Below are 72,089 nucleotides of genomic sequence, written 5' to 3' on the forward strand. Positions count from 1 at the left end.
TCTTGCGGTGGAGAATCGAGCTCTCCACCTATAACTACGAGATTAAGTATCACCCTGGCAAACTCAACGAGCCCCCAGACGCCCTATCCCGAGGTACATGTGCCAGCGCACAGGTAGACCGACTCCGGACCCTGCACGACAGCCTTTGTCACCCAGGGGTCACCCGGTTGTACCACTTCATTAAGGCACAAAATTTGTCCTACTCCGTTGAGGAAGTAAGGACGATAACCAAGGACTGCCAGGTCTGTGCGGAGTGCAAACCGCACTTCTACCGGCCTGACCGCGTGCAGCTGGTGAAGGCCTCCCGCCCCTTTGAACGCCTCAGCATGGATTTCAAAGGCCCCCTCCCCTCCTCCGACCGACACACGTATTTCCTCAGTGTGATCGATGAATACTCCCGTTTTCCCTTCGCCATCCCATGCCCCGACATGACGTCTGCCACCGTCATTAAAGCCCTTAATTCTATCTTCACTCTGTGTGGCTTCCCCGCCTACATCCAGTGACAGGGGATCCTCATTCATGAGTGATGAGCTATGTCAGTTCCTGCTCAGCAGGGGTATCGTCTCCAGCAGAACGACGAGCTACAACCCCCGGGGAAACGGACAGGTAGAAAGGAAGAATGGGACGGTATGGAGGGCCGTCCAGCTGGCCCTACGGTCCAGAAATCTCCCGGCCTCCCGCTGGCTAGAGGTCCTTCCTGATGCACTACATTCCATTCGCTCATTACTCTGCACTGCTACTAACAGTACACCGCATGAACGTCTTTTTGCCTTCCCCAAGAAGTCCACATCAGGGGTATCACTCCCAACTTGGCTCACAGCTCCGGGAACCATGCTTCTCCGTAAACATGTGCGGCTCCACAAGGCGGACCCGTTGGTGGAAAGGGTGAACCTGCTCCACGCAAACCCACAGTACGCCTATGTGGTGTTCCCGACGGCCGCCAGGATACTGACTCCCTCAGGGACCTGGCACCAGCAGGTTCCGCCCCAACACCACCCCCGTCACCCCTGGCACCACCCTCCCCTCCCCCGCTGCCCCCATCACCCCCCCTAGGACCGTCCGTCCTCCCCCTGCCCACCCCCGTTGATGAAGAGGATTTCGGCATGCTCCCGGCCCACCGCAGTCGTATCATCCGCAAACTTATAGATTGAGTTGGAGTTAAATCTTGCAACACAGTCATGTGTGTATAGGGAGTATAGTAGAGGACTGAGCACACATCCTTGCGGGGCCCCGGTGTTGAGGACTCTTGTGGAGGAGGTGCCGTTGCCTATCCTGACAGATTGCGGTCTGTTGGTGAGGAAGTCGAGGATCCAGCTGCACAGGGAGGGGTCAAGTCCAAGATTGCAGAGTTTGGTTATTAGCCTTGTCGGGATAATGGTGTTGAAGGCAGAGTTGTAGTCGATGAACAGCGGTTTTACATAGGTGTCCTTGTTGTCGAGGTGTTCGAGTGTTGATTGTAGAGCCAGGGAGATAGCATCCGCTGTGGACCGGTTGTGGTGACAGGCAAACTGCGGTGGATTGAGACCATCTGGGAGGCAGGCAGTGATCCGTCTCATGACTAGCCGTTTGAAGCATTTCATGATAACAGACGTCAGGGCCACCGGTCGGTAGTCGTTGAGATAGGCTACTTTGTTCTTTGGTACTGGTATTATGGTGGTCTTCTTGAAGGAGGTGGGGACCTCAGAGCAGAGGAGTGAGGTGTTCAAGATATCTGCGAATACAGTCGCCTGCTGGTCTGCCAGGCTCTGAGTGCTCGCGCAGGGGCTCTGTCGGGGCCCGTCGCTTTCCGCGGATTCACTTTAAGAAGGCAGCTGTATAGCTCCTATACTCAAGAAGCTCAATACCATCAAGGCAAAGCAGCCCACTTGATTGGCACTCCATCTACAACTTTAAATATTCACTCTCTTCACCATTGATTCACAGTGGCTGCAATGCATATCATTTACCAGATACTCTACAGCAAGGCTTCTTCAGAACAACCTCCTAAACCTGTGCCTCGAAGGAATAGAGTAGCAGTGCATGGGAACATCTCTCCCTGCAAGTTCCCATCCAAGTTAGCCACCATACTGACTTGAAACTAAATTGCTATTCCTTCTTCATTACTGGTGAACTCTTATTACTGTAGCAATATCGTCACTAGATACATTGCAGCAGTTATGAAGGCATCTCACTGCCACCTTCTCAAGGGCCATTAGTGATGGGCAATAAATACTCACCTTACAAAGCAGTGCTCATATCCCATGAATGATTAAAAACTGCATGAGCATGTTCTCCTCCATGAAGAGAAGGCTGATCCGAACTGGTAGCATGAAATGAAATGAAATGAAAATCGCTTATTGTCACAAGTAGGCTTCAAATGAAGTTACTGTGAAAAGCCCCTAGTCACCACATCCCGGCGCCTGTTCGGGGAGGCTGTTACGGGAATTGAACCGTGCTGCTGGCCTGCCTTGGTCTGCTTTCAAAGCCAGCGATTTAGCCCTGTGCTAAACAGCATTGTTAATTTCAAGTTGCACCTTCATGATACGTTCATATCCCTTATTGAGCTCTGCTCTTTATATCTGAATACATCAAATAGCATGACAGAATAATATTATGATCTGATCCACAAACAAAGCAGATGAAGATAGCACAATTCAAAACTAAAAACTGAAAAGGCTGGAAATACTCATCGAGTTTGCCAGCATCTGTGGAAATAGAAACAGAGTTAATGTTTCAAATCAGTGGCCCTTCGTCAGAACTTAAAACATTAGAACAATTCGATACAGCTTTATGTATTTGGATTGGGCCATTCTACCAAGGATGTATTCTGTCTTTCTCTTGTAAATGAAAATACAGATCTGTAAAAAATGGTTATTTTTACACGATGCTATGCTTATATAGCCTGCAACAGCATGTATTATTTTACAACAGTATATTTTTCTGATCAATGGTCCAATAATACCAGATGTTTTTATTTTCTTTGTAGTCACACAAAGGGGCATCTTGAGGCAGAGTGCAGCGAGACTGAGTGCTTAAATCTGGGAATTTGGGAAGTAATATGGCCATACAAATTAGGAGCAGGAATAGGCCACTTGGCCCCTTCAGCCTGCTTCACCATTCAGTAGATCCATGGCTGACCTGATTGTAACCTTGGCCAGGATTTTTGCTCAATTGACTTTTTGGCTGTTCTCCAAATTTTCTTGCCTGTCCATGCTGATACCCGTTGCTAATAGGACTGGAAATTCGCACCCCTCAACTTCACATTCACACCTACCCAGATAACCTTTCACCCCTTTACTTATCAAGAATGTATCTACCTCTGCCTTAAAAATATTCAAAGACTCTACTCCCACTGCCTTTTGAGAAGGAGACTTCCAAAGACTCACGACCCTCTGAGTGAAAACATTCCTTCACACCTTTGTCTTAAATGAGTGGCACCTTGGGCGTCATTCTCCGACCCCCCAGCGGGTCGGAGAATGGCCGTTGGCCGCCGTGAATCCCGCTCCCGCCGGTTGTCGAAGTCTCCGGCACCGGATATTCGGCGGGGGCGGGAATCGGGCCGCGCCGGTTGGCGGGCCCCCCCGCTCGATTCTCCTGCCCGGATGGGCCGAAGTCCCGCCAAGAAATTGCCTGTCCCGCCGGCGTAAATTAAAGTAGCTATTTACCGGCGGGACAAGGCGGCGTGGGCGGGCTCAGGGGTCCTGGGAGGGGGCGCGGGCGATCTGACCCCGGGGGGTGCCCCCACGGTGGCCTGGCCCATGATCGGGGCCCACCGATCCGCAGGAGGGCCTGTGCCGTGGGGGCACTCTTTCCCTTCCGCCTCCGCAACGGTCTCCACCATGGCGGAGGCGGAAGAGGCTCTCCCCACTGCGCATGCGCGGGAAACTGTCAGCGGCCGCTGACGCTCCCGCGCATGTGCCGCCCCGAATGTCTTTTCCGCGCCAGCTGGCGGGGCAACAAACGCCGTTTCCGCCAGCTGGCGGGGCGGAATTCCCTCCGGCGTCGGCCTAGCCCCTCAATGTCGGGGCTCGGCCCCCAAAGATGCGGAGCATTCCGCGGCTTTGGGGCGGCGCGATGCCCGTCTGATTGGCGCCGTTTTGGGCGCCAGTCGGCGGACATCGCGCCATTGGGGGAGAATTTCGCCCCTTATTTTTAAGCAGTGACACCTAGTTCTAGAAACTCCCACAAGAGGAAACATCCTCTGCATATCCACCCTGTCAAGTCCCCTCTAATGTGTTGGGTGTTCTGGATCACATACAGGTCACCAACACTTGATATAGTGCAACACTATTTTATTGAATCATTAACTGTTTAAACATACTCAGACTGTGGGTGAATATTATACCAGATTTAACTAAAGACCTTTGCCTTGTCCTAACCAGTCAATGCACTCAGCACATGGTGAATGTCTGTGTTGCAGGCTGTGAGCTCTGTCCTCCCAGCTAGCTGCAACTTGAATGAGCGGGAACTCTGATGCCCCCTGTCTTTATAGTGCGTGTGCTCTCACTGGTGATTGGCTGCGGTGTTGTGTGTGTTGATTGGTCCCACTGTGTGTCCATCAGTGTGTGTCTGCACCATGATATACTGGTGTATATTATGACACCCTCAGAATCTTATATGTTTCAATTAAGTCACCTCTTACTCTTCTAAACACCAGTGGATACAAGCCTAGACTGTCTAACCTTTCCTCATAAGACAACCCTCCTATTCCAGCTATTAATCTAGCAACCCATCTCTGAATTGCTTCCAATGCATTTAGATCCTTCCTTAAATAAGGAGACCAATACTGCACACAGTACTCCAGATGTCATCTCATCAATGCCCTGTACAACTGAAGCATAACCATCCTACTTTTGAACCATAGAATTCCTACAGTGCAGAAAGAGGGCATTTGGCCCATCAAAACTGCACCGTCCCTCTGAAAGAGCGTTCTACCTAGGCCCACTCGCCCGCTCTAGCCCCGTGACCGCATGTCCCCACCTAACCTGCACATATTATGACACTAAGTGGCAATTTAGCATGGCCAATCCACCTAACCTGCACATCTTTGGACTGCACAACTTTGTAATCCCCTTGCAATAAATGATAACTTTCTATGAGTTTTGCTAATTACTTGCTGAACCTGCATACTAGCCTTTGGCAATTATTGTATCTGGACAAGTGTACGGACAAATGAGTTCACAGAGTTTTGGTTGCACAGGGGGACGAGGCAGAGACGTCTGCTGTCACTGTTGTTATTCACGCTGGCGATAGAGCCCTTGACGATGGCCCTTAGGGATCAGTAGAGTGGCTGGGGATTGTGAGGGGGAGTAGGGAACACCGGGTGTTGCTGTATGCAAATGACCTGTTGCTGTTTGTGGCGGACCCACTGGAGAGTATGGGGGGAATTATGGACATATTGGAGAGGTTCAGAGCCTTCTGGGGTTATAATTGAATGCCGGAAAGAGTGAGGTGTTTCACAGTGAGGAGAAATCCCCCATCAGTGTATGGAGCATTGGACTAGAAGTGGCCGTGTAAGGAGACATAGGCGCATCTGAGGTGATCGAAGGCGGATGTGGCAATGTTACAAGAGACACACCTAAAGGTTAAAGACCATACCAGATTGAGGAAGGGGTGGGTTGGGCAGGTATTTCATTCAGGAGACATAGTCAAGCAAGGAAGACGCGTGCAGAGCCGGCAGCGCAGGAAAACATGGCGGGCATGCAGGATCCTGGGGTAGTGGCACAGTGGTCGATGGTACAGCTGGTGAAGTTCTTTGAGGAGCGCTTCGCCAAGCTAAAGAAAGATACGCCGGACCCGATTAAAGCAGCGATTGATCGGGTGGAACAGGGTCTAGAAACCGACGGAATGGCGATTCAGAAGGTGGAGGAAAAGGTGTCCGAGCACGAGAACTATCTAACCGCTTTGGAGGCCAAGGTGGGGCTGATGAAGGACCACCAGAAAAGGTTGCAGGAGAAGTTGGAGGACTTGGAGAACAGGTCCAAGAGACAGAACCTGAGGATCGTTGGCCTCCCTGAGGGCAGTGCAGGTTCAGACGCGAGGGTGTATGTAGCAAGTATGCTGGAAAAGTTGATGGGAGATGGGGCATTTACATGACCCTTGGAAGTGGACAGAGCGCATAGAGCTCTTGCAAGGAAGCCACGAGCGAATGAACTGCCGAGGGCGATGGTGGTGCGAATGCACCGGTTCCTGGACAAGGAACAGATTTTGCGGTGGGCCCAGCAGATACGGAGCTGCAAGTGGGAGAACTGTGAGTTGCGCATCTACCAGGACCTGGGCACGGAAATGGCCAAAAGGCGAGCCGGATTTAATAGGGCAAATTCGGCCCTCTTCAAGAAGGGAGTGAAGTTTGGAATGTTGTATCCACTGCGTCTTTGGGTCACGTTTGAGGGCCAGGAACTTTATTTTGAATCACTGGATGAAGTGATGAACTTTATCAAGGACAAAAGGCTAGCAGGGGATTAAGGTCACTGAACCTATAGGGAGGGCACTGCGGTGGCGATTGGTCAAAATCACTTCTGTGTTGTTTTGAATATGCAGTGCTCTCTGTAACAGGGTTTTTTTGGGGGGTTTGTTTTTTGTTCTTTTTTTTTCTTTGGTTGCTTCTGCCCTTCCTTTTTTCTTTGGTTTTCGTTGTGATAAGATGTTTGAGCAGCTGCTCAGAAGTGAAAAGTTAACTCTGTTCCGTTGGAAGTTGGGTGGAGGGATTTTTTCTACTGAGTGAAGGAGTTTTCGTTTTTCTCCCATGTCCACAAAGTATATTCTCGGATCGACTTTTTTATCCTGAGCAGGGCTCTACTGCCGGGGTGGTTGACCGAGAACTCGGCAATCGCGGTGTCGAATCATGCCCCACATTGGGTGGATCATTGGGGACTGTGATGCTTTGAATATGTATGTCCAAGCCGGGGGGGGGGGGGGGGAGGGAGAACAATGGGGAGACAGGATGTCTGGTGCCATAGGCAGGTCTTACCAGGCTAGCTAGGTTAGCTAGCTCATGGAAGCGCAGTGGGGGGTGAGCAGGTGATGTTTGATATGGGGGGTTGGGTTTCTGGTGCTGTTACTAGGAGGGAGAGAGGGGTGGGGGGAGCTTCTCTGCTGACAGGGGAGGAACTGTTGCTAGGGGATAAAGGGGGGGTCGTGGACGACGGATGCCGATGGCGGGCCCGAGGAGGCGAGGGACGCAAGCTGGCAGCTGGCCTAAGAAGGGTGATGGCTAATCGGGAGGGGGGGGCAGGAACCCCCCCGACTAGGCTGATAACTTGGAACGTCAGAGTGCTAAAGCGGCCAGTTAAGAGGGCTCGCATGTTCACGCATCTGAGGTGATCGAAGGCGGATGTGGCAATGTTACAAGAGACACACCTAAAGGTTAAAGACCATACCAGATTGAGGAAGGGGTGGGTTGGCCAGGTATTTCATTCAGGGCTGGACTCTAAGACCAGGGGGGTCGCGATCCTGATTAACAAACGGCTGGCATTTGAGGCAGGGAGAATCGTGTCAGACATGGGGGGGCAGGTACATTATGGTGAGTTGGAAGCTTGAGGGGATGCGGTACTCGTGAATGTATATGCACCAAACTGGGATGATGTGGAATTTATGAGGCAGGTGTTAGGTAAGATCCTGGACTTAGATTCACATAATCTGATCATGGGGGGAGATTTCAATACAGTCATTGATCCAGGATTGGACTGGTCAAAATCTAGGACAGGGAGGGTGCCAGCCGTAGTGAAGGAACTTAAGGCATTTTTTTTACATAGAACATAGAATTACATATGCGTTTATGGAGCAGATCGTGGGAGTAGACCCATGGAGGTTCGGACGGCCAAGAGTGAAGGGGTTTTTGTTTTTCTCCCATGTCCACAAAGTATATTCTCAGATCGACTTTTTTATCCTGAGCAGGGCTCTACTGCCGGGGTGGTTGACCGAGAACTCGGCAATCGCGGTGTCGAATCATGCCCCACATTGGGTGGATCTACAGGTTACTATGGAGAGAGGGCAGCGCCCGTTATGGAGGATGGATCTGGGACTATTAGCAGATGAGGGGGTATGTAGGCGGGTGAACAAGCCCATCCAGAACTATTTGGAAATAAATTATACGGGGGATATCTCGGCACCAATGGTGTGGGAAGCTCTGAAGGCAGTATTTAGAGGGGAGTTAATTTCGATATGGGCCCATAGGGAAAAGGTGGAACGAGCAGAGAGGGATCGGTTGGTTGGGGAGATACTCCAGGCGGATAGGAGATATTCGGAAGCCCCGGATGCGGGGCTACTGAAGGAGCGGCGTAGGTTACAGGTGGAGTTTGGGCTGTTATCTACAGGGAAGGCGGTGGAACAACTGAGGAAGGCAACTGGATATAGCGATCTCGGAGTTAATATGGGCGGGGAGGGTACCTCGAGTAATGAGGGGCCTGTTACAGAGGCAGAGACAGAAAGGGAGGTTGGCGCTACCAAACCTGCTTAAAAAATATTAAGGTAGATAAGTCCCCAGGGCCTGATGGGATCTACCCCAGAATACTGAAGGAGGCTGGAGAGGAAATTGCTGAGGCCTTGACAGAAATCTTTGGATCCTCACTGTCTTCAGGTGATGTCCCGGAGGACTGGAGAATAGCCAATGTTGTTCCTCTGTTTAAGAAGGTGTAGCAAGGATAATCCAGGGAACTACAGGCCGGGGAGCCTTACTTCAGTGGTAGGGAAATTGCCGGAGAGAATTCTTCGAGACAGGATCTACTCCCATTTGGAAGCAAATGGACGTATTAGTGAGAGGCAGCATGGTTTTGTGAAGGGGAGGTCGTATCTCACTAACTTGATAGAGTTTTTCGAGGAGGTCACTAAGATGATTGATACAGGTAAGGCAGTGGATGTTGTCTATATGGACTTCAGTAAGGCCTTTGACAAGGTCCCTCATGGTAGACTAGTACAAAAGGTGAAGTCACACGGGATCAGGGGTGAGCTGGCAAGGTGGATACAGAACTGACTAGGTCATAGAAGGCAGAGAGTAGCAATGGAAGGATGCTTTTCTAATTGGAGGGCTGTGACCAGTGGTGTTCCACAGGGATCAGTGCTGGGACCTTTGCTGTTTGTAGTATATATAAATGATTTGGAGGAAAATGTAACTGGTCTGATTAGTAAGTTTGCAGACGACACAAAGGTTGGTGGAATTGCGGATGGCGATGAGGACTGTCGGAGGATACAGCAGGATTTAGATTGTTTGGAGACTTGGGCGGAGAGATGGCAGATAGAGTTTAATCCGGACAAATGTGAGGTAGTGCATTTTGGAAGGTCTAATGCAGGTAGGGAATATACAGTGAATGGTAGAACCCTCAAGAGTATTGAAAGTCAGAGCGATCTAGGAGTACAGGTCCACAGGTCACTGAAAGGGGCAACACAGGTGGAGAAGGTAGTCAAGAAGGCATACGGCATGCTTGCCTTCATTGGCCGAGGCATTGAGTATAAGAATTGGCAAGTCATGTTGCAGCTGTATAGAACCTTAGTTAGGCCACACTTGGAGTATAGTGTTCAATTCTGGTCCCCACACTACCAGAAGGATGTGGAGGCTTTAGAGAGGGTGCAGAAGAGATTTACCAGAATGTTGCCTGGTATGGAGGGCATTAGCTATGAGGAGCGGTTGAATAAACTCGGTTTGTTCTCACTGGAACGAAGGAGGTTGAGGGGCGACCTGATAGATGTCTACAAAATTATGAGGGGCATAGACAGAGTGGATAGTCAGAGGCTTTTCCCCGGGGTAGAGGGGTCAATTACTAGGGGCCATAGGTTTAAGGTGAGAGGGGCAAGGTTTAGAGTAGATGTACGAGGCAAGTTTTTTACGCAGAGGGTAGTGGGTGCCTGGAACTCGCTACCGGAGGAGGTCGTGGAAGCAGGGACGATAGTGACATTTAAGGGGCATCTTGACAAATACATGAATAGGATGGGAATAGAGGGATACGGACCCAGGAAGTGTAGAAGATTGTAGTTTAGTCGGGCAGCATGGTCGGCATGGGCTTGGAGGGCCGAAGGGCCTGTTCCTGTGCTGTACATTTCTTTGTTCTTTGTTATTACTACTGGGCAGAGAACATGGAGAAGGTGAGACGGTGGTGGGAAGGAAAGGGGTTAGAGTGCGTTAAGATAGAGGAAGAATTCTGTAGGGGCTCCAGCCTGAGGGCCATGGTTTCGTCTACGATTAGGGTGTGGAACCAGTTGAGCAGACACTTTAGGATGAAGGAGATGTCGCTGCTGACACCACTGTGTGGGAACCATGGGTTTAAGCCGGGGAGATGGATGGCATGTATAGGAAGTGGAAGGAGGTGGGGCTGGTAAGGGCGAGGAATTTGTACCTGGAGGAGCGGTTTGCCGGTCTGGAAGAGCTGCGGGAGGGGGTGAGCTGCCGAAAGGAAGCAAATTCAGGTATAAGCAAGTGAGGGACTTTGCACGAAACATCCAAGATTTACAATCCTGTAGATCACTCTTGAGAAATTAAAGAAACCTCCAAACAAGGTAATCATCACAAGATCTGGGCCTACCAGCAGATAACCTTTATACTTTAGAGACTCATAGGTTCATCTGTTCACTACAGTTATGTAATGGTAACCAAACATGAACATTGAAATCAAAATAGTTATACTTCTTTGGAAGGGGAATGGTGGGCAATGTTGTAATATGCCTGGAAGGGACAGATATCAATATGAGATCACCAAAAGGAAATATATCATGTGATTCAATCTTAGTTTCACTTTTGCTTTCAGCTGAACACACAGAGCTCTGATGTCTTCAAGCTTTATATCCTTGTTGAACTATTCTCATGTGCCTAATCATTGAGTGTCATAGAGATTTTACAGCACGGAAAGTGGCCCATCACGTTCTCCCCAGCCATCGAGCATTCATGCACTCCAAACACATTTTCGGCACTTGGTCTGCTGCTTAATAAATGAACCCACAATGTATTTACCAAGTCCCTTATGAGTGATTGGTGCCTTGTGTCTTGTACAGCAAATAAGCACAAGGTATTTTATCATTATAATAGTACAAGTATCAACCTGCAAGCCCTTTCAACACAAGTCAAAAGTAGGCAGAAAGACAGCAACCTGGTCAGCAACATAGAATCTGCACTGCAGAAGGAGGCCATTTGGCCCATTTAGTCTGCACTGGCCCTTGGAAAGAGCACCCTACTTAAGACCACGCCTCCACCCTATCCCCGTAACCCAGTAATCCAACCGAACCTTTTTGGACACTAAGGGCAATTTAGAATGGCCAATCCACCTAACCTGCACATCTTTGGACTGTGGGAGGAGACCGAAGCACCAGGACAGTCAAGATCCTCTAACCTCACTATCCATAGTTCCAGACTAAGACATGGCACAGAAACTTGGACTCCGACTGAAATGTAATAACGCATACCACCACCAACCCATCAGGAGGGAGGCCCGATTATATAGACATTACTTTCACATGTTCCATCTAAATTATTGCAGGATATGAATTCCTTTAGTGAAATATTAACAAGCTAATTTGAAAAGCTAAAGCTACAAAGCTGGAGTGGTTCCCAACGTCACATTCTTCAGTTTTGCAGCCCCTGCCCCCTCCAAGGTCCCTTTCCCCGCCCCCGCCTGCTTATGCCCAGCCCCCGCCTGCTCAGGTCCCGCCCTCTCTCCGCTCCGTCCTACTTCAGCCCCGCCCTTTCTCCGCCCCGACTGCCCAGGCCCACCCTCTGCTCCCGCCCCGCCCAACCCCCGCCCCCTCCTTCTCCGGCCCCGCCCTATGCCCGCCCCCTCCTACTCCGGCCCCGCCCTTTCTCCGCCCCCTCCTGCTCCCGCCCCACACAATCCGCGCCCCCTTCCTCCTCCGGTCCCGCCCTATCCCCGCGACCCTTTTCTGGCCCCGCCCATTCCCCGTCCCCTCCTGCTTCAGCCCCGCCCCTTTTGCCCCGCCCCTTTACCGAGCCCCGTCCTCCAACTCTCCACCAAGTCGCGCCCCACCCTTGGCCCCGCCCCCTCACGCTGACCCACCCTCCAGACCGCGCGGCGGGTGACGTCAGCACAGGCAGGTGGGCGCGCGGCCAGGCCAGCGGAAACAAGTTTCAAACAGCGTCAAAGTGAGCTGTCCGGACATGGCGGCCACGGCCACTCGGCGATTTCTGCTGACTTCCCAAAGTGCGGTGTTCAAGCGTTTGCGACACCATGATTGTTCTCGGTACTGGGGCCCGAGGAGTTGCCGTAGTGGAAGGCGGGGAGAGGACGGACTGTTTTTCTGTGGCAGAGTGGGTGCGAGCAGCAGCGAGACGTGGGGCCGACATTTACTGAACACAGCCGCCCGGCTACAGAGGTGAGAGGCACCGGGACAGTGCAGTACCCAGCGGGGCTGGGCTCATGTCTGCTCAAAGGGACGTGGTAACAAATGATTGTGTAATGTGCAATAAAGGAACTTTAACCTATTGATGTCAGATCACATATGACATTGCCCAGGTGAGCTGAGGGCTTTCTCAGAGGAGTGTCATGACATGAAAGTCACTGGGGATAGACAGACAGCGGATATGAAGAGTCGGTATTAAATCGAGGCCGTGTGTTTGCCTTCGAGCAGGACGTAACGGCAAGGAATATCTCCAATATAGGCTTGCCCTTTAACAAAGATTAAAGGCGATTCTGAGGCTTTTGATCTCATTCCTTTAGCGCGAACTCGCAGTGTGCACTTTGAGCGGTTCCCCATAGTACAGCAGTAAACAGCATATCAAGAAGTACAGGTATTGGGTAATTGTGATTTATTTTTGATTGGAATTGAAATAGACATTCCAACTTGTGCATCTCTTCCGAGATTCCTGTCAGTATAGCTTGATCAAGTATCCTGAGAGCTGGCATGAGGGAAATGGATTTGAAGAGGTCAAAACGTTTTATAAAACTGTTATAGTTAGCTATAATTTAAAATAATTAGATTGTTAGAACTTTGAATATTCTTGAAGTGTTTCATGCACTCAGGACAAGTACAAGAATGCCATATTTCAAGTGATCACAGCAGATTATACTACAGGACAAATAGGTGCTGATTGACAAGTCAACTTTGTTTGGCTGAGGCATTGCCCTGTTTAAGATAATTGGACAAGTTCGTAACCTGGCTCATTTTACGTTTGCTGGATACATTGATACACGGACCCATTTTCTTCAAGCGAAGGAATATATTCGAGCCTTTTTTGAATTAGCTGGCAGCTTGAGGAGCCTGTTGTTCCCCCTTGATTTTGCCATGCTAACACTTCAGCCAATAAAATGTGATTGTTTGAAATTTGATATTCTTGCATCTGTTCTGATGAGTGAGTTCAAAAGCTTCCATAAGATGTTCTCTTTTCATCAATAATCAGATTCAACATTTTATTGTTTTGTTTGCAAACTTGTGTGTAACTGGGAGTTTTAAAAAGTATATGCAGATTTGGATCCTTCACCCTCTTTTAGCTTCGTGTTATCCACAATGTTACTGCTAGCCAAATGTGTCTAATTGGGAATCCAGAGCAAGTTAATTACATTTCTGGTTAGTAAATAAAAAACTGCCAGTTCCCCTTTATCCACCTTGAATGTTATTTCATCAAAAAACTATTGGATTAGTTAAGTATGATTTCTTTTTCACAAAGCCATGTTGCCTCTGCCTGACCACATCGTGACTTTCTAAGTATCCTGCTGTAACTTCCTCAATAATGAATGCTAGCACTTTCCCTATGACAGATGTTCGGCTAACTGACCTATAGTTTCCTGCTTTCTGCCTCCTTCCTTTCTTGAATAAGGGTGCTACAGATTCCCAATCTGCTGGTACCCTTCCAGACTCTAAGGAATTTTGGAAGATCAGAGCCAATGCATCTGTGCCAGCACTAAGACCTAATCCTGGGGACTTAGTCAGCCTTTAAGTCAAATCGTTTTCAGAGCATTTTCTCCAGGGTAATGTTGATTGTATTAAGTTCATCCCTCACTATCAGCTTGATTTTCAGTTATCTTTGGGAAGTTTTCCAAGTCTTCTACTGTGAGCACAGATACGAAATACCTGTTCAATGCTTCTGCCGTTTTTTTGTTTTCCATTATCAATTCCCCCTACTCTTAAGGGGATCAACTTGAGTTACACTTTTTCTACTCAAATACTGGTAAAAATGCTCACTCTGTTTTTATATTGCTAGCTAACTTTCTCTCATACTCTGCTTTCTGCCCTTTTATTATATTTGTAATCATTCTTTGCTGGTTCTTCGAGTCTGTCCAATCCTCTGACTTACACCTATTCTTTGCAATTTAATACTAGCCTTGACTTCCTTATTTTGTCACTGATAATGCATCCTTCTCAAAGAACCGTTTTTTATCAGTGGGTTAAATCTTTGCTGAGAGATATTAAATATCTCCTTAAACGAATGCCACTCTGTCTCCTGGCCTACGTTTTAACATAGATTCCCAGTTCACATCTGCCTTCATACCCTCATAGTTAGCTTTATTTAGGTTTAAAACACTAGTCATGAACCCAGACATCTCACTTTCAAACTGAACCTGAAATTCTATCATGTTGTGATTGCTGTCACTTAGTGGCTCCTTCACTGATGTCAATCAGCCTGCTCCTTGTTTGGGTCTTGAATGTACTGTTGTAAGAAATTGCTATAATATATAGATGATTATTGCAGTGCCTTTCTTCATGTCTCATTTTGATTACTTCCTGTCCTAGTGTGTAGCAAACTCCCAATCCAGAACAATGTGATTGACTTGTATCGGCCCTCTGTGTTGAGGAAAGAATAAGCCTGAAACCAACCTGTATTCGAGACGGTTTTATTTCCAAGCTTGCAGAGGAAAGGCATGGATTCTTCCAATTCCCCCAACACCCAGTATAAACACCATTTTATACTCTTGTAATGAAGACCCAATGCTTCCCCAAGTAGGGACAGTTGCTCTTGGTTACCAATTTAAAGCATGTACTCTATTGCAAAGATCAAGCGTCAGATCAAGTCCAAGATGAGGTGCAATGCCTTTTCTTGTCACTTGGATCTTGTATGACTCTCTCGGGGAGACCTTGAATTGGTTTCAATTTGAATTGTTTTTTAGAGCAAGCAAGGAGATGGGCTAAGATTTGCCCTGTCCACACTTTACATTGGCTTTGTAACTTTGAGAATGGAATTTTTAAAAATTAAATTCTGAAATGAGCCAGCAGGCTGCTCAATTGTATCAAGCCGCTACAGAAACGGTGAATAAGAATAAAATCAGGTAGACCACCTGGCATTGACCTATGTATCGGACTTGACAAAGGCAGACCCTGCTGAGTCAGTGCTGTAAACTCCACTATCATCTGAGAACTTGTGCCAAAATTGGGAAAACTGTCCCATGACTAGTCAAACAGCAGCTTGACATAGTCATACTCACAGATTCATACCTTAGAGTCAGTGTCCCAGACTCCTCCAATCACCGCCCATGTCTGACCCGTCAGGACTGGCCCACTAGCGATGGCAGCACTGTGCTTTACAGTTGGGAGGGAATGGCAGCACTGTGGTTTACAGTTGAGAGGGATGACTTCGAGCCCAATGAAAGTTCATGGCATCAGGTCAAACATAAGCAAAGAAATCTTTTGCTGATTACCGTCTGCTACCCTCCCTCAACTGGTGAGTCATTGCTTCTCCATGTTGAACACCACTTGGAAGAAACACTTCAGGTAACAAAAGCAAAGAATGTGCTCTGGTTGGTTGCCCATTACCAAAACTGACTGAGCTGGTTGAGTCCTGAAGGACATATTTTGCCAGACTATGCCTGCAGCAGGTGGTGAGAGAACCAATTTGAATGAGAAACCTACTTGACCTTGTTCTCCACAATCTATTTGTCCCAGATGTATCTGTGACAATATTGTTAGGAGTAACCTTGTGGAGACAAGATCCCATCATCGTGTTGTATGGCACTATCACCATATGCAATGGATAGATTCAGAGCAGGTCCAGCAACTCAAAATTGGACACCCATTAGATTCTGTGGGTCACAAATAACAGGATGTATTTCGCCACAATCTGTAACCTCACGGCTGGGGGTGGGGTCAACCCCTGGATCAGTGAGGAGTGCAGGAGAACATACTAGGAGCAATTATAGCTAAAAATGAGATGTCAGCCTGGTGAAGCTACAACACAGGGCTGCATACCAAAACATGGGAGGGAACAGCAAGCAGTAAGCAATCCCACAATTAAGAGATCAGAGTAAAGCCCTGCCTCTCCTGCCACATCAGTTATGAATGGTGGCAGGTAATTAAACCCCACCACCTGAGGAAGAGGCTCCTCAAACATCTCCTTCCTAAATGCTGGTGGAGCCCAGCACAGCAGTGCAAAAGACAAGACTGAAGCATTTGCAACCATCTTTAGCCAGAAATACTGAATAGGTCATCCATGTATGCCTCCTCCTGCAGTCCCCAGCATTGCAGATGCCAGTCTTCAGTCAATTTGATTCACTGCACATGATATCAAGAAATGGCTGAAGGCCCTGGAGGTAATAAATAGTCTGACAACATTCCAGCCATAGCACTGAAAGCTTGTTCTCAGAACTAGCTACTCCCCTAGTTCAGTTCTTCCAATACTGGCACCTATCTGGAAAAATGCCCAGGAAATTCCTTTCTCCAAAAAGCAGGACAAATCCAATCCAGCCAATTAATGCTCCATCAGCCTGCTCTGAATCATCTGCAAAAAGATGGAAGGAAATATTTACAATTCTATCAAGTTGCACCTGGACTGTAATAGCTGCTCACTGATGCTCAGATTGGGTTGTGCCAGTTTCGCTCTATTCATGATCTCATTATGCCCTTGGTGCAAATGCGGGGGAAAAAATGAAAAATTCCACCGGTAAGGTGAGAGCAGCTGTCCATGATACCAAGGCAGTAGTTGACTTGTGTGGCATCAAGGAGCTGAAGCAAAATTGGAAGTCGGTGAGAATCCAGGGATTCCTTTAATTCATTGGTGTCACACTTCGCACAAAGGAAGATGGTTGTGCTGTGATGGCCAATCATCTTAGCCTCAGGACATTGCTGCAGAAGCAAGATAGTGTCCTCTGCCCAACCATCTTCAGCTACTTCATCAATGATCGTCCCTCCAATATAAGGTCAGAAGTGGGGAGGTTCACTGATAATTCCAAAGTGTTGAGTATCTTTTGCACTTCTCACATCCTAAAGCAGTAGCATGCAGCAAGACCTGAACAATATTCAGGCTTGGGCTGATACGTGACAAGTCGTAATCCTGCCACTTAAGTGAGTGCCAGACCATCTCCAACAAAAGAGAATCAAATCTTCTTAAATTGAGACACCAAGCTTCCTTGGACTCACTACCGTCTCCCAATCCCCCACCATCAACAACCTGAGCGTAAGTCACTATGGAACAGAAACTGAACTAGACCAGCCATATAAATACAGTGGCTAGAATAGTTGGTCAGAGGCGGGGACTATTGCTGCTAGTAACTCACCTCCATAGTTCTCCAAGCCTGTTAACCATCAGTTAGGCACGAGTCAGGAGTATGATGGAATACGTTGCACTTGGCCTCTGAGTGCAGCTCCAATAACATTCAAGAAGCTCGTCACTATCCAGGACGAAGCCCATTTGATTGACAATGAATCAACCACCTTCTCCCTCCACCGCTGGCGCACACTGCAGTGTGTACCATATACAAGATGCACTGCAGCAACCAGCCAAGGTTCCTTCAACGGCACTTTCCAAATCCAGCCCTAGAAAGACATGGACAGCAGGTGCCAGGAAACGCCACCACCTGCAAAACCCCTGCAAGTCATGCAACATCTGTCTTGGAACTAAATTGTTGTCCCTTCATTGTTGCTGGATCAAAATCCTCAACCTCCCTCCTTAACAACGCTCTGATTGTACCTACCCCATTTGGATGACAGCGGTTCAAGAAGGCAGCTCACCACCACTTTGTCGAGGGCAATTGGGGACGGACAATAAATGCTGGCTGAGCCAGCAGTGTCCACATCCTATGAATGAATTTTTTACAAGTTATTTTGCCCCCCGTCTCCAAACGGTAATTATTTTTTTCAAATTGTTTACAAATCCATTTTAATCCTTTGTTGTAGATGGATGCCTGTTGCTAACCAGTGAAAGAAAGCAGACAAAAAGATTCTTTGTTTTACATTGCACGGCAATGCTTTATCCCTTTACATATTTTTGTTTACTATACGTGCATGCGTTGGCACAGATTTTAACTTCAATCTGTTGCATGTCTATTCACCATTACCATTTCTCCTCCTGCGTCTTTGTTAATTCAATAATAGTTCCTTACCATCCTAAATAATTAGGCTTGGTTTAGTGGTCACCCTAAATCCGAAAGCATGGGTTGAATCCAGAGATTTGAACAGATGGTGTTGGTTGGCACTTCTGTGGAACGCTAAAGGAGTGTTGCATTGTTGGGTATGTTTATTTGATGAAATGTTACACCTTTTGGACAGTAGCGTGATTATAATTCAGAAGCCCAGACTAATACTCTGGTGACATGGGTTCAAATCCCACCATGACAGCTGGTGGAATTTAAATTCTGTTAATAAATTTGGAATATAAAGCTAGTCTCACTAATGGTGACTATGACAACTATCATTGTTGTAAAAACCTATCTGGCTCACTAATGCCCTTCAGGGAAAGAAATCTTGCATCCTTACAGCAGTGTGGCTGACTCTTATTGACCCTTTGAAATGGCCTACCAAGCGACTCTTTTCAAGGATAATTAGGGTAGGCAACAAATACTGACTTTGCCACGATGCCCAGATCCCATGAAAGAATAAAGGTTTTTCTTTTCTATTAGATGGATGGCAGTTAAAGATCTAATAGTTCTCTTTGGAGAAGAGTGTGAATGTTCACCTTATGTACTGGTCACCATTATCCCTCAAATAGCAGGATATCTGGTCATTTGCAATACCATTTCTGCAGTCTGGTGCTCTCACCAACCGGAATTCTCTATGAAGCAGAATTCTGGGCTCTAAACTTTTATAAATTACTGGTTAGGCTTCAACTGGAGTAATGTGCTCAATTTCCCCAAACTATTTATTTGGAACTAATTTTAATTCATCGAGGATTTAATGTTGGGCAAGCAATCTGAGGTGATTGTACAGTTGAGGTAAGTGAGGGTTTGGTGGAGTTGGGTGCCATCAGCATGCTTGTGGAACCTGACCCCATGCTCACAGATTCTGTTGCACTGGAGGGGAGAGGGAGGGGGGCACATAGCTGCATGAGGAGAAGACCTCCAAAGATAGGTTATTAAAGAACATCATAATTGATGGTGTAGGAGAAAAAGCTATTGCTGGTGATGTGCTTTTTCGGCACTGGAGGAATAAAGTTTGGTCAACTTTATTAAATGCTGCTGTGATGAATTGGAGATGTTTGAGGAGCAATAATGCACAGTCTCTCATTCAAAACTCTGCCAAAGTAATCTTGGTGCTTTTTGATGTCGGAAGAAAATGAGAAAATACAACATAACAGAAAGGAAAAAAATATAATGTCCAACATACATAGAGCTAGTGAAAAATGAAAATATGTTTCAAGTTCCTGACTGCATGTCTTCATGTTTTTGTCTTTAAATGAACTCGCTATGAAGATGCACAATTTTAAAATCTGATCCGTTTACTAATTATTTACATGACCGCTCGTGTATGGGGGAACATGTCTCTGGGATTTAATTTGAAAAGGGCTAGTAATTTTCAAATAATGATCTGAAGGCAGAATTCTCCAGATCGGGATTGCATTTCTGTGTTCTTTTAAAATATAGTCCATATTTAAGTGTATTTAAATCATGGCAGTAAGTGCTACTGCTGGGTTTAGTGATTTAAACTGATAACGCCCAACTGTTGTTGGTTCCTACTGATGTGTATGTACAGCAAATAATATTAGGTAAATTGTACTGCAACCTACAGGGTGCCTTGTTTGTTTCATCTTACCTATCTGATACAATTCAATCTCAACATTATTTTTATTTTCCTAGGAAAGTTCTGACAATCATATATATTCTTTATATACACTTTCAGCCATAAAAGGACCATAGAATTACATCAACTTTCAGCCCAACTGGTCTGTCAGTGTTTATGCTCTTCAAGCTTCTTCCTATTTTTCTTCTTTTGACTCTATCAGCATATCTCTTAAAGTTACAGAATTCCCCTAAACAAATTAGTGACAGCAGTGGTGCCAACAGCAATCTGTGGTACTCAACTCAGTAATTCTCCTCTGCTTGTTGCCACTTACCCTTCAACCAACTTCTTATCCATTTCCAAAGTATACACTCGCATGCTTAATAAACAGTAATTAGTGCCTGTCATTTCACCCTTCAACTTCTCCACGTTTACAATTTGCCAAAAAGCAGCCAACATTGATGAAATATGATATGTCCATGTGGACATTGCACAGGTGGTGTACTCTGCAAGACCCACGCCTTATTTCCTTTTCCTAATGAGCAGTTTGGTAGTTGGAATGGGATTTCTGTTCGCTCTGTCACTGTTCAGCTGGAAATTGTATCTGCGAGAGATCATAGACGAACCAGCATAAATGCTCTTCTTGGTCCCACAAATTACATTTTTCGATTCATTCATGGGATGTGTGTATCACTGAACAAGCCAACATTTATTGCCCATTACTAATTTCCCCTGAGAAGGTGATGGTGAGCTGCCTTCTTGATCTGCTGCAGTTCCTGTGGTGGTGGTACACCCACAGTGACGTTAGGACGTGAGTTCCAGGATATTGACCTAACAACAGTGAAGGAATTGAGATGTATTTCCAATCCAGGATAGTGAGTGGCTTGGAGGGAATTTGTAGATGATGGTGTTCCCATGTGTCTGATTCTGATCCTTCTGGGTGGAAGCGGTCATGGGCTTGGAAGGTGCTGTCTAAGGTGCCTTGAGTTCTTGCAGCACATTTTGTTGCTGGTACACACTGTTGCCACTGTGCATTGTTGTTGGGGTGAGTGAATGTTTGCGGATGGGGTGCCAAACAACCTGGCTGGTGTTGAGGAGTGTTGTTGGAGCTGTACTCATCCAGGCAGGTGGAGAATATTCTATTACACTCCTAACTTGTGCCTCGTAGATGGTGGACAGGCTTTGTGGAGTTAGGAGGTGAGTTCTGGCCACAGGATTCCTACCCACTGACCTGCTCTTCTATCCACAGTATTTCTTTGGCTAGTCTAGTTCAGTTTCACCCAGCATGTTGCTAGTGTGGGATTCAGCGATGGTAATGTTATTGAATGCCATGGGGCGATGGTTAGATTCTCTGTTGTTGGAGATGGACATTGCGTGGCACTTGTGTGGTGTGAGTGTTACTTGCCATTTGTCAGCCCAAACCTGGATATTGTCCAGGTCTTTCTGCATTTGGACATGGACCGTTTCAGTATCTGAAGAGTTGCAAATGATTCTGAACAGTGTGCAATATCAGCCAACATCCCTACTTTTGACCTCATTATGGAAGGAAGGTAATTGATGAAGCAGCTAAGTACCTTAATAAAAATAACTTCAGACGCATCATGCAGCTGTCCTTTTGTGGACCGTAAGCAGAGGTGTTTTAAATTTTGAAATAGGCTGCCATGTTTCCTCAAACTCTCTTAAAATATGTGACATCTATTTTAAAGCGACTTGCAGCAAACTCTCTTTAGGGTTCAATCAGAAGTATTGTTTATTCATACATTTGAACGTGGGGGATAGTCGTTACAGCTGTGCATTCACACAAGCACAGAAGAAGGAATTTGGAAAGAGAGAGTTTTGCAACTAGGAATAATATAAAAAAAGAAAAGAACCAAAAAAATGAATGTTAATTCATGTGAATGTCAGAGTTCAGTAAGGATGTCTTCATGTAGGTGTTAAAGTTCAGACAGGTTCAGCAAGCTGAAAGCAGGAATTGCCAAATTCCTTTTAAAATTGGTGGTGATTTAGCAAAATGAGGTTGGTATCCAGAGACCTGGTCCGATCCACAGGCAAAGGCAGGAATCTTCCAGAAAACCAGGCTTCAATGAGGTTTAGACTTGAGGCAGGCTCAGTTGTGAGTCTGGAATCCGGCTTTGGTGTTGATAGCCTAAATAGCAGACTGCCCTGGGAGTCCAGGAATGTAACATGAAAATATTTCTAGGGCAGCACGGTAGCATAGTGGTTAGCACAGTTGTTTCACAGCTCCAGGGTCCCAGGTTCGGTTCCAGACTTGGGTCACTGTCTGTGTGGAGTCTGCATGTTCTCCCCATGTGACTGCACGTTCTGAGTGGGTTTCCTCCGTGTGCTCCGGTTTCCTCCCACAGTCCAAAGATGTGCAGGTTAGGTGGATTGGCCATGCTAAATTGCCCTTAGTGTCCAAAAAGGTTGGGTAGGTTACTGGGTTATGGGGATAGGGTGGAGGTGTGTGGGCTTGGGTAGGGTGCTCTTTCCAAGGGCCGATGCAGACTCAATGGGCCGAATGGCCTCCTGCACTGTAAATTCTATGAACTGAACCCAAAGATGTGCAGGTTTGCTGGACTGACCATGCTAAATTGCCCCTTAATTAGAAAAATTAATTGGGTACTGTAAATTTGTTTTAAAAATGAAAACTTTCAAACCCCAAGGGAGCTTAGATCATGTGATGTTGCCCATTGAGGAGTTAGTTTCAGGTAAGCAATCAGTTGCTCTGTCTCAGGTCAAAATCTGTTGTTTACCTTAAGAGATAGATGGTGGCTATTAGCGTATCCACAAGTGTAAAAGTTTTGATAGCTGTCTCTTTGTTACAGTGATGTGGAGATGCCGGTATTGGACTGGGGTGGGCACAGTAAGAAGTCTTACAACACCAGGTTGAGTCCTGACGAAGGAGCTGCACTCCGAAAGCTAGTGATTTGAAATAAACCTGTTAGACTTTAACCTGCTGTTGTGAGACTTCTTTCTTTGTTACAGGTCAAGGCTGGGTAGTCAGACTGTTTGCTGCACTCCTTGTTGTAATGTGTCCCTATAATGATAGGTGTGCGATTCCACAAGGATGAAGGTTGAACTTTGTTCTGCTGTTGCAAGTTTCCAGAACTACTGCCAACTTGCAAATCTTGTGACCTGTAGCAACCATGTTTTTGGTCCAGCAAAGTCCATTTTTAAAAAAAGCAGAAAGTCAGGTCTGAGTTAAACAGTTTAAGATCACTTTCATGTCTTATGGGCATGACAGTATGTTATAGAACACTACCTAAGATACAAGAATTATTCTGCAGCATGAAACAAATGGATGCATGTATTCAGTAATACCAAACAAAATGGCAGTGGTGGGAGCAGGCTGGTAAATACATCACTTTCATTTTCAAATTGCTGCAACCCCTGTCATGTTGAGTGGATGGACTTAATATTGTTGTGATATTTATTCCTTAGAACATAATCTAATGTAACAATCATAGAATCCCTGCAGTACAGTAGGCGTATGGCCCATTGAGTCTTCACTGTCGCTCTGAAAGAGCACTCTACCTGGGCCCATTTTTCCGCCCATCCCACCCTATCTCTGTAACCTAACCTGCACATGCCTGGACACTAAGGGGCAATTTAGCATGGTCAATACACCTAACCTGCACACCTCTGAACTGTGGGAGAAAGCTGGAGCACCCGAACGAAACCCGCACAGACACTGGGAGAACGTGCAACTCCACACAGACAGTCACCCATGACTGGAATTGAATCTGGGCCTCTAAGAGCTATGAGACAACAGCCCTGGCCACTGTGCCATTATGCTGCCTGGAATCCTGGAAAGATTTCCCAACTTTTCTCCCTGCCACTGTTTTGCTGGAAGCTTCGAGTCAATTTTCTGATAGTTGATCTGTGGTATTTTATTCAAGTGGTTATTATTTGTGTGTTCAATTACAATGAGTGTCAGAATACTATTTGCACACAATATTTCAGCAAAGCCTGATATTTTCTCTACCTAACATGTGTACATGCTCTTCCCATAAGGATTGCTTTTTCCTGTTATGGTAATGCATTCAGTATTGCAAAACTCCTTTGTTAGTTTTACTCATCTACCCAGTAACACTACTGTTTTTCTAAAACTCCCAAGGTAATAAGTTGAAATTCTGCAGAGGGTTTTATGATTTGTTGGTGAGATCTAACTTGAGGAACTTTATCTTCAAAATTCTTTGAATTGTTCAAAGTACTATGGTCTTATGAAAAGAAAGAATGCAAGGTTACGGGGATGAGGTAGGGGAGTGGGACTAGGTATAATACTCTTCCAGAGAGCCAGTGCGGCCTCGATGGGCCAAATGGCCCCCTCCTGCACTGTAAAGATTCTGATTATTCATATTGGTTTAATTTTCTTTAATCACTGAAACCTCCAATATAATACGCACATTCTTTCAGTTGATACATGTCAACATCTTTTCACTTCATTCACCTTTAGACAGCAAAACAAATGTACCTATCATGTACTTGTTCTCATTTTGCAGTTCTAAAGATAAAGTAACAGTCGATTTTATTAACCGTGATGGAGAGAAACTTACAGCAGAGGGAAATTTAGGCGATTCTCTTTTAGATGTTGTCGTTGATAATAACTTGGATATCGATGGCTTTGGTAAGTTCTGTTTTTAATTCATTGATAACTTGGATATTGATGGCTTTGGTAAGTTTTTTGTTTTTAATTCAACAGTATTAATCAATCATTATCTGAAAACCATAGTTATATGGAGTGGCACAGTGGTTAGCATTGCTGCCTCACAGCTCCAGGGACCCTGGTTGAATTCTGACCTCGGGTGACCTGTCTGTGTGGAGTTTGCACATTCTCCCCGTCTCTGCGTGGGTTTCCTCCGGGTGATCAGGTTTCCTCCCACAGTCCAAAGATGTGCAGGTTAGGTGGATTGGCCATGCTAAATTGCCCTTAGTGTTCAAAAGGGTTAGGTGGAGTTACTGGGTTACGGTGATAGGGTGGAGTTGTGGGCTTAATTAGGGTGCTCTTTCCAAGGGCCAGTGCAGACTCGATGGGCCAAATGGCCTCCTGCACTATAAATTCTATCATTTTATGATTCTAATTCATAATATACAATTCAAATTGAAGAAATATCTTTGTTAAATATATAGCAACATTGGTATTGAGAACTGAATGTGTCTTTTGTTCATAAGTATATTTTAAACAGTATATTCTTGGGGCAAAACATTCCCATGAAAAGCAAATTTATAACGTAAATTTATTCCTTTTGATTTCCCTTTGTTCCCATTTCTTTTATCTTTATTGATTTTTTGGTCCCGGGATCATTAGCTGAGATTTTAAGCCAAGTGGAGGAAGTACAGAATTCAAAATTTCAAATAGCTTGACCACTGGAACACTTTTATGTCCTCAAGTTTTGTATTTGGGAAAATAAATCCCAAATTGGCCGGATTCTGTTTGGTTGGTTGGCAGCTATTGGGTTGGCCAGGGAAAGTGATTGAGGTTCCTGCCTGTCAACAAACAGTGATTGGTTCCTGACAGGTGGGATTTTTCAGCGAGAACCCAACAGAAGACATGAATGAGATCCTCGAACTAAGAAGTTGTGGCTGGGGCTGGAATTGACCACACGCTAGCCTAAGGTATCGTGGCAATAACCACTATACAATAGTTTGAATCTACCTTGAAATTAATTCAAGGTGATTACTTTTCTCTTTCAGTGTTTCAATTATTTATATAATAAAACATAATATCCTAATTTTATTTGTCCTGATTTATTCAACTTCAGACTCTTCAGTACTACGTCCATGTAAAATTGCTTTTCATGTTAAAACTATTTTTGTAACTACAACTAGCTTCTTCAGGAGAGAAAAAACGTGATTATAATTAACTGTTGGAATGAAAATAAACGTTGCAGCCAGTTGCGCAGTGATTTTTGCCCTCTGAAATGTGACTGTGAATGTTAATTTCCTGCTTGCTTATTTTTCTTACACAATTTATTTTTCTCAGTGTATAAACATTGTAGCTTTATATATACATGTGCGACCAAATAGGATTCTCACAGATTACAGCATAATACAAACTACCATAGGTTAGCACAGTGGGCTAAATTGCTGGCTTGTAATACAGAACAATGCCAGCAGCGTGGGTTCAATTCCCGTACCAGCCTCCCCAAGCAGGCACCTGAATGTGGTGACTAGGGGCTTTTCACAGTAACTTCATTGAAGCCTACTCGTGACAATAAGCTATTATTATTATTAATACCACTTCCGCAATAATACTTGTGCTTTACAGGCTTCCAGATTTAACATTTGAGTTCAACATTTTCAAATTGTAATCGCTGTCTCCATTCTCTTTATGGCAGCCATTGATGATGATTCTACTATTCCCATGTGCACCACCTCTAGCCCCATCTTTTGTTTTTTTTACCAGTTCCTTTTTGCCTTACAGCACCATTCCTTTTGATTAATTTGTCCTGCTTTAAACCCTACTTTCAATTTTGTTCTCCCCTCTCCCTACCCTACCTCTGTACTTGCATATCTCTTGCACATACATCTCTTAACGTTTTCCAGTTCTGGAAAGAGGTCACCAACCTGACACTTTAACTCCTGTTTCTCTCTCCATAGATGCTGCCTGACTTGCTGAGTAATTCCAGAAATCTCTGTTTGTATCTAAGGAATACTTGTATTGGTATCTCCAATGTATGATATAAATATGATGTATAGCAGGGAATAATGATTTGTGTATGGATTAATCAAAGTCATTCCTTTCCTTGGCTTGCCACTTCGCCGTGCAGGAGAGACTTGAATGTTCCAGAGAGCAACGCTGTCTGGAGTCTTAAGCTCCAGGCAGGGATACCCATGACAGTAAGACGGCGGGGAGGAACCAGACAATACGCAATCCAAAACAAGTCCTGAACGGCAGACCAGGCGGACGTTACTCCTATGGTATCAGCGGCTGGGATGACAGATGAAGTTTGCAACAGAAGGGATATCCCCAGTTGTCGAGGTTCCCTTGCCACTGGAATTGGACCTACCCTCTCTCAAGGACCATGTGTCTGCTGATGTGCAATGGCATACCCACGTTAAAAGATGTCCTGCACCAGGTGTCTACCTAGTGGAAACCAGCTCACTCCCAGTGGAGTGGACATTGTCTAAAGAATGGAAAGAGAACTTTTCACCTTGACTGGTTGAAATCTAAGAAGAAACCAATATCACATCGCTCGTGGAACTTCAGTATACTCCACTCTCAGAAGGGAATCTCCAAGCCATGCCTGACACATTCGCAGAAGCATATCAAGGAATCGCTCTCAAACTCAAGAATACTTTAATCCTTACCAATCCACCCCAGGGCAAGGTTCTGTCTCTCCCTCAGTCAAGACCAACTGAGAAAGCCTTCAAAATGTGGAACGGTTTCTCATATCTGGGGAGCCACCTCTCCTCTAAGGCTGATATCGATGCGGAGTTTCAACATTGGAGGTACCAATATTAGTGTTCCTTAGATAGAAACATAGGTTTTTGGAATTACTCAGCAAGTCAGGCAGCATCCGCGAGCGCCTCCTTCGGACACCCAAGGTCGAGAGTCTTTGACGACCGCAACATCTGTGCTGAAGCCAAGATACTCATGTACAAGGTGGTCGTCCTCCCAACTCTTCTATACAGCTCAAACTTGGACTATGCACAGATGCCACCTCAAGGCCCTGGAGAGGTAGCCTAACTCTGTCTGAGACGGATTCTCCACATCAGCTGGGAGGACAGGCGTCCAGCATCAGTGCCCTTGAAAGAGCCAAGAGCACCTGCAACAAGGCCATAATCATCCAACACAAACTCTGCTGGTCAGTCATGTGTCTGGTCGGCCATTTGCTTAGGATGTCAGAGAGTTCCGACTGCCAAAGCAAATCATCTTCACCCAGCTCAAGGAAGGCTTCCAAATAAGAGGAGGACAATGAAAGCGCTTCAAAGACAGCCTCAAGAAATGCAACATAGATATCAACACCTCGGAGACTCTTGGTCAGAAGAGATCTACTGTGAGGAACCTTCCTGATATAAGGGACAAAGTTCTTTGCAGCCGCCTGATGGCAAGAAGAGGCCCAAGAAAGTAATACCAGCAACCGCAAGTCCAAGGACCGATGCCACCATCGGAAACCCCTGCCAAGTGTGCTGTCGAAGATGCAGCTCTAGGATCGGGCTCATCTGCCATGCAAGAACCCACAGAGCCCATGACTAGTAACAGGGAGTTTCTTAGGTGGACAATCGGACTCGTTAGTCATTGATTGCCGAAATAACCTGTCATTGATAAATTTTCCAAGTTCATCTTTGTCTTAACCAATGCATAAAGATAAAGTGTAATTAAGTCAGCATTTGACAAACAATATGTTACTAGCATTATAGTCTGCTGCTATCAGAAAGCGGACCTTAAGTGGTGCAGCCTGATGAGCAATGCTTTCTGCTGCCGGTGCCATTGAAGGTGACCGCAACCCTGAAGACTTCCATAAAATTAGTTAACTAGCTATACATTGCTTTGTCTGAGGAAGCCAATTTATCATTTTATCCATGGCCAACCACAGAACCCTGCATTTATACTGAGTAATAGGATTCCCAAAATCCAAGGTGGCAGAGAGATTGTATTCTTGTTGTATTATGTATTCTCCCTATTAAGTTCATCACCATGCCTAATGTCTAGCTTGTTTGTAACCAGTAGCATCATATCAAACTTTCATCTTGGTGATTTCACTTTTGTCAAACTCATTTAAATTTAAAAAGTGCATGGTTGCTTAGAAGGTCATCTGTCCTTAGTCATGGCTAATGACACATGCTTTCCCAGAGTACCAACTAAGCACTATTATATTGGTTCATTCTTCTGCAGAGACATTTTAGAAAACACATGGAATTTTCTGAATGCATCTCAGATGTTTGGATTAATTTTGTGATATTCTGCAATATAGTCTGGCTCGAGTTTCCTAGCTGGTAACTTGCTCAATCTTAGGATTTTCCAAAACATTGTTTTTTAAATGATCAATTAGTGTGTTTACAGCTACATTGACAATGTAATGAAACATTATAATACAGGTACAGTATCATCTGCGATCGGAAATCAGTATCATCAAAAATTGCATGAGCTGCCATGTAGAATAATTTACTGGGATAATTTGGCTAGGTGGTATATTGGTACTGTGGCGCGCTGGACTAGTTATCGGCATTGCATGCCAATCTTTTCCTGTGCTCGTGAGTGGTCCAATCGAACCTTGATGCCAGCCATCTTGGTTCTCTGATAGCTTGTCGAGCACACATGTATTTAAATCAAGCACCGCCTTCAAGGCAGTCTTGCTGTATTATTTTTTTTCTCAATGTTATATATTCACTATTATGTATTCTTTCTTGCAAGCTTTAATAAAAATTAAACTTAATTACTTAATTTCACATGTCCCTTGTTAATTTAATTAAGGTTACAATTTTAACTCTGTCCCAAGGCTGATGGTTTTGAGACACTGTGCCTATAGAACTCTGAATTTTTCAAATAGAAAAACTCCCATCATGTATATACTTAGTTATTCAAAGGCCTAGTTTATCCCGTAAACTATTTGAAAAAACATTTTGCATTTTCCAAAGGCACAGGAAATGTGATAAGTGAGTAGACGATTGTAATTTGTTTGTCTGACCACAAACTTAAGGAGTATTGGGGTTTGAAAAGCAACTGTAATCTGACTCATGTATATTTTCTGCTTTTTAATATTTGCTATATTATGAATGCTTCCATGTATTAGCTTTTCCCTGAATTAAATAAGTAATTCTGATCAATAGTATGTATGTCTTTTTAGTTGGGGTAAAACATTTGCACAGTTGGACATTAAAGGATTTTATGTAATGAACAGGACTTACATTTTTATCCCATTTCTCTCTTTTTCCGATCTCTATCCTTGCCCCCCCCCCCCCCCCCCCCCCTTTTATGCACTACTGAGAAAAGGCAACATGTGCCTTAAACTCCGGCAAAAAACAATTAAATGAGTGTATTCCAGGTCTACTTGCTGTTCCTGTGGCGCAGTGACTAGTCTCTATTTGATCCTCTTCCTGGTAACTGAAGATTAGAATAAACACCAAGAAGAACAAGTTTAAATTATTGTTCATTCCTACTCTGTTCCACGTTGCAGAGGTTCAAATCTGCGATTATCCGAGAAAATGCTGCCGTGCTTCAGTGGCTAGGTTATGCTGCATCCAGATCACTTCCTATTTCTAGAAAAGAAAGCCGCTCATTTTTAAAATGCATGCAATGTCATTAATATTTTTTTAATAAAAAATGTTTTTATTCTCCATTTTCACATTTTCCTTCAAAATTTACACCCCACCCACAAACAATAAACAGTAACAAATACAAAATCAATCCCCTTAACAATACCAACAATCCCATCCTCCCACCACCCCAAACAACGGCCCACCTGTCAATATATGCATCCAATAAAACAAACCCTCCCACAGTCATGAGGTTACGTCGGCACATGGCCATTTCTCAATTTCTCAGTTCTGCCACAGTCCTTCTGCCTTCGCAAACTCCTCCGCTGCTTCTGCCGTTCGAAAATAAAAGTCCCTGAGCTTGTAAGTCACCCTCAGCTTCGCTGGATATACAATGCCGCACTGCACCTTGCTAATGTACAGTGCCCTCTTCACCCGGTTGAAGGCAGCCCGCCTCCTCGCCAGCTCTACCGTAAAGTCCTGGTATACACATATACCAGCTCCAGCCCACTGCACCACCCGCTTCTGCTTGGCCCAGCTCAGGACCTTCTCCTTCACACTGTACCTACAGAAGCACAGAATCACTACCCTTGGCGGCTCACTCGCCATTGGTACAGGCCTCCACGACCGATGAGCCCGATCCAGTTCATATCGGGAGGGATCCTCCCCCTCCCTCAATAGTTTCGCCAGCATCATGGCAAAATACTCAATCTGCCTCGGTCCTTCAACTCCTTCGGGCAGCCCCACAATCCTCAAATTCTGTCGCCTGGATCTGTTTTCCAGGTCTTCCATTTTTCCTTGTAGATCCTTGTTAATGTCCATCACCTTCCGCATCTCCTTCCCCATTGAGGCAAGTTGATCACCGTGCTGCAATAACGTCTCCTCCACTTCCTTCAGTGCCTCCCCTTGCTCTCGCACCTCTGCCACTGCGCTCTCCACCGCCGTCATTACCGGGGAAATCGCTTCCTCCACCAGCGCACTCAAAACTTCTCATCTCCTTCCTCATTGTCTCCATGTATCTTGTAAACTGCCTTTCGAATTCCGCAGCCATCACCTTAGTTATTTCTTCAGCCGTAAGCAATGCGGCCTCCGCTGGTGCTCCAGCCTCCATTTTCCTTGGTGACCCCACGGTGACCTTTCCACTCCCCGACGGACCTTCAGCTGTTTTCTTTACGGACGATTTTTTGCTTACCCTCGACATTTTTCTTCACTGTGCCTTCACTGTTTCTTCCTGCTTTTGCTGCCTCCGAGGGCCCTGGGACCGGGCTTAAAGCCCCGAAAATGCCGTTCCCGAAAGGGAGCCCTCCATTGTGCGGTCGCCTCCCGCCCGCCGTCACCGGAAGTCCCCGCAATGTCATTAATATGTTGTATTCCAATTTATCAGACTATTTTTAAAGCATTACTAACTTTATCTTATGTACAAATAAAGATTGGTCCCCACCAAATACAGAATTCTAGTTAAACTCTTAGGCCAAGATTTTCACTCCTGGGTTGTGCCCACTCAAAGCCAACCCAAGAAAAAGAGGCTCAGAAGGTAATTTCATGGGGACAGGCTAGATTAGTGTGGAAGCTGCAAGGTGTGGAGGTGGGCTGGTCGGTATTCTGTGCTCTGGACTTTGTTGAATTTTTTTGTAAAAAACTTGAAACAAAAAATATCCCTGTAGCTCTCAACCCTTCCACCCTGTCCCCTGCCAAACACCCCATGCCAACCGATGCCGTCTCTTGGCCGATCAACCACTATGCTACTCTTCTACCCACCAGTTCCAACGAGCTTTGACAGTTCCAGAGAATCTATGCTCTTTTTACACGCAGTCATGTCTTCTTTTAAAAAAAATCTCAAAGGGCACCAGTCCTACCCCAAAGAGTGCCTTGCCTCTTCCTAAGAAGTACCTTGCCTCTCCAAAAGGGTACCCTAGCAATCCAAATTAATCCCAAGGTTCACACCTCCTACCAGGTCTAATAATTTGTGTTTCAGACACCTAGCACACCAAAATCACAAGTGGAGGCAGATGCTGATTTATATGGGCAGCCACCGCTGAACCACTGATGTGCGATTAATTACCTGCCACCCACCCCTGCAAAAATGGCAGCGGTCAGTTTTTGGGGCGACATTTTCTGTTTTGGATCTCTGCGGGCATTTCCTCGCAGATGGAGTGCATCTCCGTCTGTGCGAAAACTCAGGTCTTAATTTTACTTTAGGTTTGCAGACTTAGGCCACTACTGTCCCTGGCATCAGGAAAATAATGGGAAATCAAAGTTTTACCGAGGAGGCCTGTGAGCTTAATACCTTCGAGAAAATGCTGGAAAATCTCAGCAGGTCTGGCAGCATCTGTAGGGAGAGAAAAGAGCAACGTTTCGAGTCCAGATGACCCTTTGTCAAAGCTCGACAGAGGGTGAAACGTGAGCTCTTTTCTCTCCCTACAGATGCTGCCAGACCTGCTGAGATTTTCCAGCATTTTCTCTTTGGTTTCAGATTCCAGCATCCGCAGTAATTTGCTTTTATTCAGTGGCTTAATACCTTGTTCCTTTAAAGACCGTCTTCGCACAGATTGCCTGAGACCATTTTGACCTGGAACATTGGCCCATGCTGGCTACTAAAGCCAAAAAACTACATGTCTTGGTGTTTCTTACCTCATCTGTTTTCAAGCTAAAACAATCATAATGCCTCTTGGGTAAATTTGTTTTGGAATTCTTCTTAATTCAGGAAATTGCTTCCTGCTGTCATGGATCCCAAAGGAGAATAGTTTCCACTGTCAAAATCTGTATCTGATAAGATATAGATTATAATAGCCCTTTTCGGCCGGGTTCACAGACAACCTGGACTTGGTATGTTTTGAAATTATGTAGGCAGAAAGACTGGAATGAACTGCTCTATTCCAAAACCTAGCTGCACACAGTTGACTGCAACACTGGTGTGTGCTATTTGTGCTCCAGTCAAAACTCCTGTTGCATTATCTTATTTCATGGTGATACAGTGTCAGTAATTAAATACCGTTTGTTATGTAGATGTTCCACAACCGAGTTGAACCAAGGCTGATGGAGCATGTATGTAGCTGTGAAAAATTTGACTCTTTAGCATTTAGATAATCTTTTATAAGTCATCTTGTGCTGCAAGGAAGAATCATTGGGGGCAAATGTGAGAGATTTTTGTCCTTGTTGGATCCAGTTAGTATAATTATGTAATGTGTAAAATATATTTTTACAAATGAAAACTTTTATGGAAGCATAGATGTGTAATCTATTCTTGCTTAATTTAAACACCTTGCATACCTGTAGATATTGGGAACAGAGATTCTGATGCTTGTCCACAGATGGGCAGCATGGTAGTATTGTGGATAGCACAATTGCTTCACAGCTCCAGGGTCCCAGGTTCGATTCCAGCTTGGGTCACTGTCTGTGCGGAGTCTGCACATCCTCCCCGTGTGCGTGGGTTTCCTCTGGGTGCTCCGGTTTCCTCCCACAGTCCAAAGATGTGCAGGTTAGGTGGATTGGCCATGATAAATTGCCCTTAGTAACCACAATTGCCCTTAATGTTGGGTGGGGTCACTGGGTTATGGGGATAGGGTGGAGGTGTTGACCTTGGGTAGGGTGCTCTTTCCAAGAGCCGGTGCAGACTCGATGGGCCGAATTGCCTCCTTCAGCACTGTAAATTCTATGATAATCTATGAACAGCCTGTCAAACCACGCTGTCTAGACTTGCTCAAGTAACCACTTAGGTGAGATACCATTTAGACGAGGTGCCACGTGCCTGAGACTTCCTAGGACAAGACCGTGCCTTTAGAAAAAGCAAATGGAAAGATGATACCTTGTTGCATGACTGACAACTTGGCATCATTTGTGGAGATTTAACTGTTCTAAACTAGACCATCAGATTTTTAAAATCCCACCCTGTTCACTCAGAACCATTACTTTAAGATGGTGACTGAGGTGTAAATACAAGAATACTAAATCTTTTCATCCACAATTTTAAATCTAAGATATAGGGAAGTTACTATAAACACTAGATAAAAGTAAACCTAAATTGTTTGAATATCAGCTAAGGTGAAAAATTTAACCTGCTAGGTTATATCTGGGGAGGTGGTCATACAACTCATTGGATCCCACCCAGGGAAATGTGACCTTCAATTTGCACTGCTAAAAGGTCTGATAACCAAGGACGTCTGAGGTTGGGATGAGCAGCCATGTTTAGCTCTAACTTTTTCTCCGCTTTATTTTACTGTTTGCCACTAGGTGCTGCTGTAATAACAGTGTTAGCAATTAGTTCCTGGTCAACTGACTGAGGTATATTTGCTGTTGGTTTTGGTTAGTGCTATAAACGATTTGGAGCTTGACAACCTCATCTGTTCTACATGAATTTAGAGACGGCAGCATTGTTTAAAATTTCTGTTACTGCCTTAAGTTTACCCATCAGCTCTGAATATAAATAGCATGAAAATGTTAATGTTTGACATATTGATGAGACTACGGATTCCCTAGGATTGGGCTAGGTCTGAGAAAATACAAAAAGACTTGAAAAATTGATCAACACAATAAAGGAACAATATGATTTTTTTTTAAAAATTCATTCATGGGCAGTTAAGAGTCAACCCACATTGCTATGGACCTGGAGTCACATGTAGGCCAGACTAGATAAAGCCGGCAGATTTCCATCCCTAAACTACATTAGTGAATAGATGGGTTTTTACCACAATCGATAATGGTTTCATGGTCATCATTTGATTTTTACTTCCAGATTTTGATTGAATTCAAATTTCAGCATCTGCAGTGACGGGGTTTAAACCTGGGTCCCCAGGGCATTACTCTGGGTCTCTGGTTTACTAGTCCAGTGACAATATCACTGCCACCGCCTCCCTGTGTTAGTGTTTAAAATTATACAAGTAAGTGATTGCAACTGTCTCCATTATCTAGAATCAGGAGCCTTAAATACAAGATTAAACGTAAAATATATTGAACAGAGACTAGGAGAACTTCTTTGAGGCTGTAGAATTTACTTCCAAGGTCAGTGGTTGAGACAGAAGCTATCAACTTTCGACTTCCGGTAATGGCATGTAGGTGGAAGTCGCATGTTGGGTGGCTCCTGCTCGAGGCTCGGTTTTTCGGAATTTAATACCCGGTCCCAGGGGCATTGTTTGGATGAGCAGCTACAGGAGGGGGATGTCTAAAAACCCGAAGAAAGCCGTCAGGAAGAAGGGGGCAAGCGAAGGTTTCCTGTCGAACAACGGGTCAGCCCTGTAGCAAGAAAGATGGCGGAGGCTGGATCGCTGGGTGGGGCTGTGCCCTTCACAGTAGAGAAGATGACCGAGGTGATGGACAGGGAGTTTGAGAATCAGTTGCCAAACACGTGGCGGTGATGAGGAATAAACTGATGGCAGAAATGAAGGTACTGGTGGAGGAGGTGATTGCCCCGATGAAGGCATCGCCAAGGTGCGGGAGCAAGGAGAGACCATAAAGGGAGTGGAGGAGGCTTTGGCGCAGCACAGTGACCAGTTCACCTCAAAGGGTGGGGAGCTGCGGAGGATGGTGGAAACCACCAAAGGACTGAGCGCAAAGGTGGAGGACCTGGAGAATAGATCTAGGTGGCAGAATGCAAGAATTGTGGGTCTGCCCGTGGGGATGGAGGGCCCGAGGCCAACTTTGCTGCATGGAGGCGCTGACTGAGTGAGGTGGGAGGAGTGGAGTTTTATGCATCCGAGGGGCAGCACAGTGGTTAGCACAGTTGCTTTACAGCTCCATGGTCCCAGGTTCGATTCCCGGCTTGGGTCACTGCCTGTGCAGAGTCTGCATGTTCTCCCCGTGTCTGTGTGGGTTTCCTCCGGGTGCTCCAGATGTGCAGGTTAGATGGATTGGCCATGATAAATTGCCCTTAGTGTCCAAAAAGATTGGGTTGGGTTACTGGGTTATGGGGTAACGGGGCTAGGGCGGAGGTGTGGCCTTAAGTGGGGTGCTCTTTCCAAGGGCCGGTGCAGACCCGATGGGCCAAATGGCTTCCTTCTGCACTGTAAATTTTATGATTCTATGAAACTAGATATAGTCTTACAAGGAGAAAACAAAGGATATCCAAAACTACACCAATAAAAGATATCAAGATTAAAATGAAACCGGCAAAGGGAGCTCATGATAAATAGCAAATTGAATGCAAAATACAGGGGAGAACTGAAAAAGAAGTATAAGGGACAAAGCGAGTGAATGAAAATAGTTTAATGGGTAACATGAAAGGAACCTAAAAGTATTTTATAAAAATACAAGGTAGGGTGGGGCCAATTGAGACCCAAAAGGATCTTCGAAAAAACGACATGCATTTCATGTCTTATTATGTGTGTAATTATTTATTTTGAATATGTGCTGATTCTTTATTATTATTGGCTTGCTTAAATATCTGAGCATATTACATGGGCCAGTCTGAAAATAAGTAGCTTTACTGAGGAATATGCGATTGCAACCTACATAAGGAAACATATTCTTATACATAAAGTTCTGATGTATAGACAGTGTAACTTTGATAATTCACAGCTGCTGAGCTTTACGTGTTTAATCTTTCCAAGTGCAATGTTTTAATTTGACAGTGAAAGCTGCACCACAAGAGACTCAACACAAGGAGGAACATCAAAGGACTTGCTGAAGGACAGATTCTGTACTGACAGGAAAAAATTTATGTATTTTGCTCTTGTTCTCGCTGCTCGCCAACATCATCTAGGAATTGGCAGAAAACTAGCAGATAAAAAATGGGAAGCATGTTAATTCTCTTTACCCACGCACAAGATGCATCGCAGCAACCTGTTGGATAGAATCTAGAAACAAACTATAGCCTTAAATGCAGGCAGTTTGCAAGAGTAAGCTACCTTGATCAGATATGCATTTCCACAGCTCCTATCTAATCCCATGAACGTAAATCACCCTATTTAGGCTGTAGAATTTTCTGATCAAATTCCAAAAAAAAAAGCTGGAATGGAGTGTCTGGGCATTTAAAATAAAACAAAATGGGTAAGGATGATCATTTATAAAAGAGCAAATAAATATTTGGATAAAGAGGGGAATGTTGACAGGTTTTGAAGATGCAAGTTTCCACAGCGTTACATGTTGACTGTTGTACATATCCCGAATTCAGGTGGATGATGGAATAAAATCATTAAATTGCAGGTAACAGCTTTAATTAGTTACCTCTATGGGTTTCATGGAATTCTGATTATTTTATTATTACTAATTACTTTCCCATTAAACTTAAACCACATGCTTTTTGCAAGAAGCCAAGCTGTGGAAATATGCGTAATGCCGTTATATGGGGTTTTAATCACATTTAAAGTTTAGATTTTTTGAAGTCAAATTGTACAAGTATTTTGAAGAGAAATACGTCTGTAATAATTGCTGAGGCAGAATGAAGGTGTGATAGATGAATCTATAGACCTTTTTGATATGGAGTAGTATTTTATGCTTATATTGAATCTTTAACATAAAGTGTTCTAAGACACTTCACGGAAATGTTATAAAACAAAATGTCACATCAAGCCATGGTAGGAAATATTAGTTTATTATCTCCACATCAGGAAATATTAGGTTAGATGACCAAAAGCTTGGTTGAAAGGATAGGTTTTAGAGAGTGTCATAAAGAAGGAAGTGAACCCTGTGTCTGCATGGGTGACATCCCCACAACCCAAAGATGTGCAAGTTAGATGGATTGGCCACAATAAATTGTCTCTTAATTAGAAAAAATAAAAATACATTTTAAAAAAGGAGGAAAGTGCGGTAGAGAAGTAGTGTCAGAAGAGTATTCAATATCTTGAGGCCAAAGCGGCTTGAGGTCAATTGCTCAAGAGCAGCACAGATATCTTATGGTAGTGGAGAGGGAGACTACAGAGTGCAGGGGGAGGGGAGGGGGGATTACAGAGCACGGCGGGGGGGGCGGGGTTGATGTCAGATTCGAATGTCAGGACCATGGAGGAATTTGCAAGCGAGGTTAAGAATTCTGAAATCAAGTTGTTGCTTAACCGGGATATAGGTCAACTAGTACAGGGTTGGTAGGAGACCAGGCCTTGTGGCAAGTTAAGTCACAGCAGCAGAGCTTTGGATGACCCAGGTTTATGTGGGTATAGAATGTGAGAGACTGGGAATGCATTGGATTGCTCAAATCAAGAGGCAACAAAGGTTGAGGATTTTGGATGATAAGCTGAGGCTGGCAAAGTTGAGCCATGTTACAGAGATGACAGTGGTGTAAATATGAAGTTAGAAGTTCATTCCTGGGCCAGATGGGATATCTAGGTTGTGAACACATTAGCTTAATCTCAGACTGTTGCCAGGGAGAGGGATAGAATAATTTAATAGGGAATGGAGTTTACCACAGGGAGCTTCGGTCTTTCCCAGTGTTTAATTGGAGGACACGTCTGAACAGCCAGTGTTGAATGTCGGATAACAACCAGATTATTTAGCAACAGTGGAGGAATCGAGAGAGATGGTGGTGCGGTAGAACTGGGTCTCCCAGTATATAAAAACTAATGTTGGACATTCAGATGATGTAATTGAAGAGTAGTGTGTAGATGCAAACTAGCAGGTGGCCTAGGATTGATCTTTGGGGAAGCCAGATGTAATACTGCAGGAGCTTGAAGAGAAACCATTGCAAGCGAATCTCTGGCTATGACTGAATAGATCAGAATTGAATCAAGTGAGAGCAATTCCACCCAGCTGAATGACAGTGGAGAAGCTTTGGTCGTGGATGGTGTGGTCAACCAGGTCAAAGGCTATTGTAAAAGGAAAAGTTTATCTTTTGTCGCAGTCGTATACAATACCATTTGTTACTTGGATAAGAGCTAATTTGGTACTATGTCAGGGGTTGCAGCCTTATTGGAGAGATTTAGATGCAAGTGTTCTGAGAAAGGTGAATACTGATTTGGGAGGCAGCACCACATTTGACGAAGTAGGAAAGGGAGGTTGGAAATGGGTCCCTATTGCTTCTAATTTTCTTCCGTCAAATGTTATACTTTATCCAGCAGCAATTTTCTAATTGGTTGAGGTTGCTCCTTATGCTGCACGTTCGCTCACCCAGGATCATTTTTTTGTGTGTGCCTAGAAGTACTGCCTAATTTACTCCCCTATCAATAAACTGATTTCCAAATAGTCTTCTGGTTGTCATCAGTTCTTGAATGATCTATGCTTCTTCTGCTACTACTTCTGTGTAAACTGTCACAAACCTAGTGGTAGCATCAGAGTTTCCATCCCGATAGGTGCTTGTCTAGTTCCAGCGAAGTTACATAAATGAACTAATCTGGGAAACTTTCTAGGTTCAGTGGTGAGAGAAATCTGTTTCATATCGCTGCACTTATGGAGTATGCCATTAGGAAACACAAGTCCTGTAGAACTGTACTGAGTATGGTATCACTAGCTACTCTGCAGTAGTGGACTAGTTATGATACTGGTCAATTTTCTTAGCCTGCTGCAACAGAAGTATTATGGTACAATTTTTAACCCTGTAATTAAAATCCGTTTGTCTGTAGCCTAGCAACATTTAATATTTTCCATAAAATAGTTGCAGTAATGTAATTGTAAGTCTAGCAAATACAGCTGACAGTGTATTTGCCTCACTCAGGTGCATGTGAAGGAACCTTGGCATGCTCCACATGTCATCTAATCTTTGAACAGTCCATATACAAGAAATTGGACAGCATCACTGATGAAGAAATGGATATGTTGGACCTGGCCTATGGTCTCAAGGAAACGTAAGCTATTCTGTTTATTTTGCATTCCTATAAATCCCAATATTATTAATATATTTAAATCAAATTCGAAAAACTGCAATTTTATTTTATACATTGCCTCAGGAAAGGTCCCAAGGGGGAGGAAAGAGTTGGAAATATGACTGGGAAGTTGTTGAAAGGGATCAGTCTTGTAAAGGTACTTTACAAGTAATATGAGAGAGAGACAGACAGACAGATAGGAGTTTGAAGAGGGAGTTGCAGAGTGTAGCACTGAGACATCTTGGAGGATATGCACAGAAAGGAAAAATCAGAATATTAGTCTCAAAGAGGGAATATAGTTTTCTTTGCAGAATGGTATGTGGAGGGATTTGTAGACTGGGACAGATAGTTTTTGTAAATGATGTAGATGTGGCAGACGGAGTGATGAGCAGCTACTGTTATGACAGAGGATGCATGCAGCACCGTTGGTCAAGGTTATGGACAGGGACTTCCGGTTGCGGCTATGCGGAGCTAAGCCGCATGTTCGGCAGCTCCCGCTTGGAACGGACTTTTGGGCTCTTTTCAGGGCCCCCAACATTTTTTCGACATTTTCCAGGTGTGGGAAGAAGACTGCAACATTCCCCCGACAGGGTATGGCTTGGACCAGGAGCGGGGCGACTAAAAAAGTGGTGGTGAAGCCAAAGAAAGTGCGAGGGAAGAAGAGCAAGATGGTGGCGGGTGGGGACCAGGCAGCGTGGATGATGTGGGCGCAGGAGCAGCAGGAGGTTATCCAGCGCTGCTTCAGGGAGCTCAAGGCGGACCTGCTTGAGCCGATGAAGGCGTCTCTGGATAAGCTGCTGGAGACCCAGACGGCCTAGGGAGTGGCGATCCGCGAGGTCCGACAAAAGATCTCAGATAACTAGGACGAGATCTTGGGCCTAGCGGTAAAGGTGGAGGAGCACGAGGCGCTCCACAAGAAATGGAAGGAACGGTTCGAGGAGATGGAGAATCGGTCGAGGCGGAAGAATCTGCGGATCCTGGAGGGGTGGGAGGTGGGGGCCTATGTGGTCACCATGTTAAACTCGCTGATGGGAGCGGGGTCCTTCCAGGGGCCCCTGGAGCTGGAAGGGGCCCATAGAGTGCTGGCGAGGAGGCACAAGGCTAACGAGCCGCCGCGGGCGGTGCTGGTGCGGTTTCATCGGTTCGCTGATCGGGAGTGCGTACTCAGGTGGGCCAAGAAAGAGAGGCGCAGCAGGTGGGAGAATGCGGAGGTTCGAATATATCAGGACTGGAGCACAGAGGTGGCGAAGAAGAGGACTGGGTACAACCGGGCGAAGGCGGTGCTGCACAGGAAGGGGGTGAAGTTTGGTATGCTGCAGCCGGCGCGTCTGTGGGTCACCTACAAGGACCGGCACCATTATTTTGAGTCCCCAGAGGAGGCGTGGGCTTTTATTCAGGCCGAGAAGTTGGACACAAACGGAGGGTCGGGATGGGGGGTCGGGTGTGGGGATGGTCGGGGATTGTTGTTGTTGTGTTACATTTTGAGGGGGGGTTCTTTGTTCTTGTTTATTTTTGGTTCAGTGTGGGTGGTTGGGGTGGGTTGAGCACTGTTTTGGTTGGGTCTGTCGGGTGGGCTCTTGGAGGGGGGCAAGTAAACTGAGTCGGGTTTGGATGGTCAGTAGGGGGGAATGTGGCCCCGCGAGGGAGGGGGAGGGCGGGGGTGAGGGGACTATGCCTGTAAAAGGAGCTGCGCCAGAGGAGGAGGCGGGGCCGGGCAGGTGGAAAGCGCAAACTTTTTCCCGCGCGGAAGGCTGGAGGAGCCGGGGCAGGGAAGTGCGGGATTTTTCCCACGTTTCGGATGGCAGGGGGAGGCGGAGAGCCTGCGGGTGGGTAATGGAGGGGGAGGGCAAGTCCCACAATGGGAGGAGTCGAAGGAGAGGCGGGGAACGGCCGGGGTCAGCAGGAGTCAGCTGACCTGCGGGAGTGCAATGGGGGGGAGCAATGCAGCTAGGAGGGGGTCCTAGCTGGGGGGACGATGGGGGGGGGGGGGGGAGAGAGAGAGACGGTAAGTCCGGGTTGCTGCTGGCATGGTCAAGAGGGAGCTGGAGCGAGTAGAGAGGGGGTTGGGACAGGGGTCTGCCGCCGTGGGGAACGGGCCGGGTGCGGGCACGTAGCTTGCCAAGGAGGGGTTATGGCTAGTCGAAGGGGGGCGGGTAGCCCCCTGATCCAGCTGATAACCTGGAATGTAAGGGGACTGAACGGGCCGGTTAAGCGGGCCCAGGTGTTCGCGCACCTGAAGGGGCTGAAGGCGGATGTGGTCATGCTCCAGGAGACTCACCTGAAGGTCGCAGACCAGGTAAGATTGAGAAAGAGGTGGGTAAGCCATGTGTTTCATTCGGGTCTGGATGCCGAAAATCAGGGAGTGGCGATCTTGGTGGGAAAGAGGGTGTTGTTCGAGGCGTCGAGCATTGTGACAGACAATGGCGGCAGGTACGTAAAGGTAAGTGGTAAGCTGCAAGAGGAGAGGGTGGTGCTGGTCAACGTGTACGCCCCGAACTGGGACGATGTGGGTTTTATGCGGTGCATGTTGGGTTGGATCCCGGACTTGGAAGTGGGGGGCCTGATGATGGGGGGGGGGGGTACTTTAACACGGTGTTGGATCTGACACTAGATCGCTCCAGGTCTAGGACGGGTAGGAGGCCGGCGGCGGCTAAAGTGCTGAGGGGGTTTATGGACCAGATGGGAGGGGTGGACCCTTGGAGATTTGCAAGGCCGGGGGGCTAGGGAATTTTCATTTATCTCGCAAGTTTATAAGGCCTATTCCCGGATCGACTTTTTTGTTATGAGCAGGGCGCTGCTTGCGAGAGTAGAGGATACAGAGTACTCGGCGATAGCCATTTCGGATCACGCCCCGCAATGGGTAGACCTAGAGCTGGGGGGAGGAGAGGGACCAGCGCCCGTTGTGGCGCTTGGAGGTGGGGCTGTTGGCGGACGAGGAGGTGAGCGAGCGGGTCCGAGGAAGCATAGAGAGATACCTGGAGGCCAACGATAACTGGGAGGTCCGAGTGGGGATGGTCTGGGAGGCGCTGAAGGCGGTAGTTAGGGGAGAGCTGATCTCCATTAGGGCCCACAAGTGGAGGAGAGGGAGAGGCTGGTGGAAGAGATGGTGAGGGTAGACAGGAGGTTTGCAGAGGTGCCGGAGGAGGGACTGTTGAGGGAGAGGCATAGACTCCAGGCCGAATTCGACCTGTTGACCACCAGGAAGGCGGAGGCATAGTGGAGGAAGGCCCAGGGGGCGATTTATGAATATGGGGAAAAGGCAAGTCGGATGCTGGCGCATCAGCTTCGGAAGCGGGACGCAGCTAGGGAGATTGGGGGAGTTAAGGATAGGGGAGGGAGTGTGGTGCGGAGTGGGGTTGGCATCAATGGGGTCTTCGGGGACTTTTATGAGGAACTGTATTGGTCCGAGCCCCCACGGGAGGAGGGAGAGATGGGCCGCTTTCTGAACCAACTGAGGTTCCCGAAGGTGGAGGAGGGACTGGTGGTGGGATTAAGGGCCCCGATTGGGCTGGAGGAGCTGGCCAAAGGAATAGGGAGCATGCAGGCAGGGAAGGCATCGGGGCCAGACGATTTCCCGGTCGAATCTTACAAGAGATATGTGGACCTGTTGGGCCTGTTGCTGGTTAGGACCTTCAATGAGGCAAGGGAGGGAGGGTGGGGGGGGGGCCTTGCCCCCGACGATGTCCCGGGCACTGATCTTCTTGAACCTGAAGTGGGACAAGGATCCCCTGCAGTGTGGGTCTTACAGGCCAATTTTGTTGTTAAATGTAGATGCCAAGGTGCTGGTGACGGTCTTAGCCACGGGAATTGAGGATTGGGTGCCGCAGGTCATCCACGATGACCAGACTGGGTTTGTAAAGCAGAGGCAGTTGAGCGCTAATGTGCGGAGGCTCCTGAACGTTGTTATGATGCCGGTGAGGGAGGGGGAGGCGGAGGCGGAGATGGACGCTGAGAAGGCCTTCGATAGGGTAGAGTGGGGGTACTTGTGGGAGGTACTGAAGAGGCGGGTTTGGGGAGGGGTTCGTCAGGTGGGTTAGGCTATTGTACGAGGTCCCGATGGCGAGTGTGGCGACGAACAAGAGGAGGTCTGAGTACTTTCGGTTGCATCGAGGGGCGAGGCAGGGTGTCCCCTGTCCCCCCTGCTCTTCGCACTGGCGATTGAACCCCTGGCTATGGCACTGAGGGAGTCGAGGAACTGGAGGGGGATGGTGCGGGGTGGGGAGGAGCATAGGGTGTCGCTCTATGCGAACGACTTGCTGCTATATGTGGCGGACCCGGTGGAGGGAATGCCGGAGGTAATGAGGATCCTCAGGGAGTTCGGGGATTTCTCAGGGTACAAGCTCAACATGGGGAAGAGCGAGTTATTTGTGGTTCACCCAGGGTACCAGGAGAGGGGGATTGGCGAGCTCCCACTAAAAAGGGCGGAGAAGAGCTTCAGGTATTTGGGGGTCCAGGTGGCCAGGAGCTGGGGGGCCCTGCATAGACTTAATTTCACGAGGCTGGTGGAGCAAATGGAGGAGGAGGTGGGACACATTGCCGCTGTCCCTGGCGGGTAGGGTGCAGTCAGTCAAGATGACGGTGCTCCCAAGGTTTTTGTTCCAGTTCCAGTGTCTCCCCATTCTTATCCCGAAGGCCTTCTTTAGGCGGGTCAACAGGAGCATAACGGGGTTTGTGTGGGCGCGAGGGACTCAGAGGGTGAGAAGGGTGATCCTGGAGCAGAGTAGGGATTGGGGGGGGGGGGGGGGGGCGGTGGGGGCTGGTGATGCCCAACCTCTGCGGGTGCTACTGGGCTGCCAATGCGGCGATGGTGCGCAAGTGGGTGATGGTGGGGGAGGGAGCGGCATGGAAGAGGCTGGAGACTGCGTCTTGTGAGGATACGAGTCTGGAGGCGCTGGCAACGGCGCCGCTGCCGCTTCCTCCAATGAGGTATACCACGAGCCCAGTGGTGGCGGCTACCCTCAAAATTTGGGGGCAATGGAGGCTGCACAGGGGGGAAGTGGGGGCCTCGGTGTGGACCCCGATATGAGGGAACCACCGGTTTGTCCCAGGGAGAATAGATGGAGGGTTTTCGGGGTGGCACAGGGCAGGGATAAGAAGGTTGAGGGACCTGTTTGTGGATGGGAAGTTCACGAGCCTGGGTGAGCTGGAGGAGAAGTACGGGCTCCCCCCGGGAAACACCTTTAGCTATCTACAGGTAAGGGCGTTTGCCAGGTGGCAAGTGGTGGAATTCCCGCTGCTGCCGCCACGCACTGTACAGGACAGGGTGCTCTCGTGGGTGTAGGTTGGAGAGGGGAAGATCTCGACAACATACCAGGGCGTAGCGAGGACGGTGTCTAGGGTCGTAGGATCCAGGGTCAAACCTGGCTGGGGTTTGCAATATTTGGGGTTGCAGAGGAGCCGGGAGTGCAGGAGGTGAAAGAGGCTGGTATTCTGGCCTTTGCGTCCCTGGTAGCATGGCGAAGGATTCTTCTTCAGTGGAAAGATGCGAGGCCCCCAAGCGTGGAACCCTGGATCAATGATATGGCGGGGTTTACTAAATTGGAGAGGGTGAAATTTGCCTTAAGGGGATCGGTGCAAGGGTTTTTCAGGCGGTGGCAACCGTTCTTAGACTTCCTGGCAGAACAGTAGACAATGGTCAGCAGCCCGTGGGGTGGCGGGGGTGGGTTCTATTTTATTTTTGTTTGTCTATACTGGGGGATCTGAGGGGTGTATATATTTGCTATGTTTGCTATGTGTTAATTCGGGGTGTTAATTTATTATTTATGTATGGGGGAGGGAGGCACTGGGTTTTGTTTTGTTTGGTATTTAATTCTATTGGGTTCCTTTTACATTTTGTTGTTGATATTTTGTGAAAACATTAATAAAAATTATTTAAAATAAAAAATGTTATGGACAGTGAAAGATGGGAGACCAGAGATAGTGGGTAATGGCATAATTTAAACTGAAGTTAACAAAAGCATGTATAAGGGCTTCAATATCAAAGATAGGCAGTACTTCAGAAATGGAAATAAGCAGTCTTTGTGATAGGAAATTGGGTTTAAAGCATAGCTTAAGTTTGAATAGGGCACCTATTTGTTTTTACTTAAACTAGATATGGTCAACAATAAATTGAACACTGAGGTTCACCATCTGGAGTAATTTGAAGACTGAACTTGGAGTTTGGGGTTGGATTTCTAAATATTAACTTGAATTTAGCTTTCAAATCTGAGTTATTTTTGGGTCTTTTACAAAACACAAGTTATGTATGGGTATAAAATTGTGTTTACAGATTGTTGCATTACAGCGGTTTCATTCGGAAGTATTAGAGCAACAAATGTTGAGAAAGGGTTGGTTGCACTATATATACACTGTCAATGCGTTGCATTCTGACAACCAGAAATTCCTGTTGAATACAATTTCAGACTCTTTCAGTTCTTGTGTGGAGAAGGTATGGAACTGTTTTGTTAATGTTCGATATTTGAAAACCTTTTCTTGGGATGTGGGTCAAAGGGATAGGAACATATTGCCCATTGCCAGTTACCCTGGGAAGATGGGAGTGGGCCTTCTCCATTAACTGCTGCAGTCGTTGTGCTAATTGTGCTCCGCCAATGGTGTGAGGTTGGAAAATTGGTGATCTGCTGCATTGCATCGTAAACAGCAATTATCATCCTAGTTGTATTCTTAAAAGTGCAACAGGAATTTTAAGCAAATCAGATTTTGCCATAAGAAGGTTTTACACAGCCAGTTTCTCTTGATCAGCAGCAGACTTTTCCACAGACCACCCTCAGCGTGTCCAATCCCCCAGTGTGTGTGTGCACTCTCTCTCTGAAGGACATGCTAAATTGTCCTTAGTGTCCAAAAAGGTTAAGTGGGGGTTACGGGGATAGGGTAGATATGTGGGCTTGAGTAGGGTACTCTTTGTAAGGGCCAGTGCAGTCTCGATGGGCCGAATGGCCTCCTTCTGCACTGTAAAGTCTATGGTCTCTCTTTCTCTCTCTCTCTCTCTCTCTCTCTCGCCTCTTTCTTCCCCCTCAGACGATTGTCAGAAAACAAGCCCACTAGTAAATGTATGGACGAAAAAGGTCATTTTAGGAAGCAATTGTATGCTAAGGACACTTCACTGAGGAACTCCTACAACTAGGATTGTGATGACTGACCTTTGATAACTGTATTGCTTTGGCTTGGATATAATTCTAGTAATTGGAAAGTTTTTATTTTAATGCTTAATGACCTCAATTTTACTGGGATACCTCAATGCCATAGTCAACTGAATGCTCTCCTCTGGCATCATGCTCTAGCATTCGTATCTAGAGCTAGACTGATGAGTCCTGGAGCTGAGTAGCTCTCATGAAGCTTAAGCTAAAGTGAGTAGGTGTTCTTGATGGCAATTTGATGCCTAATTTCATCATTTTAATGATTATTGGGAGGAGACTGACAGGGCACTGATTGACTGGGTTAGTTATACCCTTTTTCTTTTGGAGATTGGACATATATAACCAATCTTTCACATTGTCAGATAAATAATGCCCGTGCTGTAGCTGTACTTTAGTTAGATGAGGTGTTTGGTCTGGTGCACAGCTCTTCTTCACTGGGATACGCACAGTAGCATAGTGGTTAGCACAGTTACTTCATCCTTCAGGGTCCAGGTTCGATTCCCGGCTTGGGTCACTGTCTGTGCAAAGTCTGCACGTTCTCCCCGTGTCTGCGTGGGTTTCCTCCGGGTGCCCCAGTTTCCTCCCACAGTCCAAAGATGTGCAGGTTAGGTGGATTGGCCATGATAAATTGCCCTTGTAGTCCAAAAAGGTTAGTTGGGGTTACTAGGTTACAGGGATAGGTTGGAAGTGTGGGTTTAAATGGGGTGTTCTTTCCAAGAGCCGGTGCAGACTTGATGGACTGAATAGCCTCCTTCTGCACTGTGAATTCTATGATTATATCATCAATGCCCATGGTCTTCACTGTGACCAACGAAATCATCCACTTAATGCCACATGAAATGAACCAAATTGGCTGAAATTAAGATCAAACAAGGGAGAAGATTGTGGAAGCCAAGTGAGATCATTTTCTCAGCACCTTTTTGTTTGAAGACACTTCAACCTTGTCTCCTCACTCACACATTGAGATTCAGAATGGTTTAAAATGGGGATGTTCATGGAGCTTTCTCCTGCATTTAGTTGTCTGGTTATCCACCACCATTCATAACTGGATGTGAGAGGTCTAAAGAACTTTGCACTGATGAGTTGATTGTGGGATCACTTAACTCTTGTCTATATTAGCTGCTTTGATGTTTAGCATGCCTGTTGTGATGTGTAATAGCATCACAATTTTCATACCTCATTTTAAAGGTGCCCATTGTTGGATTGATGGTGAGTCCTTTGTTTTTATATATCTTTTAAAGATTTTGACCAAAAATCAAACCGAATAAGCATTAGACCCAGGGCTACTCACTAGTTTTAAGATTTAATCATTCCATCTTCCTTATTCTGCAAATTATGAACATACGAATTAGAAGCATGAATTGGGCCTTGAGCCGGCTCCACCATTCAATAAGATTATGGCTGACTTTTTTCAAATCTTTAATTCTCCTCGTTTTCAATGTTTTCAACAAAGAAACAAAAAAAGAAAACAAGTAAAAAAAAAAAAAGATAACAATTTCCCCCCCCCCCCCCCCCCCAAAAGAAAATCCCAATTGTGCATTCCAGGTAAAAAAAATTAACAGTCAATCAGTAAATAATGCAATCAAAATGTTCAATGGCAAACAATTCTCAAAAGTGCATAATAAACAGTCCCTATGAATTGTAGAACCCCTTCTTCATCCCCTTTAGCTCAAATTTCACCTTCTTGAAAGTTAGAAATTCAAGCAGGTCTCTCCACCAAACCGAGGCACAGGGTGGAGAAACTGATCTCTACCTAATAGGACCTGTCTCCGGGAAAACAGCGAGGCAAAGGCTAAGACATCTGCCCCCACATCCTGCAGAGTGGACCAGTCCAGCACCGTGAAAATGGCTTCCAGGGGCCCTGGTTCCAAGTTCACATGTACTACCCCTGAGATGATACTGAAAACCTCCCTCCAATACCTCTCCAGCTTCGGACAGAACCAAAACATATGTACATGGTTTGACGGGCCCCTCCCACAATGCTCACATAAGTCCTCCATGCCCTCATAGAGTCGGCTCATCCTTGCCCTCGAGACACAGGGAAGGAGAGACAAACAAGGCTAGGAAGAGACCAACAATAAGGCTACAAAGTGCCACAACCAAGGGCTCGGAACAAGGAATCGCTGCAAGCACCCACCCAGTACGGTCTCTGGGCGAGAGGAGATCCCAGAGTGCAGGGGCAGACCCACGTGTCGGACGCACAGTGGACGGACATGATGGATGCCACCAGGACAAAGGGAAACCCCAGAGCGCAGGGACCCGACCACATGTGGAGAGCAGTGACAGCGGCCACCCTGGATGGCCCCCTAACAAAGAGGAACACCGGAGTGCAGGGGCACATACAAAACGTAAGTATGGTTAATCCCACAGGAATGGGGGGACAGAAGTCCCCCATCAGGATAGTCACCTGGAACATAAGGGGACTCAACGGCCCAGTGAAATGATCCAGGGTCCTCACCTGCCTAAGAAACATGAAAGCCAACATAGTCTTACTCCAAGAGACACACCTGAGAGTGCAGGACCTACTGCGGGTAAGAAAGGGCTGGGTGAGGCAGACCTACCACTCATGCTACGGGACGAGAGCCAGGGGGGTAGTAATATTGATCAGCAAGAGGACAATGTTTAGGGCGACAATGATGGTTACGGACCCAGGGGGGCGGTACGTCATGGTCAGCGGGGCCCTGGATGGGGCACCGGTAGTACTAGTTAATGTGTACGTGCCCAACTGGGATGACACAAGCTTCATCAAAAAGGCAGAAATCCACGACATAGCGACGCACCAACTAATCATGGGGGGGTCTTCAACTGTGTACAGGATCCAAGGACTGACCGATCAAGCTCCAAAAATGGGGTAAACCTCAAACATGGCAAAGGAACTCGGTCACTTGATGGAACAGATGGGAGCGGTGGACCCCTGGAGGTTCACCCACCCAGGGGAGAAGGAGTTCTCCTCCTTCTCCCCAGTACACAACGTATATACCAGAATGGACTTCTTTGTGGTGGGGAAGACGGTGCTTCCGGGGCGAGACAAAGTGGAATACTCCGCAATCGTGATATCCGACCACGCTCCACATTACATGAACGTGAGGCTGGAGACGGGTAGGGTCCAACGCCCCACATGGAGGTTGGACACTACCCTACTAGCTGACGAGGCCTTCAACGAAAAGATATCGCAGGCCATAGCAGAGTAAGCGGAGAACAACCAAAACGGGGAGGTCTCGCTCTCCACGTTCTGGGAAGCGCTAAAGGCCGTAGTAAGAGTGGAAATTATTGCTTTCAAAGTGCGAAGAGATAGGGAGGAAAGGGTGGCTGGGCAGCAGTTGGTCGACTCCATACTGGAGGTAGACCGTAAATATTCCGAGGCTCCGATCGTAGAGCTCCTGGCGGAGAGGAACGAGCTACAAAGGAACTTCAACCTGCTCTCCACCAGGAAAGCAGTGCACCAACTCCACCAGGAAAGCAGTGCACCAACTCCGCCAGGCACAGGGGACCCTATACGAACACATAGACAAAGCCAGTCGCCTGTTGGCGCACCAGCTGAGAAAGCAGGCAGCCATCAGAGAAATTGATCAGGGATACCAGAGGCACATTAGAAACAGAACCAGAAAAGATCTACAAAACCTTCAAGGCCTTCTACCAAGGGCTGTACACCTCCGAGCCCTCAATGGGGAATCCGGGATGAAACTGTTCCTTAATGGACTGTACATACCAGTCTTGGGGGAAGGCAGGAAACGGGGTCTGGGAGAGATCATGGACAGCATTAGCTCCATGCAAGTGGGGAAGGTGCCGGGACCAGACGGGTTCCCGGCGGACTTCTACAAAAAATTTGCGACAGAACTGGCCCCGCACCTGCGGAAGATGTTCACAGACTCGCTGGCTAGGGGCACATTGCCACCTACGCTAGCACAGGCCTCAATCTCGCTGATACCTAAGAAAAGTAAAGACCCAACGGAGCGTGGGTCATACAGGCCCATCTCACTGCTGAACGCAGATGCCAAAATCCTAGCCAAAAGGCTAGAGGACTGCATTCCAGAGGTGGACGCAGAGGACCAGACGGGCTTTGTCAAAGGTAGGCAGCTAACCTCAAACATCAGGCGCCTGCTGAATGTGATAATGACCTCATCCGGAGTGAGAACACCAGAGGTGATCATCTCACTGGACGCAGAAAAGGCTTTTGACAGAGTCGAATGGAAGTACCTCATAGAGGTACTGGAGCGGTTCGGGCTTGGAACAGGGCTCACCTCTTGGGTAAAGCTCCTACACAACGCTCCCATGGCGAGCGTACGGACAAACAACACCAACTCCCGATACTTCCAGCTGCACAAGGGCACCAGACAAGGATGCCCACTGTCCCCGCTGCTGTTTGCTCTAGCGATCGAACCATTAGCAATTGCTCGCAGAGCAGCAAAAAGCTGGAGGGGGATCCGAAGGGTCGGCAGAAAGCACGAGTCTCATTCTATGCAAATGACCTGCTCCTCTACATTTCAGACCCACAAAGCAGCATGGACGGAATCATCGCGCTCCTGAAAGAGTTTGGCGCCTTCTAGGGCTGCAAACTCAACATGAGCAAAAGCGAGATCTTCCCGATACACCCACAAGTAGGGGGGTCAGCACTAATGGGACTGCCGTTCAAACAAGCCCGACACAAATTCCGCTACCTGGAGATCCAAATAGCCCATGACACTGGAAAGGGATCCACAAATGGAGCCTCACCAGTCTGACAGAGGAAGTAAAAAAGGACCTGCAAAGATGGAACACACTCCCGCTCTCCCTTGCGTGGAGAGTCCAGACAATCAAAATGACTGTGCTGCCCAGGTACCTCTACCTACTGAGATCTATCCCGATCTACATCCCCAAAGCCTTTTTCAAAGCACTAGACAAACTAATCATGGCGTTCGTATGGGGGAGCAAAAATGCTAGGATCCCAAAGAAGCTCTTACAAAAAACAAAGTCCAATGGGGGTGGGGGGCTCGCCCTCACAAACCTACAATTCTACCACTGGGCGGCGACGGCCGAGTGAATAAGGGGATGGATCAAGGAGCCAGAAGCCCAGTGGGTGTGCGCAGAGGAGGCTTCCTTCAAGGGGACCTCCACCCGGGCCCTCGCCACGGCGGCACTCCCATCCACACCCAAAAAACACTCCAGCAGCCCGGTGGTGATAGCCACCCTCCAGTCCTGGAACTAACTACGGCAGGAATTTGGCCTGACCAAAATGTCGGCCAAAGCTCCCATCTGCAACAACTGTAGTTTCACACCACGCTGACTGACGCCACCTTCGAAAAGTGGGGACAGGGCGGAAGGACACTGACAGTCGGGGACCTTTATATGGATGGCATGATCGCAACACTGGATGAACTGACGGAGAAATTCCAGGTAGCCAGGGTGAATGAGCTAAGGTACCTGCAACTCAAAACATTCCTACGAAAGGAGACCAGGATGTACCCACAACCGCCACGACAGACATTACTGGAAGAGTTGCTGGACGCAAGCATCCTAGATAAAGGGAACTGTAGCGACATCTTTGAGCGACTGGTAGAAAGGGCCGACACCGTACTGGACGTAACAAGAAAGAAATGGGAGGAAGGCTTGGGGATTGAAATAGAGTGGGGACTCTGGAACAAAGTACTGCATAGAGTCAACTCCACCTCCACGTGCACAAGGCTCAACCTGACGCAACTAAAAGTGGTACATAGAGCCCACTTAACAAGAACCCGAATGAGGAGGTTCTTCCTGGATGTGGAGGATAGATGTGAATGGTGCCAGGGAGGCCTGGCCAACCACGCCCATATGTTCTGGTCTTGCCCCAGACTTGCTGGGTACTGGACACCCTTCTTCGAGGCAATGTACAAAGTGGTGGGGATGAGGGTGGAGCCATGCCCAAATGTGGCAGTCTTCAGTGATCAGACCAGCCAGATCTATTCCTGGGGAGGAGGGCGGACGCCCTTGCTTTTGCCTCCCTGATCGCCCGCTGTAGAATCCTGTTCGGCTGGCGGTCAGCAGCACCACCCAAAGCTGCAGACTGGCTGTTCGACCTCTCAGAATCTCTCCAAATGGAGAAAATCAAATTCGCCATCCAATGGTCGGACGACTGCTTCACCCAACTGTTCCGGGACCTGTTTGTGGCCAATGAACAAACTGAAGAATAGCCAGGTAGCCAAGAATCAGGGGAAAGTAGCCAAGATGTGAGAGGGAGTGATGGACTGTGGGGAAGGGACGGGGGGACGGGACAGCTAAAACTAAGAGAAAAGAAAGGCGAACCACATGGGGAGGGGGGTGAAGAGGGAGGAGACACGGAACAATAGAGGGGAACCAGAGAGGGGGGGCGGAGGCAAGGGTATGATAGCTGGAAGGAGAGCACAAGATAACAAACTTGGCAAACACAGGAACAGAGAGCAAGGGATGGACAGGACGAATGGCCGAAGCAGAGGTGAACGCGAGACAACAACAGCATCGAAAACCGTCCGGGAGAAGCAAGTAACAACGCCAACACCAGATCCATGCTCGTATTGCCCTCTCTGTATTGGACATAACTAATGTAATTGTTTCTCCGGCACCCAAATGTATATGCACCTCCCCAGTTTCTCTCCCTCTCCCTCTCCTCCCTCTCCCTCTCCCTCCCTCTCCCTCTCCCTCTCCTCCCTCTCCCTCTCCTCCCTCTCCCTCTCCCTCTCCCTCTCCCTCTCCCTCTCCCTCTCCCTCTCCCTCTCTCTTTCCCCCCCCCCCAAACAGGTGCCTACATATGTGTTAAAAATATTGCTAACTGTACAGAGTTGCTGTTGTTGAACTAGTGCACTATATCCTACCAGTTTTTTTAAAAAAAATTAGTTTAGTTTTCTTCTCTTCATATATATATTTTATTCTGTGTACATAACTGTAAATATACTTTGTTCAAAAACCCAACAAAAAACATTTTTAAAAATCTTTCTTTAACAGCAGCAGGATCGAAGCCTGCCCCAATGTATGTGGTAGCACCCCCTTCCCTATTGCCTACTTGAATATCTCCACCATCAGCGGTGCCAATTTGTCTTTAAATTTCTTGTAATACTCCACTGGGAACCCATCTGGCCCTGCCCCCTGCCACCTTCCCCGATTGCATCCTCCCTATTGCCTCTTTTATTTCCTGTTCCCTCACCGACCTCTCCAGTTTGGCCCTATCTTCCTTCTCCAGCCTCGGATACTCCAATCCATCCAGGAACTCGCGCATCCCCTGATCCTCCCCCAGTGTCTCCAACCTATACAAATTTTCATTGAACTCCTCATACACTCTATTAATCTGGCCCGGGGCCACCACAAATTTCCCCGTCCTATCCCGCACCTGGACTATTTCCCTCGCCGCCGCCTCCCTCTGAAGTTGGCCTGCCAGCAAGCGCTGCGGCCCCGCTTTCTCCCCATATTCATAAATCGCCCCCCCCTTGCCCGCCTTAGTTGGTGTATTACCTTCCCTGTGGGCAACCGATCAAAGCCAGCCTGAAGCTTCCTCCTGGTCCAAAAGGGCTGGATCTGTGTACCTCCTGTCCACCTCCAACATTTTCTCTATCAGCCTTTTGAGGCTTTTCCCTCTGCTCTTTATGTAACTTGGCCTTAAATGATGTCACCTCCCCCCTCACAACCGCCTTCAGGGCTTCCCATACTGCCGCTTGCGATAATTCTTCCGTACAGTTAAAGCCCACGCACCCCTCAATCACCTTCCCGATCTTCTCACAGAAACTTCGGAACACCAGCAACCCCGCATCCATTCTCCACCCCGGCCTCTGCGCTACCCCCTTTTCCAGGACCATGTCCACCCAATGCGTGCGTGATCCGAGATCTCGATCGCCGAATATTCTGATCCGCTAAGCCCCGCCAGCAATGCCTTCCCCGCTACAAAAATGTATCCTTGAATAAACCTTATGAACCGAGGAGAAAAACGAATACGCCCACTCCCTTGGGTGCAAGAACCTTCAAGCCCCCCCCTTATACACTTGCCAGCGCCACCAACCTCTCCTCCTATGCCCCTGTTACTATCACATATCCTCCCTCCTGGTCCGCCACCACCTTCTCCAGCTGGAACTTCTCTTGCCTACCAAAACTGATGGCTGGTTTAGCTCAGTGGGCTAGACAGCTAGTTTGTGATGCAGAACAAGGCCAGCAGAGCGGGTTCAATTCCCGTACCAGCAGAGAATTCTGAATTCTCCCTCTGCGTACCCGAACAGGTGCTGGAATGTGGCTTTTCACAGTAACTTCATTGCAGTGTTAATGCAAGCCTACTTGTGGCAATAAAGATTATTTATTTATTTATTTATTTAAAACTGCTGTTACCCCCGCGCCCTACTGACGAACCCCGAATGAAATACTTGGCTGACCCAGCCTTTCCTGAGCCTCACCTGGTCTTTCACCTTCAGATGAGTCTCCTGTAGCGTGACAACGTCTGCCTTTAAGCTTTTTAGGTGCGCAAACACCCTCAACCTCTTCACTGCCACCCCCCCGAAACCCCTCGCGTTCCAAGTAACTATCCTGACTGGGGGTCTCGCACTCACCCTCGCCCCTCCTATCTGCCATCATCATAACTCCGGTCACCTCCTAGGTCCAACGAAACCCGTTCAACCAGGCTCGAATGACCACAGCCGCTCCTCCCACCACACTTCCATTCACTGGCCAGCTTGAGCTTGCTAGTGTGGAAGTCCCTGCCCAGGCCGTGCTTCTTTCCAATCTCTCTCTCTCTCTCTCTCTTTTCCCCCCCCCCCCCCCCCCTCCCCCAACCCCCCAAAACCTGATCCCAGGAAAGCAAAGAAACCTCTTCAAACAAACCCAGTGCAAACACACAAACCCCAGCACATCGTCATTGCAAAAAATCCAACTCCTATCTTCCCCAAATAGGCAAACTCGTCCCATTTAACATATCATAGATCATATAATTTACAATGCAAAGGAGGCCATTCGGCCCATCGAGTCTGCACCGGCTCCCGGAAAGTGCACCCTACCCAAGGTCAACATCTCCAGCCTATCCCCATAACCCAGTAACCCCACCCAAGACTAAGGGCAACTTTGGACACTAAGGGCAATTTATCATGGTCAATCCACCTAACCTGCACATCTTTGGACTGTGGGAGGAAACCGGAGCACCCGGAGGAAACCCACGCACACACGGGGAGGATGTGCAGACTCCGCACAGACAGTGACCCAAGCCAGAATCGAACCTGGGACCCTGGAGCTGTGAAGCAATTGTGCTATCCACAATGCTACCGTGCTGCCCCACATTATATATCATATATAAAATAGAACTATGTACAATCTTCCATCCTCCCCTACCTTCAGTCCAAGACCAATCCTCAGTCCCATTTCTCACTTCTGTCCCAGTCCTTCTGCCTTCACAACCGTATCCGCCGCTTCCACCATCTCAAAATAAAAGTCTTTGGAGTTGTAGGTCACCCTCAACTTAGCTGGGTACACTACGCCGAACCGTGCACCGCTGTTATACAGTGCTGTCTTCACTCGGTCGAAGGCCGCCTGCCTCCTCGGCAACTCCACGGTTAGGTCCTGGTAAATACGTATACCAGCTCCAGCCCACTGCACCTCCCGCTTCTGCTTCACTCAACTCAGCACCTTCTTCACATCGTACCTATAGAAACAAATAGTCACTGCTTTTGGCGGCTCATTCGCCTTTGGTTTAGGCCTCAAAGACTGATGAGCCAATCCAGTTTGTACTGGGAGGGATCTTCCCCCTCCCCCAACAGCTCCACCAACATCTTGGCAAAGAACTCAGTTGGCCTCGGACCCTTCACCCCTTCAGGTAGGCCCATGGTTCTCGGATTTAGCCGCCTGGATCTGTTTTCCAGGTCCTCCATCCTCTCTCAGACCTTTGTTGGCCTCCACCACCCTTTTCATCTCCTTACCCATCAAAGTGAACTGATCACTGTGTTGCGACAAGGCCTCCTCCACCCCTTCAATTTCTCACCCTGCTTCCGCACCTCGGCCAATACGTTCAAGACCACCACCCTCACCGGGGCAATTGCCTGCTCCACCAGTACTTTCATTGTCGCCATCATCCCTTCCTCATCACCTCCATGTGCTTTGCAAACAGCTTTTCAAACTCCACAACCATCTCCACGACCATCACCTCGGTCATCTTTTCTGCCGTGAACAGTGCGGCCCACCCTGCGACCCAGCCTGCGCTGTCTTTCCAGTTGCCGATGCTTTCGCTCGGCGACGAACCTTCACTCGCCCCCTCCCCTTCTTCACGGCGGCTTTCTTTTGGTTTTTGGACACCTCCCTCCTTCCTTTTGTCCTCCTGCACTTATTTGTTGTGACTGGGCATTAAATACTGAAAAATCAAAGAACTCCAATAAATTGGTTAAACATTTTACCCTTCACAGAACCATGTTGACTCTACCTGACTGCATTGAATTTTTATAATTATCCTGCTTGAACATCTTTAATAATGGCTTCTAATATTTTTTCTGTGACATGTTGAATTAACTGGCCAGTAGTTTCCTACTTTCTGTCTCCCTCCCTTTTGAATAAAGGAGTTTGCTATTTTCCAATCTAATGGCACCTTCCCGGAATCCAGGGAATTTAGGCAAATTAAAATTTAAAAATGTAAAATTAAAACAAAAAAAAATGAACACAGTACAAATGAAGTGTAATCGAACTGGTTTTACAATGGTTGTATCAAACGTGAATCACTGCCTCCAGTTGTTAAAAAAATTGTGGTGTGTCATTACGGCCAGCGATTCTGAGCACCGGGATGCTGTGCCACAGTATAATGGAATGCAGCTTTATTCAGAGAAAGATTGATTTCCCAATCTCAACTGCTTCTTTGCAGGGGGTAGTAATGCCTATCCAGAGTTGGAGGAAGAGAAAAGACAAGAGAATAGGTTGTTTGTGGCCATTTAGCTGTCATTTTGGCGCAGCAGTTTGATTAAATAGGTGCATATCCCTAGAACGCAGGGAGAACTGAAAATTAAGCCCTGGGAGAAAAGCTAAAGTTTGGGATGTAATCCATAACCTGAAGCAACTGAATTTATATGTCAGGAGCTTGTTTCAGTCGCAAACTCAAAAGTAAAACTGTAAATTTTATTCTGAGGTGCATTTTATAACTACTTCAGGTATTTGAATATTGAATTAGACTAATTAGTCAGTTTCTATTTTGCTCCACATGTCTATTAAACTATTCTCCTCCTACTTATGCCCCTTGTGTCAGTTTTCATACCAAATTGTTTTCAAAAGATTGACCTATTTCTCGGAACTAAAAATGCACTGAGGATTTGTTTAGGCTAACCACTACATGAAACAAATATCATCTGTATGTGAAATTAAACTGTTTAATTTAAGTGAATTATGATTGCCTCAGGAATGACCATTCTTATCTATCAAGGTAGACTGTGGCAAATTCTGTTTTCTTAACGTACATGGAGAAATACCAGTCATAAATGGAAAATGACATGAAACCTTTCAACTTGAAGATAATTTATTGGTTGTTTTGTTAGTCGTGCCCAGTCAGCCTGTGCTATAGCCGCATTTATCATTTCAGGTTGGGACAGATCTGTAGTCTCAACTTTAAATAGTCTCATAACTTTAAAGGAAAATTGGTGGATGTTCTGAACATCAAAGTTATTTGTCCAAACACTTGTGTAATTTTTTAAAGACACAATTAGTAAATGTTTGGAGATTGAGTGTTTCGAGATTAAGTGTTGATTTTTTACGTTTGCTGGAATTATGAATTTTCCTGCTATAAGGGAAGGCATTGCATATATCATTAGAATTATTATGACAGTATATTACTTGAATAGTTAGCAACTTGGAATATCTCCCAAAATAACACATTGCAATAAGCCAGAAAGATACTTTATTACATAAAGTGCAGATGTGGGTGCTTATCTAAAGATTCTTCAGCGTTGCTTTAAAATATAATTGAATTTGATTTTCAGATCTCGTTTGGGTTGCCAGATCTGCCTTAAGAAGTGGATGGATGGGATGACTGTGGAAGTACCAAATGATGTTGCTGATGCTAGACAAGCCAAGGACTTTGGTTCAGGCTCCTGAAAGAATTGATCTAAATTACATGGCTAAAGAAAAGTCCAGTTGTCTTTTATACAAAATAAAATCTTCAGTATAACTGGGTTACTTAATATTGAATGTATCAATAATTTCTCATTATGTTAATTTCTTGGTGGAGAAAAGCCACCAACAGCATTAATTCCGAGAAGGACATTGATAAACTGCTTAACAGAACAACTGTTGTATACAATATATATATAATCTTAAAGAAAGCAATTTTATTCTTTGAAGAAGAGGTTTGTAAATACTCTGGAAGTATTAAATGCTGGAATTCTAAGGACTATTGTTGAACATTTTTGGGATCCTGTCCAGTTTTGGCTTGCTTCTGGTGGAAGTGGTGAACGTTCCTGAAATGCCAAACATATTCCATTAGTTGCAACATACATGCTATATTTCAATTACATTCACAGTTTTTGAGAGATTAATTGATAAACTCATTGAATATATTTATAGCCGTAACTTTCATAGATTAATTTCTTGTGCTATACTTTGAAAATGCTGCAACATTGGAAATAACTTAATTTTCCAATATCTGAATGGCATGGTGGCATAGTGGCTAGCACTGCTGCCCCAGGGACCCAGGTTCCATTCCAACTTTGGGAGACTGTGTGGAGTTTTTATTTTCTTCTGTGTTAAATGAGTTTCCTCCAGGTGCTCTGGTTTCCTCCCACATGCCAACGGTGTGCAGGTTAGGTGGATTAGCCATACTAAATTGCCACTTAGTGACCAATGGTTAGGTGGGATTATGGAGGTGGGCCTGGGTGAGGTGTTCTTTCGGTGTATTGGTGCAGACTCGATGGGCTGAATGGCCTCCTGCACTGTAGTGGAGTTACGGAGATTGGGTCTGGGTGGTTCAAATGTGGTTAGAATGCTACCACATATTGAGTAGTTGAGGCACGTAGTTGCATTTAAGTGGACCAACAACAATGTTACCAACTTGTATTCATATAGTGTCTTTAACATAGTAAACTGTCCAAATATGCTTCACAGGAGCATTATTAAACCGAATTTGACACCAGTCTACACAAGGAGATATTAGGGCAGTAAATCAAAAGCTTGGTCCTAGAGGTATGAGACGCCTAGAGAGGAAAGGGATTTAGTGAGGGAATTCTAAAGCTTAGGCCCTTTGCAACTGAAGACACAGGCTTAAAATAGAGATGTTGCTTACCTGGGAGCCAATGTAGGTCAGTGAACACAGGTGCGATGGATGGACAAGTCTCAGTGCGAGTCAGGAAATGGGGTGCAGGTTTAGGATATCCTCAAGCTTATCGAAAATAGAAAGTAGGAGGCTGACTGGGATGTGTTGGAATTGTCAAATCTGGAGGTAACAAAGGTATGGGTGAGGGTTTAAGCAGTAGATGAATGATAAAGAACGTTAGGATGAACGAAATGGAAAGCTATATTGATGGGGTTAGATTAATTAGAACAGGGGGAGACTTGTGCGGAGTATAAACACCTGCATAGACCAGTTAGTCTGAATGATCTGTTTTTGTGCTACAAGTTGCAATATTTTTCTCTCTTGCTGGACAGTGCAAAAGAGGAGACTGCGATTATAAGACTTTAATCTGAAAAATACCAGATTCCTTATTTTCCATTTTATTGCAAGGAGTATTACAGCCATATAATTGTGATGTGAGGATATATTATGTAGCGCATTTTAAAATCTTGCTTATTCCCTCCTACTCTTTTTCCTCCAGTTCTCTCCATTGCTTGTCTTTAATCTTTACTAATGTCACAAGTTGGCTTACATTAACACTGCAATGAAGTTACTGTGAAAATCCCTTAGTTGCCACACTACTGTCCCTGTTCGGGTACACTGAGGGGGAATTCAGAATGTCCATTTCACCTAACAAACACGTCTTTCGGGACTTGTGGGAGGAAACCGGAGCACCCAGAGGAAACCCATGCAGACAAGGGGAGAACGTGCAGACTCCGCACAGACAGTCGCCCAAGCCGGGAATTGAACCTGGGACCCTGGAGCTGTGAAGCGACAATGCTAACCACTGTGCTACCGTGCCGCCCGACTAATAGTTAAATTATGCTAGTTAAATCTATGGATAAGGATATTAATATAATAATATGAATTCATTGACTTTACCCTCTTAAATAATTCCTTTAATTCAGTATAATTCATATTAGGAACAGTACAGAATGAGTAGTTGAATCTACCTTCCTACTCCCTGGCATTTGTGCTCTAATACATAATACAAATAAGTCATCCATGCTAACTATTTCTGACAAATAGGTGTTAGTTCCCTGTAAATGTGTATTATTAATGTGGGACTGTTTGAACTGCCATAGCAGTTATATATTTCTTAGTGCTTTCAGCACATGGAATATATTTAAAATTTACAGGATTACTGGAATATGTCTTAATTATCCCAACTGAATATGATTTGCTGCAGCAACATTGGAGGTATTTATCTACATTACACTCTGAAGTAAAGAAAACAGTTGATGGACTGCAATAATTAAAATAATACCTGTATTCATGCTCTAGACTATTTAGATTTTGAAATGTAAAATAAAAGTGCCCTTATCCTTTATTCAAAATAATCCTTTGATAAGATAGCCCCAATTAATAATCAGTATGTCTGATAATATCCATTTATTATACTTAATATGTTGCTGAATTTTGTGTCAAAATCTTCAGAGTAATTTAGGTTCCACATATGAACTTCATTAAAGAAATGCCATACATTCTGATAAGGATAAATGCAGCAAATTCTCTCTCAAATGTAAACAGACAGTTGGGTTGTTTTCAAATTTTGAATTATTATTAATCAATAATTCCATTCAGACAGATTTTACATTGGAGAACTTTCACGTTTCTCTGAGAAGGTCGGACACCTATGGTCCCCTGATTGGACATGAAAACAGCGTTCTGTGTCTAAGATGCCAGCTTTGTTTGGAGAAGCATGCCTTAGAGCAATGATCATAGTCCCTATAATATCTAGATAAGCAGTTGGATTGCCAGTATCTGATGAGTCCAAAAGACAGAAAGGAGAGGAACAAAGAAGCTTGTGGTGGTGTATACCCTTGGGTCAAAGCTTGCGGAACTAGTAGTGACCCCACTGAGTGTCCTTATAATTGCACAAGAAGGGGGCAGCACGGTGGCACAGTGGTTAGCATTGCTGCCTATGGCGCTGAGGACCCGGGTTCGAATCCTGGCCCTGGGTCATTGTCCGTCTGGAGTTTGCACATTCTCCCCGTGTCTGCGTGGGTTTCACCCCCACAACCCAAAGATGTGCAGGGTAGGTGGATTGGCCACGCTAAATTGCCCCTTAATTGGAAAAAATAATTGGGTACTCTAAATTTAAAAAAAAAAAAAAAAAAAAAAAAAAAAATAATTGCACAAGAACAGAGTGTCTCATAAACATCGAGTTTCGGATTCTCAATCACAATTTGAATATTTCAGTAAATGTTATTTAACTTGTTACTGTTACGGGCCAGGGCTTAGATAACCCCAAAGTCTATCATGGAGTTCACCTGACCCACAACTTTTAATAGATTGTGGTATGGGGAGCACACGGCCCATTCTACAGGTGTGGTACAGCAGAAATGGAAAACGTATTTTTTTAAAGCAAAACAATGTTTATTCTATGAACTCAAGTTAACCTTTTTAAAACATACAGTGAACATCTTAGCAACCATTAATTCAAATACAACCCCCAAAGAATACAACACTAAGTAATCCTTTAAGCTTTCCTTTTAACATCCATAAGACTTAAAACACCTTTTACCAGAAGCACATCAGGTTAAAGTCACTACTGAAAACATTTATAATTCTGAATTCACCAAATGATCAAGAGATAGTCTTTTCTTGGCAGAGAGAACAGCAGTACAGCTGCTGTGTCTGGCTTCAGCTCCAACACGGAAAACGAAACTAAAACACAACCTGCAGCCTGCTCAAAAATGAAAGTAAAAGGCTGACAAACAGCCCAGCTCCACCCACTCTCTTGACATCGCTGCAGTAGTAAACACCCATTTCTTAACTGTACTCTCACTAGTTATTTATATACATACCCATTTATAAACACCCATATCATAAAGGTACCCCAACATGACACCTCCTCCCCCCCCCCCCCAAGAAAAATAAAACCCATCAACTTCAAGATGGTTTCATTTTTCACCATTCTTTAAGAAATGCACACAGTAAATATACTTTTTCTTTTTAAAAAAACAAACAATACACGCAAACAGGTATAATATAGTCCTTTTTTTTTTGTTCTTCTTCCTCCAACGGAAATCTTTCTCAATTGACAGTCTCTTTGAACACGGTCTCTTTAATGTCAGATACTTCAGTTCAATCTGATCACAGAGTCCCTTGTAATTCTCCAACATAGGAGCATTGGTTATCACAGCTTTCAAGCAGTCAAATGCATGTTGAAACTCCGCTGTCCACTGAAATTTTCGACGTTTCTTCAGCCATTCCATCAGTGGAACCACCACGCTACAAAGATTTTGCACGAATGTTCGATCAAATCCACTCATGCCAAGAAATCGCATTATTTCCCTTCGTCTTGAGGGTTTTGAAAACTACTCAATAGCTGTTGGCTTCACATCCGTGTGACCCTGTCCGATTGTGTGGCCAAGGAAAGTGACTTGGGTTTTTCCACATTCACTTTTGGCTAGGTTTACTACCACAACCCGCAACCTGAAGTCGATCAAATAACTCCATCTGATGTTTTAAATGTTCTTTCCATGTCTGGCTGAAAATTACAGATCGTCGCTGTATACCGCACAATTGGGTAATCCTGAAACAAATTTGTTAGTTAACCGTTGAAATGTGGCTAGTGCATTTTTCATGCCAAATGGCATAACTTTGAATTGGTATATACCATCTGCAGTCACAAAAGCTGAAATCTCCTTCGCCCTTTCGGATAAAGGTACCTGCCAGTAAGCTTTAAGTAAATCCAGTTTAGAAATAAAAGCTGATTGTCCCACTTTCTCAATGCTATCCTCCAAACGTGGGATAGGATAAGAGTCCGTTTTTGTAACTGCATTAACAATTCTATTGTCCACACACAACCGTTGGGTACCGTCTAGTTTTGGTACCATCACTATGGGTGAGCTCCATTGGCTGCAACCCACTTCAATTATGCCATTTTTAAGCATACTCTCAATCTCTTTGTTAACCTGTGCCAATTTTAAAGGGTTAAGTCTATATGGATGTTGTTTGATTGGAACAGCATTTCCCACATCTACATCATGTATAGCCATTTTAGTACTTCCCAATATATCTCTACAAACTTGCCCATGTGATATCAATAGCTCTTGCAGGTCAGTTCGTTTTTCCTCTGGAAGGTAACTCAACAATTTATCCCAATTTTTAAGAACATCCTCGTTTTCCAAATTAATTTGAGGTATGTCAGATTCACAGTCATCTGGGTTTGGTTCGTCACTTTGAGTTGGAATCATTAAAACCTCCTTTTGTCTCCTTCCCTTTCAAAGTACCTTTTAAGCATATTCACATGACACACTCGGTGAGTCTTCCTTCTATCTGGTGTTTTTACCACATAATTCACCTCACTTAATTTCCTTTCAATCTGATAAGGTCCACAAAACCTAGCTTTTAAAGGTTCACCTACCACTGGTAACAATACTAAAACTTTATCTCCACTGGCAAAACTACGAACTTTGGATTTGAAAAATGAAAATGGATAAAATCGCTAATTGTCACAAGTAGGCTTCAATGAAGTTACTGTGAAAAGCCCCAAGTCGCCACATTCCGGTGCCTGTTTGGGGAGGCTGGTACGGGAATTGAACCATGCTGCTGGCCTGCCTTGGTCTGCTTTATAAGCCAGCGATTTAGCCCAGTGCGCTAAACCAGCTACCCGTTTCATCACATTTTGTGGAACTTTTAAATGTTGTCTAGCCAATTCACCAACTCTATTTAATCATTCCCTAAAATTTGACACTTAATCCAATAATGTCATTTCTGATTTCTCACCAATTTTTCTTTAATCAATTTAAGTGGTCCTCTTACCTCATGACCAAAAATTAGTTCAAAAGGACTACATTTGGTTGACTCATTAGCTGCATCCCTAATTGCAAACAGTACGAATGGAATTCCTTTATCCCAATCTTCTGGATAATCTTGACAATAAGCCCTCAACATTGTCTTTAATGTCTGATGCCACCTTTCTAACGCTCCCTGCGATTCTGGATGGAATGCAGTTGATTTAAATTGTTTTATTCCTAAGCTATCCATAACTTATTTGAACAACCTTGAGGTACAATTTGATCCTTGATCCAATTGTGTTTCTGTGGGTAGTCCACATCGAGGAAAGAATTTAAGTAACTCCTCCGCAATCTTTTTAGCTGTAATATTATGTACTGGAATGGCCTCTGGAAACCTAGTGGGCAAATCCATTCTCGTCAAAAGATATTGATTCCCACTTTTTGTTTTAGGTAGCAGTCCTATGCAATCAATTAGGACCCTTGGAAAGGATTCCTCAAATGCTGGAATGGGTTTTAAGGGCACTGGTTTTATCATTGCTTGAGGTTTCCCTATCACTTGACATGTGTGACATGATTGACAAAATTTAACGACATCTTTATGTAGGACAGGCCAATAAATAAGTTTTTGTATTTTAGCTTGAGTTTTCCTTATTCCCAAATGACCTCCCACTGGTACTTCATATGCAACTCGCAACACCTCCTTTCTATACCCTACCGGCGATACTACTTGATGAACTTCTGCCCACTTTACATCCGCCTGCATATGTAAAGGTCTCCATTTTCTCATCATGACATTACTTTTACGGTAATAACACTCTGGTATACACTCAGATTCCTCTTCCGTTTATGCTTTCTGATACATCCGTTTTATTTCTATATCTTTTTGTTGTAACTCTGCCAATTTTCCTGAACTAAAAATATCTGCCTCATCCTCCACCTGTTCTTGTTCTTTTTCAACCATCTGATCAAAAATCGTTTCTGATAATTGCACTTCAACTTCAGCTTCACTCTTTGATTTCTCCTCTTGTCTTAATCTGTGACTTTGCGACTTTGTTACTACACAATCCAGAAAAATCCCAGGATATTCGTCATTCAAGACTTCAGTTGTCTGATTTTCCACTGGCTTATCAACCACAGTAGGCATCACTCCCATCTGCGATCCAGCTATATCATTACCCAAGATAAACTATTCCTGGACAAGATAGTTTCTCTATTACTCCTCCTACCACTTCACCATGCTTCACTGGACTTTCCAACCTTACCGTATATAATTGAACACTACTCCTCTCACCCTGAATTCCACATATTACCACCTTTTCTGGCAACATTCTTCCCAAACTACATAACTCCTCATCTCTTACCATTAAAGATTGACTAGCTCCCGTATCTCTTAAAATTGTGACTTCTTTACCTGCTCGTCCTGATACACATGAGTAAACTTTACCCACACAAGTAAATTCTTTAAAGAGATCTGGCACCTTATCAATCACCTCTTGATCAGGCTGTACAATCTTTTGCACCTCCTTCACTTCACTTGGGCTTTCCTTTACCACTTTAACAACCCCACTGTCTTATCCTGTTTTACCACATCAGCCTTCCCAGTGCTTTTCTTCAACCACCAAGACTGTGACTTTACATGGCCTAGTTTATTATAGTGAAAACGTTTGAAACTTTTCTTTTCCACCGTCTTGGGTTTCTTTTTTAATCTGAGGTACACTCTCCTTATTATCTCCCATCAGATCACCTTTACTTTTACCACTTGAGTATTTCTCATGTCCCCAGTTTCTATCCCTCACAGGCTGAAACTGATGTCGGAAACCAAGCTTTGATTTATGAACTAATTCATAATTATCTTGTCATTTCTGCTGCTAATTTTGCAGTTTTAACCCTCTGCTCTTCCACATGAGTTCTCACTACATCAGGAATTTAACTTAAAAACTCTTCCAAAAGTATAATTTCTCTCAGAGCTTCATACGTTTGGTCTATTTTCAAAGCCCTTATCCACCTATCAAAATTACTCGGTTTGAGCCTTTCAAACTCCATGTACGTTTGACCAAATTCTTTCCCTAAATTTCTAAACCTTGAAAATGAAAATTGCTTGTTGTCACAAGTAGGCCTCAATGAAGTTACTGTGAAAAGCCCCTAGTCGCCACATTCCGGCACCTGTTCGGGGAGGCTGGTACAGGAATTGAACTGTGCTGCGAGCCTGCCTTGTTCTGCTTTAAAAGCCAGCTATTTAGCCCAGTGTGCGAAACAAGCCCCTTATCAAACCTTTGTCTGTAGGCTTCAGGCACTAGTTCATATGCACCAAAGATGGTTTTTTTCACCTCCTCATACGTCCCAGATACCTCCTCCGGTAGTGATGCAAACACTTCATTAGCCCTACCTACCAGCTTTGTTTGAATCAGTAACACCCACATCTCCTGTGACCATTTCATTTGTTTAGCTACCTTCTCAAATGAAATGAAAAAAGCTTCTACCTCCTTCTCATCAAATCTTGGCAATGCTTGGACATATTTAAATATATTCCCACCAAGCCTTTGACTATGACGCTCTTTCTCACTATCGTCATCACTATCCACCAACTGTATGTTTCCCTTTACATCTGCGAATTTTAATTGACTGTCATGTTTCATGGCCATTTTCTGAAGTTCAAACTCTCTCTCTTTATCTTTTTCCCTGATCTGTATCTCCCTTTCTCTTTCTTTTTGTTCTGCTAAGGCTATTCTTTCTGTTTTCCTTTCTTCTCTCTCTTTTTCCTCTCTCTTTCGTATTCAAGCTGCTTTAATTCTTTCTCATGTTTCATTTGCAACTGAATGTTTGCTATTTCCAATGAGTCAAACTGTATCTCGGGTAGCTTTAAATGCTTAGCCATTGCCATAATGACCTCATCTTTTCGCATTTTGTCAGGTAATGTTAACTGCAATGTTTTTGCCAAATCTAACCGTCTGCTTTTAGTCTCTGTCCGTAAGGTACTGACCGTCTCCACCCCCAAAAACTTCAGAGCCTCTGAAAGAGCCATTGTCCATAACACACTCCCCACTTAAATAAGAATATCACACCTGATAAACAACCAGAATATGCTCACCCCGCACTGTCTTTAAGTTCACTAAGTCAATCCATCTTTTATCCTGGACGAGCCCCCAATTTGTTATGGGCCAGGGTTTAGAGAACCCCAAAGTGTATCATGGAGTTCACCTGACCCACAACTTTTAATAGATTGTGGTATGGGGAGCACACGGCCCATTCTACAGGTGTGGTACAGCAGAAATTGAAAAGTATTTTTTTAAAACAAGACAATGTTTATTCTATGAACTCAAGTTAACCTTTTTAAAACATACAGTGAACATCTTAGCAACCATTAATTAAAATACACCCCCAAAGAATACTTTGTAATCCTTTAAGCTTTCCTTTTAACATCCATAAGACTTAAAACACCTTTTACCAGAAGCACATCAGGTTAAAGTCACTACTGAAAATATTTATAATTCTGAATTCACCAAATGATCAAGGGGTAGTCTTTTCTTGGAAGAGAGAACAGCAGTACAGCTGCTGTGTCTGGCTTCAGCTCCAACACGCAAAACGAAACTAAAACACACCGTGCAACCTGCTCAAAAACAAAAGTAAAAAGCTGACAAACAGCCCAGCTCCACCCACTCTCTGACATCACTGCAGTAGTAAACACCCATTTCTTAAAGGTACTCTCACTACAGATATTTACATACATACCCATTTATAAACACCCATTTATAAACACCCATTTCTTAAAGGTACTCCCACATGACATTACTCACACTTTGAAATATACATATAGTAACGTAAAATTGAATGCTCTATTATTAAATGGAATTTTAAAATATGTTTTGAATGAAAGTTGTCACAGATTAGGTGCCATAACCCTTTTGGTCATTATCCTGTAAGTCTGCCCCCTCAATAACAAAGCTAAAAGTTTCTGTCACTTAACAGACTGTTTTGCTGAGGTTCGTACTGATTGTGACATTGGGGAAACAAAATAAAACCATTCATTCCCTAGCACCAATATCCCAGCAGAAAATTCACAGAAAACATTTTTTTAAAACTCCAATAGAATGTTAAAATGATCAGAGTATTTTATTTTTTTACTAAAAATTTCATCTTCACTTCTTGCAAAAGTCTTAAAATGAAATATACAAATAAATTAAAAACAAAAGTGCTGTGCATAATTCCTAGTCTTTTAATTAATTGCTTGACCTTGACGGCATCATCCTTGGGCAGTAGAATGTAACAAATCTAGTCAAAGCAACAATGCTGAATCTTGGGAAGTTTCTATATACAAGAAATCTATACCGAGCGGTTCTTGTCCTTCATTTACAGCCTCTGTTTACTAATAAAATGTTAGGTATCCACACTCTTTTGTGTCATTGTTTTTTGTTAGTCCTATCTTGTATAAACAAATCAGATGATACCATTTTTTCCCAAACTGTGTTTTAAAAGTATTTTCAACTTTGTTTTGCTGATGAATTTCTATTCCATTGCATATTATGGGAAACTGTTTTGGATGCAATGTGACAGAAATAGCATGGAATTCCTTGTCAAATTTACTCCAGCGTAAAGGTGTAATTTAGATTTAAAGAAAATGTTAGCTGGACATCGCCAGATATTTCTCACATCACTAATATTGCTTGTATGATAATAGGAACACTTTGCATTGATGTGTTTTTCCACAAACAATTTATTAAAATCCCAATAGAATTTTAAAGATTCATTGTGTTCAGAAATGCTGAGAATTGGGACACTAGCACAAATAACCAAATGGAGGAACATAGACTGCTGTCCCCATGCCACTTAGTTCCCATCCATCTCTGCTGTATTGGGTGGAACTAGATTAGAAATCAAATGTAGCAAATTCGTTTGAGGAACTTAAGTGTATTACAAAGATCGTGGAAAAGAATATTGTTACACTCTAGAATTCATTTGAGTAAACATCTTATTATGTACCCTCTCGCTACTTCTTGCTGTGATAAGTCATGACCTCTGATATAACATATTGCTCATGGCTCCCACTCTTATTATTGACACCACATGAGACTTTGTCTATGAATGACCCTCATTATAAATGTTTTGTGTGATTTCTGAATAGTGGATTGCATATTTCAATTTTGTTTTTCATTGCTTAGGAATTGCTTCTCAGTACATTCTGTTGCACATGACAGCATAGTGCTTTCTCAGTACAACTGCAATTTAATTTCCTATTTTTGTTGCCCTCTGTTTTCCTGCCACAATCCCATTTATTTAAAACTGTAGCAGGAGAACTTCCTACATCCTTAAAGTGAATCATTTTGATGGTTGTTCAAACAAACCTTCACTGCAAACAACTAAACAATTTGTAGTTGAACTTTTTTGGATAGAAAATAATAGTGCAATTTGAATATTGCAATTCCCAATTAATTATTTAAAAACAAGATCTGTAGTTTTGATTACTTGGTACTGAAAACCCCAAATCAAGAAGACCTCTGATTCAATTATTGATCAGAGTGGGGTCAGTTGATCTTAGTAGCAAGAGGTAATGAGAACTGGTCAAAGTGCTTCGGGATGGGGAAGGAAAAGTTAATTATGATTGCTGATCGCGATTGCAAACCATTCGACCCTGCTTAAAAATCCACATGTAAAATTCAAGTAATAATTGGACTTTGCTTGGTCCAACATCTGCTGAATAGATGTTGACCATTTCTAGAATCACCTGGGTGAGGTCATTAGAGGGCAGCAGCTCCCAGTGTAGCAATACTATATTTTCCGAGTCACTACTTTGTGGAAAGGAAATAAAGTACAGAGATATCTAGGGATTTAGAGTAAAAGGAATGAAGTAAAAATGGAGTATTGTACAGATTAACTGAGATTTAAGCAAATAGCAGGACAGGCTTGAGGTATCAATGGCTTTCAATGTCCCTTTGTATCTATTGTGAATTTTTATGAAAGCGAACTACGATGCTCTGCTACATCAGGGACCCAGAACTTTCTAGGCTACCCAGTCCAGCTTATTTTCAAAATTGGTTGAAGTAAGTACTTTGTTACTTAACAGGCGACCCCTTGGACACAATGCAATTTTCACCCAAAGCTGGCTTTTTAAAGATGAAACTAATTAGCAAGCACACTTGCCATTTTACAAAAGACCAATGCCAATTACTCTTGTGATGGATATGAAAATGAGCTGGCCGTGGAATTCTGATGCAAGTGGGTTTGATATCACCATCAAAGAGACAGGGATAGAAGTGATCAAAGTTCACAGGTTTGCCCCGGGAAGTATGGATGGGGGGTTCCAGATATGGCGGAGAGCAGAGATTGAGAGGATGGGGGTTATGTTTATAGAGAGCTTTTTGAGTATGAGGACGCTGGAGGAAAAGTTTGGGTTGGCAAGGGGAAACAAATTCAAGTATCTGCAGGTGCTGGACTTCCTACGTAAACAGGTGTCAACCTTCCCGCTCCTACCGCTAAGGGGGATTCAGGACAGGGTAGTTTCCAGAGAATAGGTAGGAGAAGGGAGCGCCTCTGACATTTACAAGGAACTTATGGGGTTGGAAGAGACGCAGACTGAGGCGCTGAAGCGCAAGTGGGAGGAGGAGCTGGGAGGAGAGATAGAGGATGGTCTATGGGCGGATGTGTTGAGTAGTCAACGCGTCCGCAACATGTGCCAGGCTCAGCCTGATACAATTCAAGGTCGTTCATCAGGCTCACATGACAGTGGCCCGGATGAGCAGATTCTTTGGGGTGGAAGACAGGTGTGCAAAATGTGCGGGAGGACCAGTGAACCATGTCCACATGTTCTGGGCATGTCCGAAGCTTAGGGGATTTTGGCTGGGGTTTGCAGATGTTATGTCCACGGTATTAAAAACAAGGGTGGCACTGAGTCCAGAGGTGGCGATTTTCAGGGTGTCGGAAGACCCGGGAATCCAGGAGGAGAAAGAGGCAGACGTTCTAGCCTTTGCTTCCCTGGTAGCCCGGAAATGGATACTATCAGCTTGGAGGGACTCAAACCCCCCGAAGTCGGAGACCTGGCTATCGGACATGGCTAGCTTTCTCTGTTTAGAGAAAATCAAGTTAGCTTTGAGAGGGTCACTGTTTGGATTCGCCCGGAGTTGGCAACCGTTCGTCGACTTCTTTGCGGAAAATTAATCGTTAGCAGAAGGGGTGGGGGGGGGGGGTTAGTTTAGCTTGGAGTAGG

General features: G+C 45.3%; 1 protein-coding gene across 1 annotated transcript; it reads left to right on the plus strand.

The window, feature by feature from the left end:
- Window positions 1–11,982: 11,982 nt before the first annotated feature.
- fdx1 (ferredoxin 1) lies at window positions 11,983–59,204 on the plus strand. The gene is made up of 4 exons (XM_072476804.1): window positions 11,983–12,291; window positions 24,339–24,463; window positions 39,611–39,740; window positions 58,798–59,204. Exons 1-4 carry the CDS (start codon window positions 12,077–12,079, stop codon window positions 58,910–58,912), a joined length of 585 nt encoding a protein of 194 aa, XP_072332905.1. The 5' UTR covers window positions 11,983–12,076; the 3' UTR covers window positions 58,913–59,204.
- The last annotated feature ends 12,885 nt before the right edge of the window (window positions 59,205–72,089 follow it).

This window comes from Scyliorhinus torazame, chromosome 15 (assembly GCF_047496885.1).
Source record: "Scyliorhinus torazame isolate Kashiwa2021f chromosome 15, sScyTor2.1, whole genome shotgun sequence".
Taxonomy (NCBI): domain Eukaryota; kingdom Metazoa; phylum Chordata; class Chondrichthyes; order Carcharhiniformes; family Scyliorhinidae; genus Scyliorhinus; species Scyliorhinus torazame.

What these genes read in the sequence shown, in the direction of transcription:
- fdx1 (XM_072476804.1), top strand. Translation starts at nt 12,077, where the DNA reads ATGGCGGCCACGGCCACTCGGCGATTTCTGCTGACTTCCCAAAGTGCG. An exon ending in CTTGGATATCGATGGCTTTG is followed by an intron (nt 24,464 to 39,610) that starts GTAAGTTCTGTT and finishes TGCCTCACTCAG; the next exon opens with GTGCATGTGAAGGAACCTTG. An exon ending in GCCTATGGTCTCAAGGAAAC is followed by an intron (nt 39,741 to 58,797) that starts GTAAGCTATTCT and finishes TTTGATTTTCAG; the next exon opens with ATCTCGTTTGGGTTGCCAGA.